Source organism: Triticum aestivum, chromosome 6A (assembly GCF_018294505.1).
Source record: "Triticum aestivum cultivar Chinese Spring chromosome 6A, IWGSC CS RefSeq v2.1, whole genome shotgun sequence".
NCBI classification, from domain to species: Eukaryota; Viridiplantae; Streptophyta; class Magnoliopsida; order Poales; family Poaceae; genus Triticum; species Triticum aestivum.
The window spans coordinates 16,934,627-17,006,715 of record NC_057809.1 but is presented as its reverse complement, the minus strand read 5'-3'; the positions used below and the strand labels follow the sequence as shown (position 1 = coordinate 17,006,715).

At 43.9% G+C, this 72,089-nt stretch overlaps 1 long non-coding RNA gene, 1 other non-coding gene and 1 pseudogene across 14 annotated transcripts; all 3 read left to right on the top strand.

The window, feature by feature from the left end:
• The first annotated feature begins 38,441 nt into the window (after nucleotides 1-38,441).
• LOC123131700 (uncharacterized) lies at nucleotides 38,442-44,907 on the top strand. Of its 13 annotated transcripts, none has more exons than XR_006464290.1 (8): nucleotides 38,442-38,791; nucleotides 38,893-40,598; nucleotides 40,844-41,045; nucleotides 41,460-41,696; nucleotides 41,784-42,880; nucleotides 42,994-43,189; nucleotides 43,623-44,183; nucleotides 44,270-44,905. It is a non-coding gene; the product is annotated as an uncharacterized lncRNA (long non-coding RNA). The 13 variants fall into 13 exon arrangements; XR_006464287.1 differs by having other exon boundaries at nucleotides 38,893-39,065; nucleotides 39,166-39,352; nucleotides 40,844-41,696; nucleotides 44,270-44,904; XR_006464293.1 differs by having other exon boundaries at nucleotides 38,893-39,352; nucleotides 44,270-44,904.
• Nucleotides 44,908-44,928: 21 nt separating this feature from the next.
• On the top strand, nucleotides 44,929-45,760 carry LOC123129314 (methyl-CpG-binding domain protein 2-like; annotated as a pseudogene).
• Nucleotides 45,761-64,066: 18,306 nt separating this feature from the next.
• On the top strand, nucleotides 64,067-64,140 carry TRNAI-GAU (transfer RNA isoleucine (anticodon GAU)). The gene has a single exon. It is a non-coding gene; the product is annotated as a tRNA-Ile (tRNA).
• The last annotated feature ends 7,949 nt before the right edge of the window (nucleotides 64,141-72,089 follow it).

Genomic DNA, 72,089 nt, shown 5'->3' with positions numbered 1-72,089 from the left:
TTAGAAACCACACCAAGAATAATTTAGGGAGCAGATACATTTATTTTTAGAGCCTGCAATTCATATGAAATGCTAGATAAGTTTATTGTCCTACTAAAAACATGATCAATTTATCAATGTCAAAGTTGTTGCATCTAATATCAAAACTAACTATCAGGTTGAAATCTGATTGAATAATTAAATTATCAAGAGCAATTGGATAACAACAAAGACCATGAAGGAGAGAGCCGGAGGGTGCACCTGTCGAACAAGACTAGTAGTAGTTGCCTAGCAGTAGGTCGGATAGGCCGGCAATATGCAAAATTGAGACAGGCTACTGCAGCTTCCTCAAGCTGAAGAAATCGGAAGTCGGGGCAGCATCACTGACCTGCCTGGGACCTTGGTGTGTCCACAGTGCAGCGTCGACATCTCATGGTCCTGCAACTGCAAGAAGCAGAATTCCTTACACTACATCCAAACATACCTGAGATTAGTTTGTAGTCCATCCCAGAACCTCTCAGTTCACTGTTAAATGTCTGGAATTGAAGAATACAATTTCCCATTTTAGTATATGACACCAAGTTTTTCTAGATGGGTAAAATTTCAGCAGACCGAAAATGGTATCAACTTTTAACTTTACTCCATACGTCTTACCATAGATATGGCCACTGCACAAGCATCCCTCCGTTGAAATCAATATGTTGAAACCTCAACCCTAGAAGAAGCTATTCTCCTGACTTCACTCCTAAAAATGGCACGTGCCTGAACGACTGTTAAGCCATGAGACACTCCTTCAATCATGAATTTAATGCCTATAAGTTCAACAATAAAAGGATACATTTTAAGGGCGAATGAATGAGAAATGCTAAATTATAAACCTGCTGTGTAAAAGCAAATAAAACTGTGGTCAAATTCTTGGTGCTTAATTCTGCTTAGTTATTTTTCTTGGTGTATCCACCTCAGCTAGAACCACCACCTGCTTGGTGCAGAGTGATCCTACGTTGGTGATTTACAAAAAAAAATGGATGGAAAGCTAGAAGAATTCAAAACAACCGGTTGATTAGAATAAACTTCAGAATATATAACGGTGATCCAGGACATACTCTTGGTCACATCAATTTGGGGAGTACCCAAACAAAATTTGAAGCAGCACGTCATCATTGAAAAATACCGTGAACAAAATGAAGCTAAGATGGAAGACCTATACTGTGCGGACTTGGGGTACCCAAACAAATTTGAAGCAGCACATCATCATTGAAAAAATACCGTTAACAAAATGAAGCTGAGATGGAAAACCTCCTGACTGTGCGGACTGGGGAGTCGGGCCAAGGCGAAAGGTGGTGAGTACGGCGTCCCTGAGCACCAACGATACCTTGAATTATCAACCATACAAGTGTATTGTTATGCTTTGTTTACAAATATACATGTAAAGGTACAGAAATCAATGGCAAGACACAACCAACTAATCTAGCTATCTACTGTATGTTCACAGATAACACTCCCCAACATTTCTCACCCTGCTAATCTCAAGATAATTTTCCCCCAAATACCCTATTAACTCTACTCCATGTTAGAATTCACAGTCGTGCTTATGATATTGGTCGAGCATTTTATGGTTTAACTTTACCGAATTAGTATAAGATCTGCACTTCACGCTTTTATAGGTGTAGTAGATGAACAGTGCATCACTACAATAACCGATAGTAGTATCTGAATCGTGGAGCACGACCACAATGTTCAGAAAAGACACTTTAGTGGGCAGGGCAACATCACTAGAAGGGAGAATACACATGACCAGGAGTCATGGGTGATCCACCTCTATTCTGAAAAGTGAAGTTACCAATGTGGAGAACAGTAATGAAGCTTTATTAACTTTCTAGTAGCAGGTCCCGTCTACAACCATTTGCAAATGTGAGCCTGAAGCGTGTGACCCTGAATTGTGTTGTTTGTCAAACCTGCCCTGTTTTACTGATAAGATAGGCAGTTTTTCGATTAAATTAATCCATGAATAAATCATGAGCATGACATGGACAGCATTGATAACACATTGATTACGATCTAACAGAGCATGTACTACGCACATAGTAGAAACATCTATGCATATCGCTAGTACTGCTACAACAGAAAGAAACACGAGAGGGATAAGTGATGTATACCCTCCAATCGGCCACGCGGCGGCGGTGGCGGTGGCAGAAGCCGCGGCACCCTCGGCGGCCTAATTGTCGGCCTCGGCCTTCTCAGCGGCGGCACGGTCGGCGTCGGTTGACATGGTGATGACGAAGGTGATGCGGACGTAGATGAACAGAAGTGAGCAGTCGCGTAGTCGCTACCCAAAAACCTAATCGCCCCTCTCCCGTACAGGATCCGGAGAGGCGGGGTTTCGGAGGCCTGCTCTCCCATCAACCGTGTACGCGGTGAATGGGATGGAGTCGCCGGCGGCAGCAGCAGCCGAGGAACAACGTGGGCGTGGAGGCGGAGATGGAGATGCGTTCTGTTTTCGCGGCGGCTAGGGTTGACGTGTCGGTAGCCCATGATCCGACGTCTCAGATCGTGGCCCTACCTGTCAAAGACTCTCCGTTCCTGACCGGCAAAAATAAGCGCATAGGAGTGAGCTCGGCTCGGCTCAATCCCGCAACCCGCGGCGCGTCGTGACGAGGCGTGGCGAGCGGAGGAGGATAAGTGCGCGAGGGCTTCTTTTCTTCTCAAGCTCCAATAGCATGAGGGAGAGAATCCCTTATAAACCACTCCGACTCTCCTTCGACTAGCGGTATGGGACTAAACTTCCCACCACCTTGTCATGCCACCTACATGGGCCCTTAGAGATTAAATCTAAAATTGTCATATGGGCTCTAGGCCCATCTCATATTTCAACAACCCCCCACCAGATCTCAGGGGCCCATTTGTCCTTTGTTCCAAACGCTGTTTTGATATACCAGCATCTCAGAGGAGACCGATTAAGGTTGAGCTCCACCTAGACCAAGTAGTTACACTCCTTCACAACTGAACAATGGACTATGCCTTGAATTGTCAGTTTGACGTCAAGAAGTTTCACCACAAGTCTCACTGGTACGAGGCTGCCGAAGGCCGACCCCTCCGGTGGAGCATATTAGTCACACTCCTGGCCTGTTCATGAGCTTGCTAGAGATCACCCCAATCTCATAGACTGTGACCAGCAGTCGGGCTCATATAGGTGTGTTCCTCCAAAGATCGCTCTATAGGATAGCATGTTGCTTATACATATAAGCCTTGGAACACATTAAGACAGTAGTCATCCTTCCATATAGTTTCCGAGAGTATTACATCTCCAACGGAGTGGGTTAGTAAAGTTACTCTCCTCAGTTCACCACTGGCTTGTTTTCCCAGGTCCTACTTCACGGGATCTCCGATCACATAGGTTGGGTTACTACCATGGCAACTCATGTGGGTCTCATACCCATCTCCCTTGATGCGCTATCTATCACAACACGTGATAGCCCTTTAGTAAAGGGATCTGCCAGATTCTTAGCTGTTTGAATATAATCCAACGCTATCACTCCGGAGTTCCTCAATTTTCTGACAGCTTTCAATCTCATTCTTATGTGTTTGTTGGACTTCATGTTGTCCTTTGAACTCTTCACCTTGACAATAACTGTTTGATTGTCACAGTTCATAAGGATGGCCAGAACCGGCTTCTCAACCACTCGCAAGTCCATCAACAGATCTCGAAGCCATTTCGCTTCGCCACCCGATGTGTCTAATGCTGTTAATTCTGCTTTCATTGTCGATCTTGTTAAGATCGTTTGCTTGCAAGACTTCTATGAAACATCACCACCTCCAAGAGTAAACAAATACCCAGTTGTGGCCTTCATCTCATCAGCATCAGAGATCCAATTCGCATCACTATACCCTTCAAGTACCTACGGGTATCCGCTATAGTGAAGTCCATAGTTCATAGTGCCTCAAGAGCACGCCAATGTACATCACCCGGTTTGGAAACAAATCGGCTCAGTTTTCTAATAGCAAATGCGATGTCAGGCCTCGTTGCGCTCGCTAGATACTGGAGTGAACCAACAATCTGAGAGTATCTCAATTGATCTATAGTTGTGCCTTTAGACTTTCAAATCAGCACACTAGAATCATATGGTGTTTGAGATGGTTTGCAGTCCGAATATCCAAAGCGACTCAACACCTTCTCAACATAATGGGATTGCAGAAGTGTAATCCCACCCTCATCATCTCTCAATAGCTTGATGTTCAAGATAACATCAGCCACTCCAAGGCCCTTCACCTCAAAGTTCTGAGTGAAGGAAATATGCCCTAGAGGCAATAATAAAGTTATTATTTATTTCCTTATATCATGATAAATGTTTATTATTCATGCTAGAATTGTATTAACCGGAAACATAATACATGTGTGAATACATAGACAAACAAAGTGTCACTAGTATGCCTCTACTTGACTAGCTTGTTGATCAAAGATGGTTATGTTTCCTAGCCATAGACATGAGTTGTCATTTGATTAACGGGATCACATTATTAGGAGAATGATGTGATTGACATGACCCATTCCGTTAGCTTAGCACACGATCGTTTAGTATGTTGCTATTGCTTTCTTCATGACTTATACATGTTCCTACGACTATGAGATTATGCAACTCCCGTTTACCGGAGGAACACTTTGTGTGCTACCAAACGTCACAACATAACTGGGTGATTATAAAGGAGCTCTACAGGTGTCTCTGAAGGTACATGTTGGGTTGGCGTATTTTGAGATTAGGATTTGTCACTCCGATTGTCGGAGAGGTATCTCTGGGCCCTCTCGGTAATGCACATCACTCAAGCCTTGCAAGCATTGTAACTAATGAGTTAGTTACGACATAATGTATTACGGAATGAGTAAAGAGACTTGCCGGTAACGAGATTGAACTAGGTATTGAGATACCGACGATCGAATCTCGGGCAAGTAACATACCGATGACAAAGGGAACAACGTATGTTGTTATGTGGTTTGACCGATAAAGATCTTCGTAGAATATGTAGGAGCCAATATGAGCATCCAGGTTCCGCTATTGGTTATTGACCGGAGACATGTCTCGATCATGTCTACATAGTTCTCGAACCTGTAGGGTCCGCACGCTTAAAGTTTCGATGACAGTTATATTGTGAGTTTATGAGTTTTGATGTACCGAAGGAGTTCGGAGTCCCGGATGAGATCGGGGACATGATGAGGAGTCTCGAAATGGTCGAGACGTAAAGATCGATATATTGGACGACTATATTCGGACATCGGAAAGGTTCCGAGTGATTCGGGTATTTTTCGGAGTACCGGAGAGTTACGGGAATACGTATTGGGCCTTATTAGGCCATACGGGAAAGAAGGAAAAGGGCCTCAAGGGTGGGCGCACTCCTCCCCTTGGTCTGGTCCGAATTGGACTAGGGAAGGGGGGCGCCCCCTTCCTTCCTTCTCCTTTTCCCTTCCTCTTTTCCTATTCCATATGGGAGGTGGAATCCTACTAGGACTAGGTAGTACTAGTAGGACTCCACACTTGGCGCACCCCCTCCTAGGGCCGGCCTCCTCCTCCCTTGCTCCTTTATATACGGGGGCAGGGGGCACCCCAAAAACACAACAATTGATCATTGATCTCTTAGCCATGTGTGGTGCCCCCCTCCACCATAATCCTTGATAATATTGTAGCGGTGCTTAGGCGAAGCCCTGCGACGGTAGAACATCAAGATCGTCGCCACGCCGTCATGCTGACGGAACTCTTCCCCGACATTCTGCTGGATCGGAGTCCGGGGATCGTCATTGAGCTGAACGTGTGCTAGAACTCGGAGGTGCCGTAGTTTCGGTGCTTGATCGGTCGGGCCGTGAAGACGTATGACTATATCAACCGCGTTGTCATAACGCTTCCGCTTTCGGTCTACGAGGGTACGTGGACAACACTCTCCCCTCTCGTTGCTATGCATCACCATGATCTTGCGTGTGCGTAGGAATTTTTTTGAAATTACTACGTTACCCAACAGTGGCATCCGAGCCAGGTTTTATGCGTAGATGTCATATGCACGAGTAGAACACAAGTGAGTTGTGGGCGATATAAGTCATACTGCTTACCAGCATGTCATACTTTGGTTCGGCGGTATTGTTGGATGAAGCGGCCCGGACCGACATTACGCGTACGCTTACGCGAGATTGGTTCTACCAACGTGCTTCGCACACAGGTGGCTGGCGGGTGTCAGTTTCTCCAACTTTAGTTGAACCGAGTGTGGCTACGCCCGGTCCTTGCGAAGGTTAAAACAACACCAACTTGACAAACTATCGTTGTGGTTTTTGATGCGTTGGTAAGAACGGTTCTTACTAAGCCCGTAGCAGCCACGTAAAACTTGCAACAACAAAGTAGAGGGCGTCTAACTTGTTTTTGCAGGGCATGTTGTGATGTGATATGGTCAAGACGTGATGAGATATAAGTTGTTGTATGAGATGATCATGTTTTGTTGAAGTTATCGGCAACTGGCAAAAGCCTTATGGTTGTCTCTCTATTGCATAAGATACAAGCACCAAATAATTGCTTTGCTTTATCTCTATGCGATAGCAATAGTTGCAAGAGCAATTGTTGGCGAAACGACCATGTGACGACACATTGATATAGATCAAAATGATGGATATCATGGTGTCATGCCGGTGACGATGGAAATCATGACGATACTTTGGAGATGGAGATCAAAGGCACAAGATGATGATGGCCATATCATGTCACATATTTTGATTGCATGTGATGTTTATCTTTTATACATTTTATTTTGCTTAGTTCGGCGGTAGCTTTATAAGATGATCCCTTACTAAATTATCAATGTATAAGTGTTCTCCCTGAGTATGCACCGTTGCGAAAGTTCTTCATGCTGAGACACCACGTGATGATCGGGTGTGATAGGCTCTATGTTCAAATACAACGGGTGCAAAATAGTTGCACACGCAGAATACTTAGGTTAAACTTGACGAGCCTAGCATATAACAGATATGGCCTCAGAACACGGAGACCGAAAGGTCGAGCGTGAATCATAAAGTAGATATGATCAACATATTGATGTTCACCATTGAAACTACTCCATCTCACGTGATGATCGGACATGGTTTAGTTGATTTGGATCATGTGATCACTTAGAGGATTAGAGGGATGTCTATCTAAGTGGGAGTTCTTAAGTAATATGATTAATTGAACTTTAATTTATCATGAACTTAGTCCTGGTAGTATTAGCATATCTATGTTGTAGATCAATAGCTCGCGTTGTTGCTTCCCTATGTTTTATATATGTTCCTAGAGAAAACTAAGTTGAAAGATGATAGTAGCAATGATGCGGACTGAGTCCGTGATCTGAGGTTTATCCTCATTGCTGCACAGAAGAATTATGTCCTTGATGCACCGCTAGGTAACAGACCTATTGCAGGAGCAAATGCAGACGTTATGAATGTTTGGCTAGCTCAATATGATGACTACTTGATAGTTTAGTGCGCCATGCTTAACGGCGTAGAATCGGGACTTCAAAGACGTTTTGAACGTCATGGACCATATGAGATGTTCCAGGAGTTGAAGTTAATATTTCAAGCAAACACCCGAGTTGAGAGATATGAAGTCTCCAACAAGTTTTATAGCTAAAAAGGATGGAGGAGAATAGCTCAAGTAGTGAGCATGTGCTCAGATTGTCTGGGTACTACAATCGCTTGAATCAAGTGGGAGTTAATCTTCCAGATAAGATAGTGATTGACAGAATTCTCTAGTCACCATCACCAAGTTAATAGAACTTCGTGATGAACTATGATATGCAAGGGATAACAGAAACGATTCCCAAGCTCTTCGTGATGCTGAAATCGACGAAGGTAGAAATCAAGAAAAACATCAAGTGTTGATGGTAGACAAGACCACTAGTTTCAAGAAAAGGGCAGAAGGGGAACTTCAAGAAGAACGGCAAGCAAGTTGTTGCTCAAGTGAAGAAGTCTAAGTCTGGTCCTAAGCCTGAGACTAAGTGCTTCTACTGCAAAGGGACTAGTCACTGGAAGCGGAACTGCCCCAAGTATTTGGCGGATAAGAAGGATGGCAAAGTGAACAAAGGTATATTGGATATACATGTTATTGATGTGTACTTTACTAGTGTTTATAGCAACCCCTCGGCATTTGATACTGGTTTAGTTGCTAAGAGTAGTAACTCGAAACGGGAGTTGCAGAATAAACAACAACTAGTTAAGGGTGAAGTGACGATGTGTGTTGGAAGTAGTTCCAAGATTGATATGATCATCATCGCACACTCCCTATACTTTCGGGATTAGTGTTGAAACTAAATAAGTGTTATTTAGTGTTTGCGTTGAGCATGAATATGATTTGATCATGTTTATTGCAATACGGTTGTTCATTTAAGTTAGAGAACAATTGTTGTTCTGTTTACATGAATAAAACCTTCTATGGTCATACACACCAACGAAAATGGTTTGTTGGATCTTGATCATAGTGATACATATTCATAATATTGAAGCCAAAAGATGCAAAGTTAATAATGATAGTGCAACCTATTTGTGGCACTGTCGTTAAGTCATATTGGTGTAAAGCGCATGAAGAAACTCCATGCTGATGGGATTTTGGAATCACTTGATGCTTGCGAACCATGTCTCTTGGGCAAGATGACTAAAACACCGTTCTCCGGAACAATGGAGCAAGCAACAAATTTGTTGGAAATCATACATATTGATGTATGTGGTCCGATGAATATTAAGGCTTGCAGCGGGTATCATTATTTTCTGACCTTCACAGATGATTTGAGCAGATATGGGTATATCTACTTGATGAAATAGAAGTCTGAAACATTTGAAAACTTCATATAATTTCAGAGTGAAGTGGAAAATCATCGTAACAAAAAAAAATAAAGTTTCTACGATCTGATCATGGAGAAGAGTATTTGAGTTATGAGTTTGGTCTTCAGTTTAAACAATGTGAAATAGTTTCACTACTCACGCCACCTGGAACACCACAGCATAATGGTGTGTCCGAATGTCATAACCGTACTTTATTGGATATAGTGCAATCTATGATGTTTCTTTCCGATTTACCACTATCGTTTTTTGGGTTATGCATTAAAGGCAGCTGCATTCACGTTAAAAAGGGCACCATCTAAGTCCGTTGAGACGACACAATCTGAACTGTGGTTTGGCAAGAAACCAAAGTTGTCGTTTCTTAAAGTTTGGGGTTGTGATGCTTATATGAAAAAGTTTCATCCTGATAAGCTCAAACCCAAATCGGAGAAATATGTCTTCATAGGATACCCAAAGGAGACTGTTGGGTACACCTTCTATCACAGATCCGAAGGCAAGACATTCATTGCTAAGAATGGATCCTTTCTAGAGAAGGAGTTTCTCTCGAAAGAAGTGAGTGGGAGGAAAGTAGAACTTGATAAGGTAATTGTACCTTCTCCCTTATTGAAAAGTAGTTCATCATAGAAATCTGTTCCTGTGACTACTACACCAATTAGTGAGGAAGCTAATGATGATGATGATGTAACTTCGGATCATGTTACTACCGAATCTCGTAGGTAAACCAGAATGAGATCCGCACCAGAGTGGTACGGTAATCCTGTTCTGGAGGTCATGCTACTTGACCATGACAAACCTACGAACTATGAGGAAGCGATGATGAGCCCAGATTCCGCAAAATGGCTTGAGGCCATGAAATCTGAGATGGGATCCATGTATGAGAACAAAGTATGGACTTTGGTTGACTTGCCCGATGATCGGCAAGCCATTGAGATTAAATGGATCTTCAAGAGGAAGACGGACGCTGATGGTAGTGTTACTATCTACAAAGCTAGACTTGTCAAAAAAGGTTTTTGACAAAGTTCAAGGTGTTGACTACGATGAGATTTTCTCACTCGTATTGATGCTTAAAGTCTGTCCGAATCATGTTAGCAATTGCCGCATTTTATGAAATCTGACAAATGGATATCAAAACTGCATTCCTGAATGGATTTCTGGAAGAATAGTTGTATATGGTGCAACCGGAAGGTTTTGTCGATCCAAAGGGAGCTAACAAGGTGTGCAAGCTCCAGCGATCCATTTATGGACTGGTGCAAGCCTCTCGGAGTTGGAATAAACGCTTTGATAGTGTGATCAAAGCATTTGGTTTTATACAGACTTTTGGAGAAGCCTGTATTTACAAGAAAGTGAGTGGGAGCTCTATATCATTTCTGATATTATATGTGGATGACATATTACTGATCGGAAATGATATAGAATTTCTGGATAGCATAAAGGGATACTTGAATAAGAGTTTTTCAATGAAAGACCTCGGTGAAGCTGCTTACATACTGGGCATTAAGATCTATAGAGATAGATCAAGAAGCTTAATTGGACTTTCACAAAGCACATACCTTGACAAAGTTTTGAAAAAGTTTAAAATGGATCAAGCAAAGAAAGGGTTCTTGCTTGTGTTACAAGGTGTGAAATTGAGTAAGACTCAAAGCCCGACCACGGCAGAAGATAGAAAGAGAATGGAAGTCATTCCCTATGCCTCAGCCATAGGTCCTATAAAGTATGCCATGCTATGTACTAGATCTATTGTATACCCTACACTGAGTTTGACAAGGGAGTACAATAGTGATCTAGGAGTAGATCACAGGGCAGCGGTCAAAATTATCTTTAGTGGAATAAGGATATGTTTCTCGATTATGGAGGTGACAAAAGGTTCATCGTAAAGGGTTACGTCGATGCAAGTTTTGACACTGATCTAGATGACTCTAAGTCTCAATCTGGATACATATTGAAAGTGGGAGCAATTAGCTAGAGTAGCTCCGTGCAGAGCATTGTTGACATAAAAATTTGCAAAATACATACGGCTCTGAATGTGGCAGACCCGTTGACTAAACTTCTCTCACAAGCAAAACATGATCACACCTTAGTACTCTTTGGGTGTTAATCACATAGCGATGTGAACTGGATTATTGACTCTAGTAAACCCTTTGGGTGTTGGTCACATGACGATGTGAACTATAGGTGTTAATCACATGGTGATGTGAACTATTGGTATTAAATCACATGGTGATGTGAACTAGATTATCGACTCTAGTGCAAGTGGGAGACTGGAGAAAATATGCCCTAGAGGCAATAATAAAGTTATTATTTATTTCCTTATATCACGATAAATGTTTATTATTCATGCTAGAATTGTATTAACCGGAAACATAATACATGTGTGAATACATAGACAAACAGAGTGTCACTAGTATGCCTCTACTTGACTAGCTTGTTGAGCAAATATGGTTATGTCTCCTAGCCATAGACATGAGTTGTCATTTGATTAACTGAATCACATCATTAGGAGAATGATGTGATTGACATGACCCATTCCGTTAGCTTAGCACACGATCGTTTAGTATGTTGCTATTGCTTTCTTCATGACTTATACATGTTCCTATGACTATGAGATTATGCAACTCCCGTTTACCGGAGGAACACTTTGTGTGCTACCAAACGTCACAATATAACTGGGTGATTATAAAGGAGCTCTACAGGTGTCTCCGAAGGTACATGTTGGGTTGGCATATTTTGAGATTAGGATTTGTCACTCCGATTGTCAGAGAGGTATCTCTGGGCCCTCTCGGTAATGCACATCACTCAAGCCTTGCAAGCATTGTAACTAATGAGTTATTTACGGGATGATGTATTACGAAACGAGTAAAGAGACTTGCTGGTAACGAGATTGTCGGTGTGCAAAAAGAAGGGGTAAACTTTTTGTACCCCTATAACTGTGCACGGGCAGTCTGAGCCACGGGCACCGCCACACCAAGCACGGCAAGGGAGGTAAGCCGGCGTGCATCATCGTAGTCTACTCCATCCTAAACGCCGGCGTGCATCAGCACGTGGGAGAGCAGGTCTCCGGAACCGTTCGTCTTTGCGATCCTGCACCGGGAGAGGACGAATTAGGTTTTTGGGAAGCGTTGTGCGCGGCTGCTCAAATTCGTCATCACGGGTCGTCTTCCGTCCAAGTCGGGCGGTGCTACTCATCGTCGTATTCATCGCCGTCAGCAGCAAATCGTCGCCAACATCGTCATCAACACTGTCGCACCCATAATAGCTAACGATCAGTACGTCCAACATCCTCTGTTCATGTCTGTTTCTACAGCTACTGTTACGTGTTTGCTGCTGTTATGCATGTCTTGCTGTTCTTCTAGTTTGCTAGATTTTTGCATGCTAGTATCTCTTCTAGTCATGAATTATTTACTGGAATTAATCATGAACTTGCCTAATATTCCAACAATCCAAAAACCTAATTATAGGCAATTTCCTGAGTTAACTATGGCTGGATTCGCTGATGCACTGAGGCCGGATAAGTTTACCGGTGTACACTTTAAGAGGTGGCAGGTGAAGACCATGCTCTGGCTTACTACTCTAAAAGTTTTCCACGCTAGTGTTGGTGCTCCAGAGGGAATGACCGACGAAGATCGGAGAAAATTCCAGGAAGCCAATACTATGTTTGTGGGATGCATTCTGAGTGTTCTTGCTGACCGTCTGTGTGATGTGTACATGCACATAAACGACGGAAAAATTCTGTGGGATGCACTAAATGCAAAATTCGGTGCAACAGATGCAGGCAGTGAACTGTACATCATGGAGAGTTTTCATGACTACAAGATGGTGAATAACCGTTCTGTGGTTGAACAAGCTCATGAGATACAGTGCATTGTGAAGGAACTTGAACTCCTTAAATGTGTTCTACCCGACAAATTCGTGGCTGGGTGCATGATTGCAAAGTTGCCTCCTTCATGGAGGAATTTCGCCACAACTCTGAAGCATAAGAGACAGGAGATATTAGTTGAAAATCTGATTGCATCTCTTGATGTTGAAGAAAAAGCTCGGGCTAAAGATACCACTGAAAAAGGAGGTGAGGTTCAGCCTACTGCTAACATGGTGCAGAGGTACCCACAGAACAAGAACAAAGGGAAGAACAAACCTGTTTTCAACAAGCCTACCAAGACTACTACCTTCAAGAAGAAGAAGTTCAACAAGGCTGAGCTAGAGTGCTACGCCTGTGGGAAGCCTGGACACTTTTCCAAGGAATGCCCTGAACGTGCAGACCGCAGAGGGAAAACAAGCTCCAAGACTGTCAACATGGTGACCGCTAGCAATACTGATGGGTATGGTAATTTACCTATTGTGCTTTCAGTATTTCAATCATCTTCGTGGTGGATTGATTCGGGTGCTAACGTTCATGTGTGTGCTGACATCTCCCTGTTTACTTCTTATCAGGTCGCAAGGGATTCTTCCGTCCTAATGGGGAATGGGTCACATGCTTCTGTTCGTGGCATTGGCACGGTGGATCTGAAGTTTACTTCGGGAAAAATCGTGCAACTAAGGAACGTGCAGCATGTCCCTACTATGAACAAGAATCTAGTTAGCGGCTCCCTTCTATGTCGAGATGGATTTAAGGTAGTTTTAGAGTCCAATAAAGTAATCGTGTCAAGATTTGGACAATTTATAGGAAAAGGCTATGAGTGCGGAGGCTTGTTCCGCTTTTCTCTTTCAGATTTTTGCAATAAGTCAATAAACCAAATTTGTGCTAGTGTTAATGATGATGCAAGTATTTGGCACTCTCGTTTATGTCATATTAATTTTGGTTTAATGTCTCGGCTATCCAGCATGAGTTTAATTCCGAACTTCACAGTTGCCAAAGGTTCTAAGTGCCATAGTTGTGTGCAATCTAAGCAACCTCGAAAGCCTCATAAGGCTGCCGAGGAGAGAAACTTGGCACCTCTAGAACTCATACATTCTGATCTTTGTGAGATGAATGGTGTGTTGACAAAAGGTGGAAAGAGATATTTCATGACTTTGATTGATGATGCGACTAGATTTTTCTATGTTTATTTGTTGCAAACTAAAGATGAAGCATTAGACCACTTTAAAATCTATAAAGCTGAAGTTGAAAATCAACTAGAGAGAAAGATCAAGCGTCTTAGGTCCGATCGTGGTGGAGAGTATTTTCCAAAAGTTTTTGATGAATTTTGTGAGGAACATGGTATTATTCATGAGAGGACGCCTCCCTATTCACCTCAATCAAATGGAGTGGCCGAGAGGAAAAACCGCACATTGACTGACTTGGTGAATGCCATGTTAGACACTGCTGGTTTATCTAAGGCATGGTGGGGGAGGCTCTATTGACTTCATGTCATGTCTTGAATAGAGTTCCCAACAATAATAAAGAGAAAACCCCTTATGAGGAGTGGGTTGGGAGAAAACCATCACTTTCTTATTTGCGCACTTGGGGATGTTTGGCAAAGGTCAATATTCCTATTCCTAAGAAACGCAAACTTGGACCAAAGACAGTGGATTGTGTCTTTCTAGGGTATGCTCAACGGAGCATTGCTTATAGGTTTTTAGTGGTAAAATCTGAAGTACCTGATATGCATGTTGATACTATAATGGAATCTCGTGATGCAACATTTTTTGAGAACATATTTCCTATGAAAGATATGCATAGCATTGCTAGATTTTCTTCTGAGATAATTCCTGAATCTAGTACAACTGATGAATATTTCGAACAATCACATGAGGAAGTCTTTGAGAAGGATAACAATGAAGTTCCTAGAAGGAACAAGAGACAAAGGATTGCAAAATCCTTTGGTGATGATTTCATTGTATACCTTGTGGACGACACACCCAAGACGATTGCAGAAGCATATGCATCTCCGGATGTAGATGATTGGAAAGAAGCTGTTCATAATGAGATGGACTCAATTCTTTCTAATGGAACTTGGGAACTAACTGATAGACCATATGGTTGTAAACCTGTGGGCTGTAAGTGGGTGTTCAAAAAGAAGCTAAAGCCTGATGGTACTATTGATAAATACAAGGCGCGGCTAGTGGCCAAGGGCTACACTCAGAAAGAAGGCGAAGATTACTTTGACACCTATTCACCCGTTGCTAGAATGACCACCATTCGAGTGTTACTTTCCTTGGCTGCCTCTTATGGTCTTATCATTCATCAAATGGATGTAAAGACAGCTTTTCTCAATGGAGAGTTGGAAGAGGAGATCTATATGGATCAGCCTGACGGGTTTGTGGTAAAGGGTGAAGAGAGAAAGGTGTGCAAGTTGTTAAAATCTTTGTATGGTCTGAAACAGGCACCTAAGCAATGGCATGAGAAGTTTGAAAGAACTTTGACTTCTGCAGGATTTGTCATTAACGAGGCTGATAGGTGTGTTTACTATCGCCATGGTGGGGGCAATAGTGTCATATTATGTTTGTATGTGGACGACATACTAATCTTTGGTACAAACATTAATGCAATTAATGAGGTCAAGTCTTTTCTATCAAAAAGTTTTGACATGAAAGATCTGGGAGAAGCCGATGTAATTCTAAACATCAAACTTATTAAGGATGAGAGCGGGATTACATTAACGCAATCTCACTATGTTGAGAAGGTCTTGAACCGATTCGGTTTTATGGATAGCAAGCCTTCTCCAACACCTTATGATCCCAGCGTGACACTCAGAAAGAACAAGAAAGAAACGAGAGATCAATTAAGATACTCTCAAATTGTCGGTTCACTCTGAAGGAAATATGCCCTAGAGGCAATAATAAAGTTATTATTTATTTCCTTATATCATGATAAATGTTTATTATTCATGCTAGAATTGTATTAACCGGAAACATAATACATGTGTGAATACATAGACCAACAAAGTGTCACTAGTATGCCTCTACTTGACTAGCTCGTTAATCAAAGATGGTTATGTTTCCTAACCATGAACAAAGAGTTGTTATTTGATTAACGAGGTCACATCATTAGTAGAATGATCTGATTGACATGACCCATTCCATTAGCTTAGCACCCGATCGTTTAGTATGTTGCTATTGCTTTCTTCATGACTTATACATGTTCCTATAACTATGAGATTATGCAACTCCCGTTTACCGGAGGAACACTTTGGGTACTACCAAACGTCACAACGTAACTGGGTGATTATAAAGGAGTACTACAGGTGTCTCCAATGGTAGATGTTGGGTTGGCGTATTTCGAGATTAGGGTTTGTCACTCCGATTGTCGGAGAGGTATCACTGGGCCCTCTCGGTAATGCACATCACATAAGCCTTGCAAGCACTGCAACTAATATGTTAGTTGTGAGATGATGTATTACGGAACGAGTAAAGAGACTTGCCGGTAACGAGATTGAACTAGGTATTGGATACCGACGATCGAATCTCGGGCAAGTAACATACCGATGACAAAGGGAACAACGTATGTTGTTATGCGGTCTGACCGATAAAGATCTTCGTAGAATATGTGGGAGCCAATATGGGCATCCAGGTCCCGCTATTGGTTATTGACCGGAGACGTGTCTCGGTCATGTCTACATTGTTCTCGAACCGTAGGGTCCGCACGCTTAACATTACGATGACAGTTATTATGAGTTTATGCATTTTGATGTACCGAAGGTTGTTCGGAGTCCCGGATGAGATCACGGACATGACAAGGAGTCTCGAAATGGTAGAGACGTAAAGATTGATATATTGGAAGCCTATGTTTGGACATAGGAAGTGTTCCGGGTGAAATCGGGATTTTACCGGAATACCGGGAGGGTTACCGGAACCCCCCGGGAGACTAATGGGCCTATTGGGCTTTAGTGGAAAAGAGAAAAGGGAAGCCCACAAGCTGGCCGGCGCCCCCCCTTTCCCCAAGTCCTAGTAGGACTAGGATAGGGGGCCGGCCCCCCTTCTCTCTCCTTTTCCCCCCGGGAGTCCTAATAGGATTAGGATTGGAGGGAGGAGTCCTACTCCCGGTGGGAGTAGGACTCCCCTGCGCCTCCTCTCCCTGGCCGGCCGACTCCCCCTCCTCCAACCTTTATATACGGGGGCAGGGGGCACCCCAAGGCACACAAGTTGATCCTTGAGATCGTTCCTTAGCCGTGTGCGGTGCCCCCTGCCACCAAATTCCACCTCGATCGTACCGTTGTAGTGCTTAGGCGAAGCCCTGCGTCGGTAGTACATCAAGATCGTCATCATGCCGTCGTGCTGACGGAACTCTTCCTCGACGCTTTGCTGGATCGGAGCCCGAGGAACATCATCGAGCTGAACATGTGCTAAGAACTCGGAGGTGCCGGAGTAACGGTGCTTGGATCGGTCGGATCGGGAAGAAGACGTACGACTACTTCCTCTACGTTGTGTGATTGCTTCCGCAGTCGGTCTGCGTTGGTACGTAGACAACACTCTCCCCTCTCGTTGCTGTGCATCACCATGATCTTGCGTGTGCGTAGGAAAATTTTCGAAATTACTACGTTCCCCAACAGTGGCATCCGAGCCTAGGTTTTATGGTTTGATGTTATATGCACAAGTAGAACACAAGTGAGTTGTGGGCGATACAAGTCATACTGCCTACCAGCATGTCATACTTTGGTTCGGCGGTATTGTTGGGTGAGACGATCCGGACCAACCTTACGCGTACTCTTACGCGAGACCGGTTCCCTCGACGTGCTTGGCACACAGATGGCTTGCGGAAGACTGTCTCTCCAACTTTAGTTGAACCAAGTGTGACTACGCCCGGTCCTTGAGAAGGTTAAAACGGAGTCTATTTGACGAACTATCGTTGTGGTTTTGATGCGTAGGTGAGATGAGTTCTTACTTAAGCCCGTAGCAGCCACGTAAAACTTGCAACAACAAAGTAGAGGACGTCTAACTTGTTTTTGCAGGGTATGTTGTGATGTGATATGGTCAAGGCATGATGCTGATTTTATTGTATGAGATGATCATGTTTTGTAACCGAGTTATTGGCAACTGGCAGGAGCCATATGGTTGTCGCTTTATTGTATGCAATGCAATCGCGATGTAATGCTTTACTTTATTACTAAACAGTAGTGATAGTCGTGGAAGCATAAGATTGGCGAGACGACAACGATGCTACGATGGAGATCAAGGTGTCGCACCGGTGACGATGGTGATCATGACGGTGCTTCGGAGATGGAGATCACAAGCACAAGATGATGATGGCCATATCATATCACTTATATTGATTGCATGTGATGTTTATCCTTTTATGCATCTTATCTTGCTTTGATTGACGGTAGCATTATAAGATGATCTCTCACTAAAATTATCAAGAAGTGTTCTCCCTGAGTATGCACCGTTGCCAAAGTTCGTCGTGCCCAGACACCACGTGATGATCGGGTGTGATAAGCTCTACGTTCAAATACAACGGGTGCAAAACAGTTGCACACGCAGAATACTCAGGTTATACTTGACGAGCCAAGCATATACAGATATGGCCTCGGAACACGGAGACCGAAAGGTCGAGCGTGAATCATATAGTAGATATGATCAACATAACGATGTTCACCATTGAAAACTACTCCATCTCACGTGATGATCGGTTATGGTTTAGTTGATTTGGATCACGTAATCACTTAGAAGATTAGAGGGATGTCTATCTAAGTGGGAGTTCCTAAGTAATTTGATTAACTGAACTTAAACTTATCATGAACTTAGTACCTGATAGTATCTTGCTTGTTTATGTTGATTGTAGATAGATGGCTCGTGCTATTGTTCCGTTGAATTTTAATGCGTTCCTTGAGAAAGCAAAGTTGAAAGATGATGGTAGCAATTACACGGACTGGGTCCGTAACCTAAGGATTATCCTCATTGCTGCACAGAAGAATTACGTCCTGGAAGCACCGCTGGGTGACAGGCCTGCTGCTGGTGCAACGCAAGATGTTATGAACGTCTGGCAGAGCAAAACTGATGACTACTCGATAGTTCAGTGTGCCATGCTTTACGGCTTAGAATCGGGACTTCAACGAAGTTTTGAACGTCATGGTGCATATGAGATGTTCCAGGAGTTGAAGTTAATATTTCAAGCAAATGCCCGAATTGAGAGATATGAAGTCTCCAATAATTTCTATAGCTGCAAGATGGAGGAGAACAGTTCTGTCAGTGAGCATATACTCAAAATGTCTGGGTATAATAATCACTTTATTCAGATGGGAGTTAATCTTCCAGATGACTACGTCATTGACAGAATTCTCCAATCACTGCCACCAAGCTACAAGAGCTTCGTGATGAACTATAATATGCAAGGGATGAACAAGACTATTCCCGAGCTCTTCGCAATGCTGAAAGCTGCGAAGGTAGAAATCAAGAAGGAGCATCAAGTGTTGATGGTTAGCAAAAACCACTAGTTTCAAGAAAAAGGGCAAAGGGAAGAAGAAGGGAAACTTCAAGAAGAACAGCAAGCAAGTTGCTGCTCAGGAGAAGAAACCCAAGTCTGGACCTAAGCCTGAAACTGAGTGCTTCTACTGCAAGCAGACTGGTCACTGGAAGCGGAACTGCCCCAAGTATTTGGTGGATAAGAAGGATGGCAAAGTGAGCAAAGGTATATGTGATATACATGTTATTGATGTGTACCTTACTAGAGCTCGCAGTAGCACCTGGGTATTTGATACTGGTTCTGTTGCTAATATTTGCAACTCGAAACAGGGACTACAGAATAAGCGGACGCTAGCAAAGGACGAGGTGACGATGCGCATGGGAAACGGTTCCAAAGTCGATGTGATCGCGGTCGGCACGCTACCTCTACATCTACCTTCGGGATTAATATTAGACCTAAATAATTGTTATTTGGTTCCAGCGTTGAGCATGAACATTATATCTGGATCTTGTTTAATGCGAGACGGTTATTCATTTAAATCAGAGAATAATGGTTGTTCTATTTATATGAATAATATCTTTTATGGTCATGCACCCTTGAAGAGTGGTCTATTCTTGTTGAATCTCGAAGATAGTGATACACATATTCATAATGTAGAAGCCAAAAGATGCAAAGTTAATAATGATAGTGCAACTTACTTGTGGCACTGCCATTTAGGTCATATCGGTGTAAAGCGCATGAAGAAACTCCATACTGATGGGCTTTTGGAACCACTTGATTATGAATCACTTGGTACTTGCGAACCGTGCCTCATAGGCAAGATGACTAAAACACCGTTCTCCGGTACTATGGAGAGAGCAACAGATTTATTGGAAATCATACATACCAATGTATGTGGTCCGATGAATATTGAGGCTCGTGGCGGATATCGTTATTTTCTCACCTTCACAGATGATTTAAGCAGATATGGGTATATCTACTTAATGAAACATAAGTCTGAAACATTTGAAAAGTTCAAAGAATTTCAGAGTGAAGTTGAAAATCATCGTAACAAGAAAATAAAGTTTCTACGATCTGATCGTGGAGGAGAATATTTGAGTTACGAGTTTGGTGTACATTTGAAAAATTGTGGAATAGTTTCGCAACTCACGCCACCCGGAACACCACAACGTAATGGTGTGTCCGAACGTCGTAATCATACTTTACTAGATATGGTGCGATCTATGATGTCTCTTACAGATTTACCGCTATCGTTTTGGGGTTATGCTTTAGAGACGGCCGCATTCACGTTAAATAGGGCACCATCAAAATCCGTTGAGACGACACCTTATGAACTATGGTTTGGCAAGAAACCAAAGTTGTCGTTTCTTAAAGTTTGGGGCTGCGATGCTTATGTGAAAAAGCTTCAACCTGATAAGCTCGAACCCAAATCGGAGAAGTGTGTCTTCATAGGATATCCAAAGGAAACTATTGGATACACCTTCTATCACAGATCCGAAGGCAAGACTTTTGTTGCTAAATTCGGAAACTTTCTAGAGAAGGAGTTTCTCTCGAAAGAAGTGAGTGGGAGGAAAGTAGAACTTGACGAGGTAACTGTACCTACTCCCTTATTGGAAAATAGTACATCACAGAAAACTGTTTCTGCGACACCTATACCAATCAGTGAGGAAGCTAATGATGATGATCATGAAACTTCAGAACAAGATACTACTGAACCACGTAGATCAACCAGAGTAAGATCCGCACCAGAGTGGTACGGTAATCCAGTTCTGGAAGTCATGATGCTAGATCATGATGAACCTACGAACTATGAAGAAGCGATGGTGAGCCCAGATTCCGCAAAGTGGCTTGAGGCCATGAAATCTGAGATGGGATCCATGTATGAAAACAAAGTATGGACTTTGGTTGACTTGCCCGATGATCGGCAAGCAATTGAGAATAAATGGATCTTTAAGAAAAAGACTGACGCTGACGGTAATATTACTGTCTATAAAGCTCGACTTGTCGCGAAAGGTTTTCGGCAAGTTCAAGGAGTTGACTACGATGAGAGCTTCTCACCCGTAGCGATGCTTAAGTCCGTCAGAATAATGTTAGCAATTGCCGCATTTTATGATTATGAAATATGGCAGATGGATGTCAAAACTGCATTCCTGAATGGATTTCTGGAAGAAGAGTTGTATATGATACAACCAGAAGGTTTTGTCGATCCAAAGGGAGCTAACAAAGTATGCAAACTCCAGCGATCCATTTATGGACTGGTGCAAGCATCTCGGAGTTGGAATAAACGCTTTGATAGTGTGATCAAAGCATTTGGCTTTATACAAACTTTTGGAGAAGCCTGTATTTACAAGAAAGTGAGTGGGAGCTCTGTAGCATTTCTGATATTATATGTGGATGACATATTGCTAATTGGAAATGATATAGAATTTCTGGATAGCATAAAGGGATACTTGAATAAAAGTTTTTCGATGAAAGACCTCGGGGAAGCTGCTTACATATTAGGCATAAAGATCTATAGAGATAGATCTAAACGCTTAATTGGACTTTCACAGAGCACATACCTTGACAAGATTTTGAAGAAGTTCAAAATGGATCAAGCAAAGAAAGGGTTCTTGTCTGTGTTACAAGGTATGAAGTTGAGTAAGACTCAATGCCCGACCAATGCAGAAGATAGAGAGAAAATGAAAGATGTTCCCTATGCTTCAGCCATAGGCTCTATCATGTATGCAATGTTGTGTACCAGACCTGATGTGTGCCTTGCTATAAGTTTAGCAGGGAGGTACCAAAGTGATCCAGGAATGGATCACTGGACAGCGGTCAAGAATATCCTAAAATACCTGAAAAGGACTAAGGATATGTTTCTCGTATATGGAGGTGACAAAGAGCTCACCGTAAAAGGTTACGTTGATGCAAGCTTTGACACTGATCCGGACGATTCTAAATCGCAAACCGGATACATGTTTACTTTAAACGGTGGAGCTGTCAGTTGGTGCAGTTCTAAACAAAGCGTCGTAGCGGGATCTACATGTGAAGAGGAGTACATAGCTGCTTCGGAAGCAGCGAACGAAGGAGTCTGGATGAAGGAGTTCATATCCGATCTAGGTGTCATACCTAGTGCATCGGGTCCAATGAAAATCTTTTGTGACAATACTGGTGCAATTGCCTTGGCAAAGGAATCCAGATTTCACAAAAGAACCAAACACATCAAGAGACGCTTCAACTCCATCCGGGATTTAGTCCAGGTGGGAGACATAGAGATTTGCAAGATACATACGGATCTGAATGTTGCAGACCCGTTGACTAAGCCTCTTCCACGAGCAAAACATGATCAGCACCAAGGCTCCATGGGTGTTAGAATCATTACTGTGTAATCTAGATTATTGACTCTAGTGCAAGTGGGAGACTGAAGGAAATATGCCCTAGAGGCAATAATAAAGTTATTATTTATTTCCTTATATCATGATAAATGTTTATTATTCATGCTAGAATTGTATTAACCGGAAACATAATACATGTGTGAATACATAGACCAACAAAGTGTCACTAGTATGCCTCTACTTGACTAGCTCGTTAATCAAAGATGGTTATGTTTCCTAACCATGAACAAAGAGTTGTTATTTGATTAACGAGGTCACATCATTAGTAGAATGATCTGATTGACATGACCCATTCCATTAGCTTAGCACCCGATCGTTTAGTATGTTGCTATTGCTTTCTTCATGACTTATACATGTTCCTATAACTATGAGATTATGCAACTCCCGTTTACCGGAGGAACACTTTGGGTACTACCAAACGTCACAACGTAACTGGGTGATTATAAAGGAGTACTACAGGTGTCTCCAATGGTAGATGTTGGGTTGGCGTATTTCGAGATTAGGGTTTGTCACTCCGATTGTTGGAGAGGTATCTCTGGGCCCTCTCGGTAATGCACATCACATAAGCCTTGCAAGCACTGCAACTAATATGTTAGTTGTGAGATGATGTATTACGGAACGAGTAAAGAGACTTGCCGGTAACGAGATTGAACTAGGTATTGGATACCGACGATCGAATCTCGGGCAAGTAACATACCGATAACAAAGGGAACAACGTATGTTGTTATGCGGTCTGACCGATAAAGATCTTCGTAGAATATGTGGGAGCCAATATGGGCATCCAGGTCCCGCTATTGGTTATTGACCGGAGACGTGTCTCGGTCATGTCTACATTGTTCTCGAACCGTAGGGTCCGCACGCTTAATGTTACGATGACAGTTATTATGAGTTTATGCATTTTGATGTACCGAAGGTTGTTCGGAGTCCCGGATGAGATCACGGACATGACGAGGAGTCTCGAAATGGTAGAGACGTAAAGATTGATATATTGGAAGCCTATGTTTGGACATAGGAAGTGTTCCGGGTGAAATCGGGATTTTACCGGAATACCGGGAGGGTTACCGGAACCCCCCGGGAGACTAATGGGCCTATTGGGCTTTAGTGGAAAAGAGAAAAGGGAAGCCCACAAGCTGGCCGGCGCCCCCCCTTTCCCCAAGTCCTAGTAGGACTAGGATAGGGGGCCGGCCCCCCTTCTCTCTCCTTTCCCCCCCGGGAGTCCTAATAGGATTAGGATTGGAGGGAGGAGTCCTACTCCCGGTGGGAGTAGGACTCCCCTGCGCCTCCTCTCCCTGGCCGGCCGACTCCCCCTCCTCCAACCTTTATATACGGGGGCAGGGGGCACCCCAAGGCACACAAGTTGATCCTTGAGATCGTTCCTTAGCCGTGTGCAGTGCCCCCTGCCACCAAATTCCACCTCGATCGTACCGTTGTAGTGCTTAGGCGAAGCCCTGCGTCGGTAGTACATCAAGATCGTCATCACGCCGTCGTGCTGACGGAACTCTTCCTCGACGCTTTGCTGGATCGGAGCCCGAGGAACGTCATCGAGCTGAACGTGTGCTAAGAACTCGGAGGTGCCGGAGTAACGGTGCTTGGATCGGTCGGATCGGGAAGAAGACGTACGACTACTTCCTCTACCTTGTGTGATCGCTTCCGCAGTCGGTCTGCGTTGGTACGTAGACAACACTCTCCCCTCTCGTTGTTGTGCATCACCATGATCTTGCGTGTGTGTAGGAAATTTTTTGAAATTACTACGTTCCCCAACACACTCATGTACTTAGCTAGCGCTACAAGACCAGATATCTCTTTTGCTGTGAGCAAACTGAGTAGGTTCATGTCCAACCCGGGTGATGATCATTGGCATGCACTAGAAAGAGTCTTGCGCTATCTGAGAGGTACTATGAGTTACGGAATTACTTATTCAGGGCATCCTGCTGTGCTAGAAGGATATAGTGATTCAAATTGGATCTTCGATGTTGATATACTTTACGCAACAAGTGGGTATGTATTTACTCATGGTGGTGGCGCAGTGTCATGGAGGTCTTGCAAGCAAACCATATTAACGAGGTCAACTATGGAAGCAGAATTAACTGCTTTGGACACAGCTACTGTTGAGGCAGAATGGCTGCGTGAGCCCTTGATGGACTTGCCGGTTGTTGAAAAACCTGTACCGGCTATTCTTATGAATTGTGATAACCAAACGGTTATCGCTAAAGTGAACAATTCTAAAGATAATGCAAAGTCATCAAGACACGTGAAAAGACGTTTGAAGTCTGTCAGGAAGTTGAGAAACTCCGGAGTAATAACTGTTACGTATATACAAACAGACAAAAACCTGGCAGATCCCTTTACAAAGGGACTATCACGAAATGTGATAGATATTGCATCGAGGGAGATGGGTATGAGACCCATAGATGTTACACCATAGTAGTAACCCAACCTTTGTGATCGGAGATCCCGTGAATTAGGATCTGGGAAGAATAAGCTATTGGTTAACTAAGGAGAGTAATAACTTATGATCGTCTCCAAGTGAAGATGCAAAACTCTCAGATCTGTAAGGCAGGTCGGCAACATGCCTTAATGTGGTTCTATTGGCTATAATTAGCAAAGATGCTGTCCTACAAAGCAGTCTTGAAAGAACACACCTATATGAGTTCTGACTGTAAACGTCGCAGTCTATGAGATTTGGGTGATCTCTAGTAAACTCACGAAGAGACCAGGGAGTATGACGTATAAGCTCCAAACCGCGGGGTAGCCTACTGGCGGTCAGGTACTGGTTAAGACTTTGAGTGAAACCTGTTCACACAAAACTAGCAATTCAAGGCATAGTCCATTGTCAAGTTGTGAATGGATGTAGCTTAAAGTTCTAGGCAGAAGTTCAACTTAACAGTCTCTGTTGAAACACTGGTATATTAAACAAGTGGTGAGAAAAGGCAAATCTCTAAATGGGTATTTGAGATCTGGTGGGGGATTGTTAGAATTAATGGGCCAGGCCCATAGCAACTTCTGAAATCTCAAAGCCCATGTGTAAAATGGCAAGTGGTGGTGCTAAGTTTAGTCCCACCTTGGAAGTTGAAGAAGAGTTGGACCTCTTTATATAGTGGGTTCTCTCTACCACTCTAATTGGTGTGTGAGAAGAGAAAGGGAAAACCACACGCGCGCGCTCGCTCGCCTGGCCGGGCCGGGCAGGCGAGGCGAGGCGTACATGCGACATGCGCGTGAATTGTCTGCCGAAATCCGGTCCGTCTCCTTGCAGGAGCGCAGCTTTCTTTTGCCGTTTTATTTTTATGTCTTGGCAGACAAGTTTTTTGATTTCTTGTCCGGTAAGTATATGAATTAGAAACCGAGTCGGTTTGGGATTGTGGTCGCGACACAATACCGCCTCTGGTCCTAATATATATACAGCTACCGGCTGCGGCCAGAGAGACACCGAAAAACACCTAGGGTTTTGCCTCATCTCACAACTTGCGCCGCCATCGTAGTCTACTCCATCCCAAACGCCGGCGTGCATCGGCGCGTGGGAGAGCAGGTCTCCGGAACCGTTCGTCTTTGCGATCCTGCACCGGGAGAGGACGAATTAGGTTTTTGGGAAGCGCTGTGCGCGACTGCTCAAATTCGTCATCACGGGTCGTCTTCCGTCCAAGTCGGGCGGTGCTACTCATCGTCGTATTCATCGCCGTCAGCAGCAGATCGTCGCCAACATCGTCATCAACACTGTCGCACCCATAATAGCTAACGATCAGTACGTCCAACATCCTCTGTTCATGTCTGTTTCTACAGCTATTGTTACGTGTTTGCTGCTGTTATGCATGTCTTGCTGTTCTTCTAGTTTGCTAGATTATTGCATGCTAGTATCTCTTCTAGTCATGAATTATTTACTGGAATTAATCATGAACTTGCCTAATATTCCAACAATCCAAAAACCTAATTATAGGCAATTTCCTGAGTTAACTATGGCTGGATTCGCTGATGCACTGAGGCCGGATAAGTTTACCGGTGTGCACTTTAAGAGGTGGCAGGTGAAGACCACGCTCTGGCTTACTGCTCTGAAAGTTTTCCACGCTAGTGTTGGTGCTCCAGAGGGAATGACCGACGAAGATCGGAGAAAATTCCAGGAAGCCAATACTATGTTTGTGGGATGCATTCTGAGTGTTCTTGCTGACCGTCTGTGTGATGTGTACATGCACATAAACGACGGAAAAATTCTGTGGGATGCACTGAATGCAAAATTCGGTGCAACAGATGCAGGCAGTGAACTGTACATCATGGAGAGTTTTCATGACTACAAGATGGTGAATAACCGTTCTGTGGTTGAACAAGCTCATGAGATACAGTGCATTGTGAAGGAACTTGAACTCCTTAAATGTGTTCTACCCGACAAATTCGTGGCTGGGTGCATGATTGCAAAGTTGCCTCCTTCATGGAGGAATTTCGCCACAACTCTGAAGCATAAGAGACAGGAGATATCAGTTGAAAATCTGATTGCATCTCTTGATGTTGAAGAAAAAGCTCGGGCTAAAGATACCACTGAAAAAGGAGGTGAGGTTCAGCCTACTGCTAACATGGTGCAGAGGTACCCACAGAACAAGAACAAAGGGAAGAACAAACCTGTTTTCAACAAGCCTACCAAGACTACTACCTTCAAGAAGAAGAAGTTCAACAAGGCTGAGCTAGAGTGCTACGCCTGTGGGAAGCCTGGACACTTTTCCAAGGAATGCCCTGAACGTGCAGACCGCAGAGGGAAAACAAGCTCCAAGACTGTCAACATGGTGACCGCTAGCAATACTGATGGGTATGGTAATTTACCTATTGTGCTTTCAGTATTTCAATCATCTTCGTGGTGGATTGATTCGGGTGCTAACGTTCATGTGTGTGCTGACATCTCCCTGTTTACTTCTTATCAGGTCGCAAGGGATTCTTCCGTCCTAATGGGGAATGGGTCACATGCTTCTGTTCGTGGCATTGGCACGGTGGATCTGAAGTTTACTTCGGGAAAGATCGTGCAACTAAGGAACGTGCAGCATGTCCCTACTATGAACAAGAATCTAGTTAGCGGCTCCCTTCTATGTCGAGATGGATTTAAGGTAGTTTTAGAGTCCAATAAAGTAATCGTGTCAAGATTTGGACAATTTATAGGAAAAGGCTATGAGTGCGGAGGCTTGTTCCGCTTTTCTCTTTCAGATTTTTGCAATAAGTCAATAAACCAAATTTGTGCTAGTGTTAATGATGATGCAAGTATTTGGCACTCTCGTTTATGTCATATTAATTTTGGTTTAATGTCTCGGCTATCCAGCATGAGTTTAATTCCGAACTTCACAGTTGCCAAAGGTTCTAAGTGCCATAGTTGTGTGCAATCTAAGCAACCTCGAAAGCCTCATAAGGCTGCCGAGGAGAGAAACTTGGCACCTCTAGAACTCATACATTCTGATCTTTGTGAGATGAATGGTGTGTTGACAAAAGGTGGAAAGAGATATTTCATGACTTTGATTGATGATGCGACTAGATTTTGCTATGTTTATTTGTTGCAAACTAAAGATGAAGCATTAGACTACTTTAAAATCTATAAAGCTGAAGTTGAAAATCAACTAGAGAGAAAGATCAAGCGTCTTAGGTCCGATCGTGGTGGAGAGTATTTTCCAAAAGTTTTTGATGAATTTTGTGAGGAACATGGTATTATTCATGAGAGGACGCCTCCCTATTCACCTCAATCAAATGGAGTGGCCGAGAGGAAAAACCGCACATTGACTGACTTGGTGAATGCCATGTTAGACACTGCTGGTTTATCTAAGGCATGGTGGGGGGAGGCTCTATTGACTTCATGTCATGTCCTGAATAGAGTTCCCAACAATAATAAAGAGAAAACCCCTTATGAGGAGTGGGTTGGGAGAAAACCATCACTTTCTTATTTGCGCACTTGGGGATGTTTGGCAAAGGTCAATATTCCTATTCCTAAGAAACGCAAACTTGGACCAAAGACAGTGGATTGTGTCTTTCTAGGGTATGCTCAACGGAGCATTGCTTATAGGTTTTTAGTGGTAAAATCTGAAGTACCTGATATGCATGTTGATACTATAATGGAATCTCGTGATGCAACATTTTTTGAGAACATATTTCCTATGAAAGATATGCATAGCATTGCTAGATTTTCTTCTGAGATAATTCCTGAATCTAGTACAACTGATGAATATTTCGAACAATCACATGAGGAAGTCCTTGAGAAGGATAACAATGAAGTTCCTAGAAGGAACAAGAGACAAAGGATTGCAAAATCCTTTGGTGATGATTTCATTGTATACCTTGTGGACGACACACCCAAGACGATTGCAGAAGCATATGCATCTCCGGATGTAGATGATTGGAAAGAAGCTGTTCATAATGAGATGGACTCAATTCTTTCTAATGGAACTTGGGAACTAACTGATAGACCATATGGTTGTAAACCTGTGGGCTGTAAGTGGGTGTTCAAAAAGAAGCTAAAGCCTGATGGTACTATTGATAAGTACAAGGCGCGGCTAGTGGCCAAGGGCTACACTCAGAAAGAAGGCGAAGATTACTTTGACACCTATTCACCCGTTGCTAGAATGACCACCATTCGAGTGTTACTTTCCTTGGCTGCCTCTTATGGTCTTATCATTCATCAAATGGATGTAAAGACAGCTTTTCTCAATGGAGAGTTGGAAGAGGAGATCTATATGGATCAGCCTGACGGGTTTGTGGTAAAGGGTGAAGAGAGAAAGGTGTGCAAGTTGTTAAAATCTTTGTATGGTCTGAAACAGGCACCTAAGCAATGGCATGAGAAGTTTGAAAGAACTCTGACTTCTGCAGGATTTGTCATTAACGAGGCTGATAGGTGTGTTTACTATCGCCATGGTGGGGGCAATAGTGTCATATTATGTTTGTATGTGGACGACATACTGATCTTTGGTACAAACATTAATGCAATTAATGAGGTCAAGTCTTTTCTATCAAAAAGTTTTGACATGAAAGATCTGGGAGAAGCCGATGTAATTCTAAACATCAAACTTATTAAGGATGAGAGTGGGATTACATTAACGCAATCTCACTATGTTGAGAAGGTCTTGAACCGATTCGGTTTTATGGATAGCAAGCCTTCTCCAACACCTTATGATCCCAGCGTGACACTCAGAAAGAACAAGAAAGAAACGAGAGATCAATTAAGATACTCTCAAATTGTCGGTTCACTCATGTACTTAGCTAGCGCTACAAGACCAGATATCTCTTTTGCTGTGAGCAAACTGAGTAGGTTCATGTCCAACCCGGGTGATGATCATTGGCATGCACTAGAAAGGGTCTTGCGCTATCTGAGAGGTACTATGAGTTACGGAATTACTTATTCAGGGCATCCTGCTGTGCTAGAAGGATATAGTGATTCAAATTGGATCTCCGATGTTGATGTACTTTACGCAACAAGTGGGTATGTATTTACTCATGGTGGTGGCGCAGTGTCATGGAGGTCTTGCAAGCAAACCATATTGACGAGGTCAACTATGGAAGCAGAATTAACTGCTTTGGACACAGCTACTGTTGAGGCAGAATGGCTGCGTGAGCTCTTGATGGACTTGCCGGTTGTTGAAAAACCTGTACCGGCTATTCTTATGAATTGTGATAACCAAACGGTTATCGCTAAAGTGAACAATTCTAAAGATAATGCAAAGTCATCAAGACACGTGAAAAGACATTTGAAGTCTATCAGGAAGTTGAGAAACTCCGGAGTAATAACTGTTACGTATATACAAACAGACAAAAACCTGGCAGATCCCTTTACAAAGGGACTATCACGAAATGTGATAGATATTGCATCGAGGGAGATGGGTATGAGACCCATAGATGTTACACCATAGTAGTAACCCAACCTTTGTGATCGGAGATCCCGTGAATTAGGATCTGGGAAGAACAAGCTATTGGTTAACTGAGGAGAGTAATAACTTATGATCGTCTCCAAGTGAAGATGCAAAACTCTCAGAGCTGATAAGGCAGGTCGGCAACATGCCTTAATGTGGTTCTATTGGCTATAATTAGCAAAGATGCTGTCCTACAGAGCAGTCTTGAAAGAACACACCTATATGAGTTCTGACTGTAAACGTCGCAGTCTATGAGATTTGGGTGATCTCTAGTAAGCTCACGAAGAGACCAGGGAGTATGACGTATAAGCTCCAAACCGCGGGGTAGCCTACTGGCGGTCAGGTACTGGTTAAGACTTTGAGTGAAACCTGTTCACACAAAACTAGCAATTCAAGGCATAGTCCATTGTCAAGTTGTGAATGGATGTAGCTTAAAGTTCTAGGCAGAAGTTCAACTTAACAGTCTCTGCTGAAACACTGGTATATTAAACAAGTGGTGAGAGAAGGCAAATCTCTAAATGGGTATTTGAGATCTGGTGGGGGATTGTTAGAATTAATGGGCTAGGCCCATAGCAATTTCTGAAATCTCAAAGCCCATGTGTAAAATGGCAAGTGGTGGTGCTAAGTTTAGTCCCACCTTGGAAGTTGAAGAAGAGTTGGACCTTTTTATATAGTGGGTTCTCTCCACCACTCTAAGTGGTGTGTGAGAAGAGAAAGGGAAAACCACACGCGCGCGCTCGCTCGCCTGGCCGGGCCGGGCCGGGCCGGGCAGGCGCGCGAGGCGAGGCGAGGCGTACATGCGACATGCGCGTGAATTGTCCGCCGAAATCCGGTCCGTCTCCTTACAGGAGCGCAGCTTCCTTTTGCCGTTTTATTTTTATGTCTTGGCAGACAAGTTTTTGATTTCTTGTCCGGTAAGTATACGAATTAGAAACCGAGTCGGTTTGGGATTGTGGTCGCGACACAATACCGCCTCTGGTCCTAATATATATACAGCTACCGGCTGCGGCCAGAGACACACCGAAAAACACCTAGGGTTTTGCCTCATCTCACAACTTGCGCCGCCATCGTAGTCTACTCCATCCCAAACGCCGGCGTGCATCGGCGCGTGGGAGAGCAGGTCTCCGGAACCGTTCGTCTTTGCGATCCTGCACCGGGAGAGGACGAATTAGGTTTTTGGGAAGCGCTGTGCGCGACTGCTCAAATTCGTCATCACGGGTCGTCTTCCGTCCAAGTCGGGCGGTGCTACTCATCGTCGTATTCATCGCCGTCAGCAGCAAATCGTCGCCAACATCGTTATCAACACTGTCGCACCCATAATAGCTAGCGATCAGTACGTCCAACATCCTCTGTTCATGTCTGTTTCTACAGCTATTGTTACGTGTTTGCTGCTGTTATGCATGTCTTGCTGTTCTTCTAGTTTGCTAGATTTTTGCATGCTAGTATCTCTTCTAGTTATAAATTATTTACTGGAATTAATCATGAACTTGCCTAATATTCCAACACCTTCGAGCCACCCAAGCTGGTCAAACCGCCCGGATTTTTGTGACCTACCGCACGTTGAACCGCCGGACTTCGTCGCCCTAGCTACCTTCTCAGCCACGGTGGCTGGACTACCCCGGCCTCACGTCTGTTTTTGAGCCGCCGCCAACATGGTCGTGCAGGCAAAAATAGCTTTACCACATCCGTTGTTTATTGGCACAAGCATCAAGGTCTGACAATCACTAGGTCTATGGATGGCCATACGTAAAATCCAAGGAGCCGGGGTATTGTTCAGATGTTCTAAATTCCATTTTGATATTCAAAGATGCCAGCGGTTCAAAACTTGACTGAATCCCAATGGACAATCTTGCATCTGAACTGGCCGACGAAAACACACATAGTTGTTGTTCTTGTGGCTGGTTTACTGCAACGCGTCAGATTAACCAGTACTGCTACAACCCACAAGATCAGTTTTTGTCTCCGTTTGCTACGAGTACGCGAGGAAAACTACCAGTTTGGAACTTGTCACGCGTCAAGCCGGTGAGCTCACCCGCCAAGGACTGTACCAACATCCGTCTGCAACAAGTGACCCGGTGGATGCACGGGCAGCCTGCTGTCCCTATGGTCCGGTTTATATCAATATATCGGACAATCTATATCAACACATTATGGTTATACCCGCTCATGCAAGCTGTCCAATGGACGTGGCAAACCGCCGCCATGTGGTCCGGATTATATTATCAGCTGTTGTTATGAGCTGTTTATTGAGTATGAGAGTCACTGTTTGGGTAGCGCGGTTTTTCTTCCAACAAATTGGAGGCAAATTATCATTCAGCTGCCGTCTGCGCTGGATGGTTCAAATGGACATGCGCACAAATTGCTGCCACTACAATTCGGTTAAGTTCAAACAGTCAATTGGAAGGAACCATCGGCCGAGTTGCTGACACGGCTCCTACGGGATCATTTATAACCCACCACAGTCACTTCAACTTTCTGTGGATTTACATCGCGTTATCAACACCGATGACATGCATCTTCTGCTATGGTCAAGTACGGAGAATCTCAAGACAACTCCTTGAGTCATCTTAAGACTCGGGGGCTACAATGATATGACGCAGCAAGTCTTGTCAGTTTCAGCAAAATTCAAGTGCCCCAGGATGTTGAAGGGAAACCCGGTCCCGGAGGATACTGTCGTATTTAAAGGCCGTCGGAAATATTCCGGCTCACAAGGATACTTCCGGTTTATAATCCGGTTCGAGAGAAATCTATTCTCCCACAAAGCTCTGAAGCGCTCAAATCCGGTTTAAAAAAAGGAATTAACTTCTCGCAAGTTTGAGTTGAAAGGCTGTCAGAAAATTTCCGGGTGAAAGTGAAGATTCCGGTTTGCAATCCGGTTTAAGGGAAGTTTGTTCTCCCATAAAGCTTTGAAGCTCTCAATATCCGTTTCGAAATCCTGGTTCAAGAAGGATTTGTCTCTTACAAAAAGTTAAAGGGTGCCAAAGGGGACCTGCTGCCATGATGCACGGTTCAAACATGGGTATCCTGCCTTATTGGCTTATCATATTATTGGCTTAACAAAAAGATTCGATTGCAAGATCTAAAAATATACCTTCACTTACCTAGCCTCCCGGCAACAGCGCCAGAAAAGAGCTTGATGTCTACTACACAACCTTCTTCTTGTAGACGTTGTTGGGCCTGCAAGTGCACAGGTTTGTAGGACAGTAGCAAATTTCCCTCAAGTGGATGACCTAAGGTTTATCAATCCGCGAGAGGCATAGGAGAAAGATGGTCTCTCTCAAGCAACCCTGCAACCAAATAACAAAGAGTCTCTTGTGTCCCCAACACACCCAATACAATGGTAAATTGTATAGGTGCACTAATTCGGCGAAGAGATGGTGATACAAGTGCAATATGGATGGTAGATAAATGTATTTTTGTAATCTGAAAATATAAAATCAGCAAGGTAACAAGTGGTAAAAAGTGAGCGTAAACGGTATTGCAATGATAGAAAACAAGGCCTAGGGTTCATACTTTCGCTAGTGCAAGTTCTCTCAACAATAATAACATAGATAGATCATATAACAATCCCTCAACATGCAACAAAGAGTCACTCCAAAGCCACTAATAGCGGAGAACAAACATAGAGATTATGGTAGGGTACGAAACCACCTCAAAGTTATTCTTTCAAATCAATCCGTTGGGCTATTCCTATAAGCGTCACAAACAACCCTGGAGTTTTTACTAGAATAACACCTTAAGATACAAATCAACCAAAACCCTAATGTCACCTAGATACTCCATTGTCACCTCAAGTATCCGTGGGCATGATTATACGATATGCATCACACAATCTCAGATTTATCCAACCAACATAAAAGTACTTCAAAGAGCGCCCCAAAGTTTCTACCGGAGAATCAAGAACGTGTGCCAACGCCTATGCATAGGTTCCCAATGTCACGAAACCCGCAAGTTGATTACCAAGACATACATCAAGTGTTCTCATAAAAGACTCAATCCGATAAGATAACTTCAAAGGGGAAACTCAATTCATCAAAAGAGAGTAGAGGGGGAGAAACATCATAAGATCCAACTACAATAGCAAAGCTCGGGATACATCAAGATCATGCCAAATCAAGAACACGAGAGAGAGAGAGAGAGAGAGATCAAACACATAGCTACTGGTACATACCCTCAGCCCCGAGGGTGAACTACTCCCTCCTCGTCATGGAGAGCGCTGGGATGATGAAGATGGCCACCGGTGAGGGTTCCCCCCCTCCGGCAGGGTGCCGGAACAGGGTCCCGAGAGGTTTTTGGTGGCTACAGAGGCTTGCGGCGACGGAACTCCCGATCTATCTTCTGTTCTGGAAGTTTTAGGGTACGACGGTATATATGGGTGAAAGGAGAACATCGGTGGAGCTACGAGGGTCCCACGAGGCAGGGGCGCGCCCAGGGGGGAGGGCGCGCCCTCCACCCTCGTGACCGCCTCGTGGCTCTTCTGACGTGGGGTCCAAGTCCATCAGGTGGGTTTCCTTCCAAAAATAACTTCTCCAGTTGATTTCGTTCCGTTTTGACTCCATCTGATATTCCTTTTCCTCGAAATACTGAAATAGGCATAAAACAGCAAATCTGGGCTGGGCCTCCGGTTAATAGGTTAGTCCCAAAAATAATATAAAAGTGGATAATAAAGCCCAATATTGCCTAAAACAGTAGATAAAGTAGCATGGAGCAATCAAAAATTATAGATACGTTGGAGACGTATCAATGACGTCCCTCGAACTCTTGATCTAACAAAGGGTCGAGGGAGAGTTTCGTCAGTATGACGGCGTGGTGACAGTGATGGTGATGTGATCCGCGCAGGGCTTCGCCTAAGCACTACGACGGTATGACCGGAGGCGTAAACTGTGGAGGGGGCACTGCACACGGCTAAGAGAATATTTGATGTGCCTTTGGGGTGCCCCTGCTCACGTATATAAAGGAGGGGGAGAGAGGCCGGCGACCAGGAGGGGCGCGCCATGGGGGAGTCCTACTTGGACTCCTAGTCCAGGTAGGATTGGAAAAATACCTGAGTCACTCAGAACCATTTCGATGTCCGAATATAACCTTCCAATATATGAATATTTACCTCTCGACTATTTTGAGACTCCTCGTCATGTCCGTGATCTCATCCGGGACTCCGAACAAACTTCAGTCACCAAAAAACACAACTCATAATACAAATTGTCATCGAACGTTAAGCGTGCGGACCCTACGGGTTCGAGAACTATGTAGACATGACCGAGACACATCTCCGGTCAATAACCAATAGCGGAACCTGTATGCTCATATTGGTTCCTACATAGGAGATCTTCATCGGTCAAACCGCATAACAACATACATCATTCCCTTTGTCATCAGTATGTTACTTGCCCGAGATTCGATCGTCGGTATCATTATACCTAGTTCAATCTCGTTACTGGCAAGTCTCTTTACTCGTTCCGTAATGCATCATCCCGCAATTAACTCATTAGTCACATTGCTTGCAAGTCTTATAGTGATGTGCATTACCGAGAGGGCCCAGAGATACCTCTTCGATACACAGAGTGACAAATCCTAATATCGATATATGCCAACCCAACAAACACCTTCGAAGACACCTGTAGAGCATCTTTATAATCACCCAATTACGTTGTGATGTTTGATAGCACACAAGGTGTTCCTCCGGTATTCGGGAGTTGCATAATCTCATAGTCAGAGGAACATGTATAAGTCATGAAGAAAGCAATAGCAATAAAACTAAACGATCATTATGCTAAGCTAACGAATGGGTCTTGTCCATCACATCATTCTCTAATGATGTGATCCCGTTCATCAAATGACAACACATGTCTATGGTCAAGAAACATAACCATCTTTGATCAACGAGCTAGTCAAGTAGAGGCTTACTAGGGACACTCTGTTTTGTCTATGTATTCACACATGTACACAGTTTCGATTAATACAATTCTAGCATGAATAATAAACATTTATCATGATATAAGGAAATATAAATAACAACTTTATTATTGCCTCTAGGGCATATTTCCTTCAAGGAACACTCAAGCACAAGTCCAATCACACATCCACTAGACTCAAATCCACACAAGATCCACAAAGGTACAAGAACAACAAAAGGAAGGATACAAGGTAAGTTCATCCCACTCCTATGGAGGTGAGGTCTTGGTGATCCTATGATGGGGATCCTTCCCTAGAAGGGGTCTTTATCCACTAGGGATCTTCTCCAAAGGAGGTCTTGAACTCCAATGGATTCTCTCTCTCTCTCTCTCTCTCTCTCTCAAGAGGAGGTAAAAGGAGCAAAGCTCACATATTTCAAGTAATATCCTTTGCTAAGTCTAAATGGAGGAGGGAGAGGGGTATATATAGGAAGGTGGAGGAAGGGGACGAAGTGGAGGCCCAAAACAGCAGCCTCGGCCGTCCATCTTGTAGGGCCCGTGCGCACGGGGTTAGGCTCATGTGCACGGGGGTCCCGTGGGCACGGTAAAAGAGCGTGCGCACGGGGTGCTCCAGCGCCAGTTTCCTGTGAGGCTCGTGGGCACGGGGTCGGAGGGGCCCGTGCGCACGGGGTCGCCTGGGAGTTGATGTCTTCTTCTTGATGCTTCCTTCTCCGCATATAGGCTTCCCTCTTGGATGGTTTAGATGTTCTCTTCTTCTTGTACTCCTCCTCGATGAATGTGTATCTCCGCTCACACCTATATAGGCACGAGAGAGGGGTCAAGTAGTATACCATCCTCGAAAGGTACAAGTGGACACGTGTAAAGGAGGTGATTCACCTTTGTATGTATGAAGTAGATGTCGCACGTGTCACTTGCCAAACGGACTCTTGACATGGTGATATCCATAGGATGCTCCCCATCACTTTGCCAATACCTCTTGGCGTTTTGAGAAGTACCCGTGCATGCATCAAGAGACACTGCATTCCATGCCTTGATCAAGATTTGATCTTCCAAGATCGTGTAGTTCTTCGATCTCTGGCCTTTTCCAGTTCTTGCTTGCGATTGCTCATACGCCCCCTCATCGATCTCCTCCACTTCTTTCTTCACCCCCATGATCATCCACGCCGCCCTCCGTTCCATTGTAATCAAATGCAGCGAACGGGGCTTGTTCGATGTCAACGGCGTTGGTGTCCAACAAGTTCACGAACTCGGCAGTTGCATTGTTCGAACCACTGCTATAGTGAACGACAACAAGTCACGAGCTATCGCAAATGGCAAAAAGCAAAGAAAATTTCCATGACCGAAGAGGCATACCTTCCGGCCATTTCGTCAAACACCTCGCTTGCGGTGGGAGCAGCACCGTTGAGCGGCATCGCCGGGGAACCTCTTTCCGGGGCGGAGGGAGTGGATCAAGGAGCCGGCTTCTTTGTAGCCGGAATCCTCTTCCGCTTTACGCCGGAGACCTTGGCGACCTTCTCCGCCGCCGGCCGGGATCGTGCAGCGGCGTTGGCGCCCGGAGCGCGGGCCTTCCCGGTGGGGGCAGCCGGATTCCCGCCCTGCACGACCACATTGCTCTGCCGCTTGCGGGCAGGCGCAGTGGTGCCTTGGGCGACGGCGGGGCCAACATGGCCAGCGACAAGATCCGCCTGAGGGGATTGAGCGTGCGCGACCTCGACGGTGACGGGGGACTGCAAGGAGTCATCCATGGCGGCGAAGGACAGCCGGGGAAGACGCACCAGAGCGGGAGGTGGCGGGAGCAACGACCGCACGGAAATGTCCCTCCCACCAAATCTCGCTGCGGATAGGGGCCGAGCTCGGATCGTCCTCCCACCCCGTGAATCTAGAGGTCGGGGGAGATCTTTTGTCGCGCCCCGCAAAAAAAATTACGGATCGGACACGTATGCGGGGTCTATTCAGGCGGGATTTTTCACGCCGACCCGCATTTTGACAGTTATTTTGCGGGTCGGGGCTTTTTTGGGGTCTGCCAGAGTTGCTCTAATGCAGGCCCATTTGATATTTGATTGAGTAAGTAGCATTAGAACCACTCGTACATGTCACGTACTACATGAGGCTTCCCCTAAAAGAAAAAAAGAAAAACAAATCCCCCCCTCTCTTCTCTCTCTCTCTTCTCAATCAATCCCCTCCAGCCTTCCATTAGCAGCCGGCGGATTCTCATCTCAAAAACGCAAAAGGAAAAGGAAAAAAAATGCAGCCGGCGAAGAGAATGCCGCTGCGGTGGGGCTTATCCCGGCGCTATTTCTCGATTCTTTTCTTCCAATTCCACAAACCCGGCTGGGTCTCAGGTTGCGGGTGGCTGGCAATGCTGGATCTGAGGCACAAGTAGGAGGGCTGCACGCCGCCTCTGGTCCACGAGAGAGAGGTATGGGCGGATGCGTTTATGGAGATTCAGGGGCAAATGGAAGCACTTGAGCTGTGTGTGCCTTGCCCATTGCTGCTGCTGTTGGACCTCTACCAATGTAAGTGCCTTTGCTTTGCATCACATTTTTACCTTGTCCTTGTATGTATTTCAGTGCAATTAATAAGATTTGTTACAGCTATTAATTGAAATTTTTGGTAGATCACACGGTTGCAGATGCATCTGCTTAAGGTGATTCTTCAAGAGACTGTAAGATGAGAGTCTTGTCTGTCGCTTCTGAAGTGTAGCAGTAGATTTTGAAGAACAGGTTACAGATGGAAGGACTGCATTCTGAAGATGGACTGCCTGGCAAAAGGGTAACTTCTGAAGAACAGGTTGCTGATGCTGATGCTGTTCTCCTTCACTGGCCACTTAAAGTTTCTGAATGCGCTGCAGCCCATTTTGATGGATTTATTCACTTCTGGATGGTTTTAGTGTGCCCAAGCCTCTGTTGGAAGAGAAGCAGAGGAGACCAGGGCTGTCCTTTGTGCTGGAGCAGTCAAAGGCCAATCTGTGGAGCAGTCAAAGTTGACTCCTAGCTGCCAGTCCTATCTCCAACCCTGCTTATAAGGCTGTCTTGGATGCTTCTCAGGCTAATAGTACTTCATGGGAGTTGATGAAGGTAATTATGTTGTACTCCCTCTGTAAACTAATATAAGAGCGTTTAGATCACTATTTTAGTATTCTAAACACTCTTATATTAGTTTAGGGAGGGAGTAAATTATTGCAGCCACTGTTATATGCATCAGTATCCCAGGCTAACATGTTCTTAGCGCAACACGAAATGCTTCAGACAAAAGTCAGCTATAAAAATGATACTGAAGATTGAAAACCTATCCTGTGTCTGGGTGATTGCTCTCCTCCAAAGAGAAGCCTGCTATTGCAGTGCATGTTGGGTTGCCTAAAGATAATCACACTAGAGGATTGCGCCACTCATATCTGCATCGAGTAATATTTTCTCTAATCTTATCGGCTGAAAGATGTAATGTACAGCATACTAGTATTTCATGAAAAATGGATAGAATATTTATAAGAAAAAACTGAACTGGCATTCAAGTTTAGAGCTTTTTTTAAGCACATAATCTTGATACGTAAATGGAAAATTTCCTTGAAAAAGCTGCAAATTTGTCAGTGCAACAATACAGCATATTTCTCAACTAGTTATTGTATACTTTAAGAGTTCCCAAAACTATTACAAGCGACTCCTGCGTGCTCCCAACAAAAGAAAAAAATAATTGATCTTTCTCAACTTCTTCTTCTTATTCTTCTTATTCTTCTTATTCTTCTTCTTCTGTGCCTTATTCTTCTTTGCCTTTGCCTCCTCTTCTTCCTCCCACTTCTTTCTCTTCAAAACCCACAGGATCTCGCAACATTAAATTTACAATCTTCAGTGCCTCCTCCGGTGTTTCGACGCCTGTTTGCTTACGTACTTGCCTATATCTGCCGCCTACGTTTGCCTGGCGAAATGGCCATTCTTCGCCCTCATTCCATCTGTACAAATAATGGGACAAAGCTGCCCAATTCACCACGTACTTTGACTGTTGCTCAGTAATGTAAATGGCCTCCTCTGCATCCCATCCGGCAGCAACGGCAACCCGGATTGGAATCAGCCGTACCGACTCGGGGAACATTAAGGTCAGCGTCGCATATGCCACCTGAAGGTCTTCCAGTGGTGTGGTTGCAGGGTCATAGTTGGAGAGGACCGAGACTGCGTCCAGTGCTGATCTCCTACTCAGTGCAAGCTTCACTAGTTCTCTGTGACCGCCAGACCCTAGCGTTGACAGGATCGATTTGTACTTCTCGTCGAAGGGGAGCTCGATTGCCGGGGGATCAGAGTTGGCAAACAGCTCCCCCCACCCTTTCAAGTGGTACGTCTGCACCTTCTTGCTGTACCCGAGATTGTAGAGGTCATCGTCTGCTATGTGCATCGTGACTTCATCCTCTCCTGGGCCTAGCAGCTTGAAATTTATCATCCTTGCGGGCATGGTATGCCTCGCCGGACCCCTTCGCGGTCCGAGAAAGAAATGTGCCTGGCTCTTACTAAACTCTAGCCTAGGCTTATTATCTATACATATATTCTCTAATTTGTTGTAAGCTATCTCGAATGGCTCAGATTTTAAATCATGTACACGCTCGATGAACTGGGTGTCACCTACGGCTGGTGACAGCAAGAGAAGCAGACACGCCGCCGCCAAAGAGGATGCCGGTGAGGTGAGCGGCCATCTTCTGCTTCTCCGTGCTTGATCGCGAAGAGGACGCCGCGCCGGTTCGTGAAGACGCCCCGCCTTTTCGTGAAGACACTGCGCCATCTTCTGGTTCGCCAATGAGTAACAGTTAGTGTGAACTGGGATTGTTTTGCTTGATTGTTGTGCATCCGCACAGTCATCACCCTAGAATATATATACTTGATTGGGAGCAACCTACTTTTGAACAACTTTATCAACAGTAAGCATAGGAGGCAGACCTACTTGTTAACAACTACAGTAGTCAATGTTAACTGCAGGACACAATGGCTATATTTGAGCACATTTCATACAGGGCACTATGGTAATCTAGGTGTTTAGCACATTCTAGAGAAGCAGGACACACTGGAATGACCACTATGTGCCAACTTTGCTTTTCGTGATTCCTCGTATCATCGTACTTGATTTATTTAAGTGTTCATGGTCATTGTGTATAGTTCAGTGATGCCAGTGAACTGATGAAAAGCACCTTTAATTTTATATCAGGAATCTTCAACTGGTGACTGTAGAAATACTGAACATGTTGAGGCAGACAATACTGCTAATCCAAGTATGTTGCTGGAAGGAGCAGATTCTCCTGCTAGGGGACTTAATGCAAACAATGACGACGCTGTTGATACAGATCAAGTCCACTTGGAGTCACCAATTAGCCCAGCTACCTTAGCAGTGTCTACTGAATTTGAAACTCAGACTTGCCAATCAAGTATGCATGTGGAACGAAGTGTAAGTGTACCCGCCCAACAAAGTTTAGCAACTTTTCAATCAAGTATCTATCAAGTATGCCTCCTGAACAAATCTTGCGATTTGCAGCCTGAAGTGCAACATTCAACCTCAATGCAAGATCAACCTGCAGAAAAACGAGCATGTATCGTGGGTCCCGAGGCAGCAATGCAGGATGAGACAGCAGAGGCAGAGCGAGCAGGTACCTCTTGGGTGCCATATCAGCTCAGGTTTTGCCGCTTGAAATGCAATCATCATCAACCTCAATGCGGGGTGTTCCCTTTGTGTCTGGTCTGCAGAGTGTGTCAGTCCATCAAAGTGTAGTACCTTCACTGGATCCACATGCAGGAGTACAGTTATCTGGCACTGTGACACCTCATGCTATGCAACTACCAGCCTCAATGCCTGTGGAACAGAGTAGGACACCTGCCCAACAAAGCTTAGCAACTTTGGGTCATCCACCAGCAGAAGCAGAACCAGCAGGTATTCTGGTCACAGAGGCAGCTTTTGTTTTGCAGCCTGAAGCCCGACTGTCAACCTCAATGCAGGATCAACCAGCAGAAGAAGGAGCATGTATCTTGGGCGCCACTGCTGCTCGAGGTTCGCAGGTTGAAGTGCAACCATCAACCTCATTGGATTCACATGCCGGAGCAGAATCAACAGATACGTTGGGTGTGGTGACAGCTCCTGATATGCAATCGGAAATACAACCATCAGCACTGATGCAGGATCGACTTGTGGCAGCAGAAGGAGCATGTGTTCTAGGAGCTACAGTAGCCCAGGATTTGCAGACTGAACTGGAAACAGCAACCACAGTTCAGCATGACCCACTTGAAAGAACACGCTCTGAAGAAAGGAGACAAGCTGGTTTTGAACCAAACACAGCAGCCAGTCCTGAGCATGATCTACAGTCTGAAATACGGCCATCAGCCTCAATGCGTGATCGACCTGCAGGAGCAGAAGGAGCAGGTATGGTAGGCAGTACGGCAACCCATGATTTGCAGCCTGAACGGCAATTATTAACCACAGTTCAGCATATCCCCATTGGTCCTGATTAGCCTACCCAACTCCCTCCAGTCACGCCATTAGTGTTTAACAATCCAATATTTAGTGATGAACCGCTGAGAAATGAGTTGGAAAAAATAATTCATTGGAGCACTTTGCTTGATAAAGGCCATGAAGATAAGGTTTGTTTTTTTGTTTTGTTTTGTTTGTCTATTATCTGTTTTACTGTAAATTGCATTTGCTAGTCGTGAGTTTTTTTCATGTCTTGCTTGGCTGCACATCTATTTGTCAACAGAGATCACAACTTCAGGCAGAGCGCAACCAAGGAATAGAGAAGATAAACAGGAAGTATGACTCGTTACTTCAACAAGAAGATTCCGCTCATCGTCTGAAGCGGACTCAGTTGAATGGTATCTACCAGAAAGTTTACGTGAGCAAATCACTAGCTGAGAATTTCCGACGCCAGTTCACGCCATCAGTTGCATCTCAAGGTATCCACCTAACTGTCGCTAGAGTATCTCGTTTGGTTTTCCAAAACAATGATCTGTTCATAGCTAGTCTTTCAGCATTTAGCTCTGCTCGCTGTGATATTTCTGTTTAATACATATCTTTCGAAACGCTTCTTTTTCTTTTTGATCAACATATAAGATGGAGCATGGTGTCCTTGCATGATTCATTTACCAGCACCTTGTGTGTATTCGGCTGTTTCTGTACGGTGAAACCCTTACATGTGTGATCTGTGAGGAGTGTCATTTTCTTGTTGTTTCTCACTTCCTTTTCAAGGAACCCCACGCTAGATGGTTGCATTACATAGACTTGAAAAGCCAAAGCACAATGTAAATCCATGATCTGTTGCTTACTCAGATGCTCCTTAATCTTTTGATCATGCGAGTAATGGTTAGTTTTTCTCCTTGTGCGTTGCAGGGAGATTGGTGAGCCATGTAATGGAGCAGCTACCCGAGTCTCCTTCTTCAGCGGCTCGGATCGCAGCATCGTCGTCGGTTATCCCATCACCATCCATCGGAGCGGCAGTGCACAGTTCAGCAGGACCCTAGGCCCGCGCTCCGTCGGTGGCTCTGCCATCCTCATCACGGACGGTCCAGCCATGCATGCCTGGCAATCTCTCTGGAGCAACATCACCGCCTTTTGTTCCAGCGCCTTGGCTACATGCAAGCTACGGACCACAGTTGCGCGCCGTCCATGTCAGATCCTAGCAATGGATCCATCGAATTTGATCTATGAATGAACACAAGTAATTGGAGGAAATAATTTGGGGGAAGTATGCTTATGTATATATAGAGTATGTGCAAGTAGCAAAAATAGAATGAATCCCACGCTACCAGTCGCAGCTGGCTATATAGCGGAGGGGAACAGAAAGTTACAGGTACTGCAGGTAATAACCGAGTCGGAAATGAAACAGCAAGTAAACTAGGTGGCTCGATGGTGTCGACGTGGCCGGCTAGGCGCCGTTGGATAACTGAATCGGTAAGTTGCTGTCATCTCTTTCTTCTTATTCAGTTTCGGGATCTGACAGTCCAGCCACAGTCAGTCTCACCCAGCAATCTCTACAGAACAATGCCACCTGGTATTCCGACGCCTCGGACACAGGGCAGCTACAGGCCCGCTGGAGCAGCAGCACCTCAGGATGTCGCCCCCACGGACCGCCAGCAGCAGCACCTCAGGATCTGCCCACATTTCTCTTCCTTTACCACGCCACCAAGATAGTAAGATGGATCGAATGCTTTTGGACCGGGCAAGGAATTCTCCACAATCCGGCCCTGGCATTCACATGGACCCAAGATATGCCACTCTTTTCTTCCTCCGATTTCACCTTTACTACTGCATGTCAGTAAGGCCATTGATTTAATGACGATGATACTACAAGTGCTCATTCTAGGCCATCTCCTCACTCTACCCATCGTCATTATTAGTTTAATGACAGTGGTCGCAGAAAGAGGGGGAAACGAACGAAAGCCAGATACTCCGTTGCAACCAGTGAGTCTAGTTCCGGCCACATGGATCCGGGCAATGCAGATAAGCCAGATTCAAATAGCCCGCGAAATAGCCGCAATAGCTGCGCTATAGCTGCCCGGGAGCCTCGCCACTAAGCTATGGCTGTTGCCGTGAAAACCTCAACATATCCCTCTAAATGGCAGAAAAATCAGCAAAAACCTCTAGAAATCATCTCTCCCACCAGAATTTTTTTTGCTATTTGCCGCTATTGCCCGCTATGCGCTATAGCTGCCGAGAGAGGCCGCCGCGAAATCGTTTCTCCCGCGATTTTAATCTATGAAGCTGACCCTTTTGTTAATCAAAACTTAGAACTCCTCTCTTTAGTTGTACTCTCTGACCAGGATAATTGTCTGAAGCAATTCACAAGTTGCTGTCGCGGCTGAACCACTGCCACGTGGTGCTGCTGCTGGGGTACTGCTCGGAGCGGCAGGGACGGGCGGACGGCAGCTGGTGTTCGAGTGCATGACCAACGGCAATAGGAAGCCCATGGACCGGGCGAGGGGCCTCAAGTACCTTCACCGAGACATCAAGTCCACCAACATCACGGACCGGTTCAGGGCCAGGATCACGGACCTTGGCATGGCCAAGTGCCTGATGAACGACGGCGTGACGAGCTGCTCCAAGTCCGACGTGTTCAGCTTCGGCGTGGTGGTCCTGGAGCTCATCACGGGCCGGCAGCCGGTGCACAAGAGGGGCGGCTCCGGCGCCGGCGGCGTGGGCGCGGACGAGAGCCTGGTGATGTGGGCGACGTCGCGGCTGCGGGACAGCAGACTGCTGGTGGCGGAGCTGCCGGAGCCGGCGCTGAAGGGCGTGTTCCCGCCCGAGGAGATGCAGATCATGGCGCACCTGGCAAGGGAGTGCCTGCAGTGGGACCCCGAGGCCAAGCCCACCATGACCGAGGTCGTCCGCCGCCGCCTCAGCTGGCTTCGTCCCGGGGTTCCGTGCCGAGAGGCCACAGGAATGCTCGGTGTGGCAGGGCGGCGACCACCTGCACGGAGGGGGCGCCTTCGTATCGGGCGAGGTCGCGGTCAACATCGGCATGCCGGTGACGATGGGATGGAGCTGGCGGTCGGCGGAGCCGCGGCTGGAGACGTCCACGCAGCCGACGACGGCGACGAGCCTCTACAGGTGAACGGTGGTAGAAGAGTTAGAGGCCAAGCAGGTGACCTGGGAGCGCCCTGGCCGACCCGTGCTCGCGGCGGTGCGCCGTGGAGGTGCGACCCGTGCTCATGCACGCCGCCGGCAAGGTCCGGTGCAGCTGTCATGCATGCACGCTAGGTACTCTTTGACATAATGCGTGAGAGAGACTAGTGAGAGGGAGAGAAAGACTAGTCAACCTGTACACGTGGCTTGCTTTCTTTGCCAAGTCAGCCTGACAGGTGGGTCCCACCCATTAGTTTAGCTGTTAGACACAGCCAAACTTTGAAGCAGTGTGAGTTGTCACACACTTGCCGTGGAAGCGATGGTCTTTTATAATTTTCGGCAAAAGAGGTGGTTTTGGAGTACCCTATCCATAAATAAATGTGGTGATTTTCAGCAATTTGCTCTACGGCTTATCCCATGGAACATGGGAGCCAGTGTTGAAGAAAAAAAAGTTTTCATCTACCCAAGACGATTGGCTATACGGAGACAATCCCCTCTTGGTATCAAAAACCATTTATAACGGGCGAAACCATGACACCCAGCTGGTTCTCAGAATCATACGTTGGACTGTCTATTCCTTTTTTCTATGATGACACCAATAAAAGATGTGTGCGTAGACTGAATCATGGCCTTCCCTTAAAAGGAAGCGCTTGGTTCGGTGATGCCAAGACTTGACTAAGCCAATGAAGAGTTTATTAGTTCATGTTTAATACGTTTGCAAGCCGGGGATCGAGATGTGTTAGTGTAGCGCAACCACCATCCGAGAACCACAGCCCTTCTCACAAATTGGCGTAATGGATGGGCTGCAAGGGAATGAGGTGGTCAGTTGCCGGTGATGGAGGCGACCAAGGCGCGGCTGAGGACGTCCTCCGCCTCCCCCATCTCGACGGAGTGGGCCATGATTACCCGCACTGGCTCGGGCTCCGGCATGCGGGGGGAAGGCGCCACGACCGTCTGCGGCAGGGGTGGCGGCGGAGGCGCGGCTCGGTGCGGCGGGGGGGGGGGGGGGGGGGTGCCATGGCGCGTGGCCGCATCCACGGCAGAGGGGGCGGAGGTGCGGGCTCGTCCGGCGGCATCGCGACGCCTGTTGTCGCAGGAGCACGAGTCGTGGCCGGACTCGAGGCATCGGCGGCAGCGTATGTCGTTGGTGCAGTCACGGACCCGGTGGCGATGGTCGAGGCAGCGGAAGCAGAGCCCCGCGACCTCCTCCGGCGATGGGCTGCGACGGCGCAGCAGCGGGGGCCTCGACCCGGCCGGGGAGCGCGGGCGGTTGCCGCGGTGCCTGCGCCGCGGCTGCTGGAAGCCGTCCGCATCAACTTGAACTCCGCCGGAGACGCGGTGCACCTCAGAGCGGGGGCCGAGGCGTGTTGCGGCAGGCTGTCGGGGGGGGGGGGGGGGGGGGGCTCCGGCGGGGTCCGGGCGACGTCGCTGTAGGAACGCAGCGAGGACTCGCTCTCCGAGTCGAACACGCTGCCACCAGAGGACACACGGTCGCCGTCGGAGAGGGTCGCTCGGCGCCCAGCAGGGTCAGCACCGGAGGAAGCCATGGCGGGGGCCATGAGGGGAGGGGCTGGGAGAGGCTAGCTCGCGGTTGGGAGGAGGGCTGCCAGCGGGGATTCGACGGCAGCTGGCTAGAGGTGGGAGAGGGCTAGGCAGGGGTGCTTTATCAGATTAGGTTGTAGTATTTCACACAAGTGCAGATATACGTAAAGCTTCGGATGTGGCTGCAGTAGTTATCTTTCCATTATGTATTAGTTGTTTATTGTACGTCGAATGTTTTCACAAGGCTACACAATTTTCATCCTTTGGTTCTCTTTCTTAGATATATAGCGCATTTATCTGACATGATAGATGCTATGGATTGTACAGCTATTTACGCGGCTAAAGGATATGCATTGCATCCCCATGGCAGGATATAAGGTACATATTTAGTTAACTGCATGTTTTCTACGGTACTCAGTTTAAAGAATCTGTTTGTCTGATTCAGTTATTAGCATGGGCATGAGACACACTCATATATAGTGAGGATAACAGAATATATCACTTGAACATCTAGTTTTACATTTTCCCCACCAAACCGCACGATCACGTCACTCTTTGGGCGTTGTTGTCGCTGCTGATTGTCAGCGTCAAATTCATATTTGATTATCATAGTGGAAAGCATATATAAGTTGTTCGAGATATTCGTACATGACTCCAGCAACTATATCTCTTGTACGAGATATAATGTACTTATTTGAAGGGAAGCAATTTGTGCATGCATGCTAGAAGGCTCCTAATCTGATTTTTTTACACATTACTCCTAATCAGTTCTATGCCATCTAGATTAAATTCTATATATCTGACCTGATATCTCTGAAATTATGTACGTTCAGATGTAGAAATTACTATATCCTATGGCTTAGTACTTTTTTATGTGGAGGTGAGCACAATACAAATGTGTGTGCTCACATAGTCATCTAACCATTAGGTTGTCGTGGTCAGCAACTGAGATAATAGTTCTTGGCACACAAACAAGCATCTTCATGACTTCATCATAAGATGGAAGAACTAATCTAGAATGCATCGACTAAGCTTGGCCGAGCTAATTAACTTTAGCTTTGACCAGGCACTAATGGCATGATTCCACATTTACGATACTAAGAGAACTTATCTGCAATCTGATTGTTGTGCCATAGCTTCATTTCTTCCATGTAGTGACAATCTTGCAAATATTCTGTTTTCGATACAGACAACAAATTTAGATTCAGTTTTGTATTTCGAAAATCGGCAATTTTAAGAACTTTTTCAAGTCAGATTTGATATAGGGTTTGAAAGCTTTCTATTCTATATGAATAGAGCCGAGCAGACTATAGATTCTGAACATGGTGTAGTGTCAATGGATATATATCTGTCTGTGTGTGTGTCTATATATATATTTGTGTTGTTATCATTTAATACTACTAAATCAGTTTATCCCGGCGGTTACTATTTATTCTTTCATAAGTTAGTACAGCTATATTTGTGTTTAAATTTCCCTTTTAGTTTAATCTACAAAAACATAACAAATTTCTATAAAAGAATTCTCAGTGTATTTAATCCATTCACTCTGAATCAGTTTCCCATTACTCTAACAAAAATAAATCGCAAAAAAAATTAAGCAAGTTAAATTTAGATAACATATGAGTTAGTTTACTCTCAACAAAAATGTCTCTTAGTGATTGCGAAATAATTATATCCTATATAAGACTAAAACATGAAATAACTTGATGTGCACTCAAAATATAACTACCACTCATAAAAATCATTACATATTGCTAGAGTTTTATCTTAAACAAAAAACAAATGCAAACAAGAATTTAAAATATAATTAAAATTGTACATAATTATATTAATTACATCTTTTCATAAAATATAATGAAATTTTGTCAACTTCAACAATATAATCATATATTCATAGTAATAGGTATTAAAATTTCACCTTTAGAAAATAACAATGTCTAAAATATGTATTATACAATGAAGAGTGTAATTAGGAGTAAAAACATGTCTACATAAAATTGAATTAAATATTTATAATAATTTTTAGCAAATTCAAGATATTGCCTTCGCAAAATAAAAAATTGGTAAAAGGAATAATTATATCGTCTAACCTTTGTAAGTAATAGACTTTTCCTAAAGCATGATATATGCAATTTCTTTGACGACAATGTTCACTCATATATACAAAAATGCTAAATAATTTTATAGCATTATAAATTACTATTAAAAATGTAAACCTATAAGGACGCGACCAATTTTTCTTTACGCAATGCGAATAATATGTGCCATTTTTCAACTGTCTAACGTTCTAGCCCGCGCATCGAGCGAGCCACTTTGCTAGTTCCTCAAAAAATAGTATGTTTTTTTAGTCTAAACACATTTTATTCATTAATCATCAGCCAAATACATTGGGATACAATTTAGTTCCGGACGATCGAGAAGCCATAGATGGCGTCCTAAAGAAAGGCCTAATGTGTCCTTAGCCTGGCTATGAGCCATAATATTAGTTTCACGTCCCTCAAAGATGAGAGGAAATGCCGTGAACTGTGCCGAGGTAGCTTTAATCTCCTTGACGATGCTCCCATTTAAGCCTCCTGCATTGATTTTGATATTTGTAACAACCTCTTTGCAATCAGAAGGTATTATCACATGTGTGAGTCGAGATCCTGGGCTAGAGAAAGAGCTTCTCGACAAGCTAGCATTTACAAAGTAGTCGGGTCTGTTATGCCATCACACTTTATCGCTGAAGCACCCAGGTATTTGACTGCTCCATCTGTACACACGGTACTGAAAGATCAAGTACTTCAGTTCCTCGCCATTGGCCCCATCTACCTTGATCTTAGCAAAACCTGCCGCTGCGCGGGCGAGGTGCCCTTGCTATCAGCAATGGGTGTGTCATGGCTGGTTCACTCACCGAGCTCCTGGATGTAGTTGTTATGAAGTGATGATTTGCATGGGGGGTCTGAAATTGTTGCTCTTGGAGAGCTTTTCTACGTGCATACTGTTGGGGAATGTAGTAATTTCAAAAATTTCCTACGCACACGCAAGATCATGATGATGCATAGCAACGAGGGGAGAGTATGATCTACGTACCCTTGTAGATCGCAACGGAAGCGTTGACACAATGTAGAGGAAGTAGTCGTACGTCTTCTTCCCGATCCGATCGATCCAAGCACCGTTACTCCGGCACCTCCGAGTTCTTGGCACACGTTCAGCTCGGTGACGATCCTCGGGCTCCGATTTAGCAAAGCGTCGAGGAAGAGTTCCGTCAGCACGACGGCGTGGTGACGATCTTGATGTACTACCGACACAGGGCTTCGCCTAAGCACTGCAATAATATGATCGAGGTGGAATTTGGTGGCAGGGGGCACCGCACACGGCTAAGGAACGATCACCAAGGATCAACTTGTGTGTCTATGGGGTGCCCCCTGCCTCAGTATATAAAGGATGGAGGAGGAGGAGGCCGGCCAAGGCTATTGGTGCGGCCAGGATGGGAGTCCTACTAGGACTCCAAGTCCTAGTAGGAGTCCATCAAGAGAGGAGGAAGGGAGAAGGAAGTGGAGGAGTAGGAAAGGTAGCCGGCCCCCTTTTCCCTAGTCCAATTCGGACTAGAGGGGAGGGGGAGGCGCAGCAGCCTTTTTCCTCTTCCCACTAAAGCCCATTACTTCTCCCGTAACTATCCGGTACTACGAAAAATACCCAAATCACTCGGAACCTTTCCGATGTCCGAATATAGTCGTCCAATATATCGATCTTTACGTCTCGACCATTTCGAGACTCCTCATCATGTCCCCAATCTCATCCGGGACTCCGAACTCCTTCGGTACATCAAAACTCATAAACTCATAATATAACTGTCATCGAAACCTTAAGCGTGCGGACCCTACGGTTCGAGAACAATGTAGACATGACCGAGACACGTCTCCGGTCAATAACCAATAGCGGGACCTGGATGCCCATATTGGCTCCTACATATTCTACGAAGATCTTTATCGGTCAGACCGCATAACAACATACGTTGTTCCCTTTGTCATCGGTATGTTACTTGCCCGAGATTCGATCGTCGGTATCCCAATACCTAGTTCAATCTCGTTACCGGCAAGTCTCTTTACTCGTTCCGTAATACATCATCTTACAACTAACATATTAGTTGCAATGCTTGCAAGGCTTAGGTGATGTGCATTACCGAGAGGGCCCAGAGATACCTCTCCGACAATTGGAGTGACAAATCCTAATCTCGAAATACGCCAACCCAACATCTACCTTTGGAGACACCTGTAATGCTCCTTTATAATCACCCATTTACGTTGTGACGTTTGGTAGCACCCAAAGTGTTCCTCCGGCAAACGGGAGTTGCATAATCTCATAGTCATAGGAACATGTATAAGTCATGAAGAAAAGCAATAGCAACATACTAAACGATCGGGTGCTAAGCTAATGGAATGGGTCATGTCAATCAGATCATTCAACTAATGATGTGACCTCGTTAATCAAATAACAACTCTTTGTTCCATGGTTAGGAAACATAACCATCTTTGATTAACGAGCTAGTCAAGTAGAGGCATACTAGTGACACTCTGTTTGTCTATGTATTCACACATGTATTATGTTTCCGGTTAATACAATTCTAGCATGAATAATAAACATTTATCATGATATAAGGAAATAAATAATAACTTTATTATTGCCTCTAGGGCATATTTCCTTCAGTCTCCCACTTGCACTAGAGTCAATAATCTAGTTCACATCGCCATGTGATTTAGCAGCAATGGTTCACATCACCATGTGATTAACACCCATAGTTCACATCGTCATGTGACCAACACTCAAAGGGTTTACTAGAGTCAGTAATCTAGTTCACATATCTATGTGATTAACACCCAAAGAGTACTAAGGTGTGATCATGTTTTGCTTGTGAGATAATTTTAGTCAACGGGTCTGTCACATTCAGATCCGTAAGTATTTTGCAAGTTCTATGTCTACAATGCTCTACACGGAGCTACTCTAGCTAATTGCTCCCACTTTCAATATGTATCCAGATTGAGACTTTAGATTCATCTGGATCAGTGTCAAAAACTTGCATCGACGTAACCCTTTACGACGAACCTTTTTGTCACGTCCATAATCGAGAAACATATCCTTATTTCACTAAGGATAATTCTGACCGCTGTCCAGTGATCTACTCCTAGATCACTATTGTACTCCCTTGCCAAATCAATGCAGGGTATACAATAGATCTGGTATACAGCATGACATACTTTATAGAACCTATGGCCAAGGCATAGGGAATGACTTTCATTCTCTTTTTATCTTCTGCCGTGGTCGGGCTTTGAGTTTTTACTCAACTTCACACCTTGTAATACATGCAAGAACTCTTTCTTTGACTGCTCCATTTTGAACTACTTCAAAATCTTGTCAAGGTATGTACTCATTGAAAAAACTTATCAAGCGTCTTGATCAATCTCTATAGATCTTGAAGCTCAATATGTAAGCAGCTTTACCGAAGTCTTTCTTTGAAAAACTCCTTTCAAACACTCCTTTATGCTTTACAGAATAATTCTACATTATTTCTGATCAACAATATGTCATTCACATATACTTATCAGAAATGCTGTAGTGCTCCCACTCACTTTCTCGTAAATACAGGCTTCACCGCAAGTCTGTATAAAACTATATGCTTTGATCAACTTATGAAAGCGTATATTCCAACTCCGAGATGCTTGCACCAGTCCACAGATGGATCGCTGGAGCTTGCACATTTTGTTAGCACCTTTCGGATTGACAAAACCTTCTGGTTGCATCATATACAACTCTTTTTTAATAAATCCATTAAGGAATGCGTTTTGTTTATCCGTTTGCCAGATTTCATAAAATGCGGCAATTACTAACATGATTCAGACAGACTCAAGCATAGATACGAGTGAGAAGCTCTCATCGTAGTCAACACCTTGAACTTGTCGAAAACCTTTTGCGACAATTCTAGCTTTGTAGATAGTAACACTACTATCAGCGTCCGTCTTCTTCTTGAAGATCCATTTATTCTCAATTGCTTGCCGATCATCGGGCAAGTCAACCAAAGTCCAAACTTTGTTCTCATACATGGATCATATCTCAGATTTCATGGCCTCAAACCATTTCGCGGAATCTGGGCTCATCATCGCTTCCTCATAGTTTGTAGGTTCGTCATGGTCAAGTAACATGACCTCCAGAACAGGATTACCGTACCACTCTAGTGTGGATCTCACTCTGGTTTACCTACGAGATTCGGTAGTAACTTGATCTGAAGTTACATGATCATCATCATTAGCTTCCTCACTAATTGGTGTAGTAGTCACAAGAACAGATTTTTGTGATGAACTACTTTCCAATAAGGTAGAAGGTACAATTACCTTATCAAGTTTTCTACTTTCCTCCCACTCACTTCTTTCAAGAGAAACTCCTTCTGTAGAAAGGATCCATTATAAGCAACGAATGTCTTGCCTTAGGATCTGTGATAGAAGGTGTACCCAACAGTCTCCTTTGGGTATCCTATGAAGACATATTTCTCCGATTTGGGTTTGAGCTTATCAGGATGAAACTTTTTCTCATAAGCACCGCAACCCCAAACTTCAAGAAACGACAACTTTGGTTTCTTGCCAAACCATAGTTCATAAGGCGTCGTCTCGACGGATATAGATGGTGCCCCTTTTTTTTAACGTGAATGCAGCTGTCTCTAATGCATGACCCCAAAAACGATAGTGGTAAATCGGTAAGAAACATCATAGATTGCACTATATCCAATAAAGTACGGTTATGACGTTCGGACACACCATTATGCTGTGGTGTTCCAGGTGGCGTGAGTAGTGAAACTATTTCACATTGTTTTAACTGAAGACCAAACTCGTAACTCAAATACTCTTTTTCACGATCAGATCGTAGAAACTTTATTTTCTTGTTACGATGATTTTCCACTTCACTCTGAAATTCTTTGAACTTTTCAAATGTTTCAGACTTATGTTTCATCAAGTAGATATACTCATATCTGCTCAAATCATATGTGAAGATTAGAAAATAATGATACTTGTCGCGAGCCTCAATATTCATTGGACCACATACATCAGTATGTACGATTTCCAACATATCTGTTGCTCGCTCCATTGTTCTGAAGAACAGAGTTTTAGTCATCTTGCCCATGAGGCATGGTTCGCAAGCATCAACTGATTCATAATCAAGTGATTCAAAAAGCCCATCAGCATGGAGTTTCTTCATGCGCTTTACACCAATATGACCTAAACGGCAGTGCCACAAATAAGTTGCACTATCATTATTAACTTTGCATCTTTTGGTTTCAATATTATGAATATGTGTATCACTATGATCGAGATCCAACGAACTTGTTTCATTGGGTGTATGACCATCGAAGGTTTTATTCATGTAAACAGAACAACAATTATTCTCTGACTTTAATGAATAACCGTATTGCAATAAACATGATCAAATCATATTCATGCTCAACGCAAAAACCAAATAACACTTATTTAAGTTCAACACTAATCCCGAAAGTATAGGGGAGTGTGCGATGATGATCATATCAATCTTGGAACTACTTCCAGCACACATCGTCACTTCACCCTTAACTAGTCTCTGTTTATTCTGCAACTCCTGTTTCGATTTACTACTCTTAGCAACTGAACCAATATCAAATACTGAGGGGTTGCTATAAACACTAGTAAAGCACACATCAATAACATGTATATCAAATATACTTTTGTTCACTTTGCCATCCTTCTTATCCGCCAAATACTTGGGGCAGTTCCGCTTCCAGTGACCAGTCCCTTTGCAGTAGAAGCACTTAGTCTCAGGCTTAGGACCAGACTTGGGCTTCTTCACTCGAGCAGCAACTTGCTTGCCGTTCTTCTTGAAGTTCCCCTTCTTCCCTTTTGCCCTTTTCTTCAAACTAGTGGTCTTGTCAACCATCAACACTTGATGTTTTTCTTGATTTCTACCTTCATCGATTTCAGCATCACGAAGAGCTTGGGAATCGTTTCCGTTATCCCTTGCATATCATAGTTCATCACGAAGTTCTATTAACTTGGTGATGGTGACTAGAGAATTCTGTCAATCACTATCTTATCTGGAAGATTAACTCCCACTTGATTCAAGTGATTGTAGTACCCAGACAATCTGAGCACATGCTCACTAGTTGAGCGATTCTCCTCCATCTTTTAGCTATAGAACTTGTTGGAGACTTTATATTTCTCAACCCGGGTATTTGCTTGAAATATTAACTTCAACTCCTGGAACATCTCATATGGTCCATGACGTTCAAAATGTCTTTGAAGTCCCGATTCTAAGCCATTAAGCATGGTGCACTAAACTATCAAGTAGTCATCATATTGAGCTAGCCAAACGTTCATAACGTCTGCATCTGCTCCTGCAATAGGTCTGTCACCTAGCGGTGCATCAAGGACATAATTTTACTGTGCAGCAATGAGGATAAACCTCAGATCACGGATCCAATTCGCATCATTGCTACTAACATCTTTGAACACAATTTTCTCTAGGAACATATCAAAATAAACATATGAAAGCAACAACGCGAGCTATTGATCTTCAACATAGATATGCTAATACTACCAGGACTAAGTTCATGATAAATTAAAGTTCAATTAATCATATTACTTAAGAACTCCCACTTAGATAGACATCCCTCTAATCCTCTAAGTGATCACGTGATCCAAATCAACTAAACCATAACCGATCATCACGTGAGATGGAGTAGTTTTCAATGGTGAACATCGTTATGTTGATCATATCTACTATATGATTCACGCTCGACATTTCGGTTTCCGTGTTCCGAGGCCATATCTGCATATGCTAGGCTCGTCAAGTTTAACCTGAGTATTCTGCGTGTGTAAAACTGGCTTGCACCCGTTGTAGATGGACGTAGAGCTTATCACACCCGATCATCACGTGGTGTCTGGGCACGACGAACTTTGGCAACGGTGCATACTCAGGGAGAACACTTCTTGATAATTTAGTGAGAGATCATCTTATAATGCTACCGTCAATCAAAGCAAGATAAGATGCATAAAAAGATAAACATCACATGCAATCAAAATATGTGACATGATATGGCCATCATCATCTTGTGCCTTTGATCTCCATCTTCAAAGCATCGTCATGATTTCCATTGTCACCGGCATGACATCATGATCTCCATCATCTTGATCTATATCAATATGTCGTCACATGGTCGTCTCGCCAACTATTGCTCTTGCAACTATTGCTATCGCATAGCGATAAAGTAAAGAAATTATTGGGCGCTTGCATCTTATGCAATAGACAGACAACCATAAGGCTTTTGCCAGTTGCCGATAACTTCAACAAAACGTGATCATCTTATACAACAACTTATAACTCATCACGTTTTGACCATATCATATCACAACATGCCCTGCAAAAACAAGTTAGACGTCCTCTACTTTGTTGTTGCAAATTTTACGTGGCTGCTACGGGCTTAGCAAGAACCAATCTTACCTACGCATCAAAACCACAACGATAGTTTGTCAAATAGACTCCGTTTTAACATTCGCAAGGACCGGGCTTAGCCACACTTGGTTCAACTAAAGTTGGAGAAATAGTCACCCGCAAGTCACCTATGTGCAAAGCACGTCAGGGAAACCGGTCTCGCGTAAGCGTACGCGTAATGTCGGTCCGGGCCGCTTCATCCAACAATACCGCCGAACCAAAGTATGACATGCTGGTAGGCAGTATGACTTATATCGCCTACAACTCACTTGTGTTCTACTCGTGCATATAACATCAAATCATAAAACCTAGGCTCGGATGCCACTGTTGGAGAACGTAGTAATTTCAAAAATTTCCTACGCACACACAAGATCATGGTGATGCATAGCAACGAGGGGAGAGTATGATCTACGTACCCTTGTAGATCGCAACGGAAGCGTTGACACAATGTAGAGGAAGTAGTCGTATGTCTTCTTCCCGATCCGATCGATCCAAGCACCGTTACTCCGGCACCTCCGAGTTCTTGGCACACGTTCAACTCGATGACGATCCTCGGGCTCCGATCCAGCAAAGCGTCGAGGAAGACTTCCGTCAGCACGACGGCGTGGTGACGATCTTGATGTACTACCGACGCAGGGCTTCGCCTAAGCACTACAACAATATGATCGAGGTGGAATTTGGTGGCAGGGGGCACCGCACACGGCGAAGGAACGATCACCAAGGATCAACTTGTGTGTCTATGGGGTGCCCCCTGCCTCAGTATATAAAGGATGGAGGAGGAGGAGGCCGGCCAAGGCTATTGGTGCGGCCAGGATGGGAGTCCTACTAGGACTCCAAGTCCTAGTAGGAGTCCATCAAGAGGGGAGGAAGGGAGAAGGAAGTGGAGGAGTAGGAAAGGTGGCTGGCCCCCTTTTCCCTAGTCCAATTCGGACTAGAGGGGAGGGGGGGGGGTGCAGCAGCCTTTTTCCTCTTCCCACTAAAGCCCATCAAGGCCCATTACTTCTCCCGTAACTACCCGGTACTCCGAAAAATACCCGAATCACTCGGAACCTTTCCGATGTCCGAATATTGTCGTCCAATATATCGATCTTTACGTCTCGACCATTTCGAGACTCCTCGTCATGTCCCCGATCTCATCCGGGACTCCGAACTCCTTCAGTACATCAAAACTCATAAACTCATAATATAACTGTCATCGAAACCTTAAGCGTGCGGACCCTACGGTTCGAGAACAATGTAGACATGACCGAGACACGTCTCCGATCAATAACCAATAGCGGGACCTGGATGCCCATATTGGCTCCTACATATTCTACGAAGATCTTTATCGGTCAGACCGCATAACAACATACGTTGTTCCCTTTGTCATCGGTATGTTACTTGCCCGAGATTCGATCGTCGGTATCCCAATACCTAGTTCAATCTCGTTACCGGCAAGTCTCTTTACTCGTTCCGTAATACATCATCTCACAACTAACATATTAGTTGCAATGCTTGCAAGGCTTAGGTGATGTGCATTACCGAGAGGGCCCAGAGATACCTCTCCGACAATCGGAGTGACAAATCCTAATCTCGAAATACGCCAACCCAACATCTACCTTTGGAGACACCTGTAATGCTCCTTTATAATCACCCATTTACGTTGTGATGTTTGGTAGCACCCAAAGTGTTCCTCCGGCAAACGGGAGTTGCATAATCTCATAGTCATAGGAACATGTATAAGTCATGAAGAAAGCAATAGCAACATACTAAACGATCGGGTGCTAAGCTAATGGAATGGGTCATGTCAATCAGATCATTCAACTAATGATGTGACCTCGTTAATCAAATAACAACTCTTTTGTCCATGCTTAGGAAACATAACCATCTTTGATTAACGAGCTAGTCAAGTAGAGGCATACTAGTGACACTCTGTTTGTCTATGTATTCACACATGTATTATGTTTCCGGTTAATACAATTCTAGCATGAATAATAAACATTTATCATGATATAAGGAAATAAATAATAACTTTATTATTGCCTCTAGGGCATATTTCCTTCACATACCAGATAGCCCATAGTGTAACCACCACTTTAACAAAATCGTCATGTTGCAAGCTATCAATTAGTGTGAATATCCACATTCTTGCTTCCGGTTCCTTATTGTTCTCAACAACTTCAACTAGGTCTGGGTCATGCAAAGCCCACACGCATCTTGCCATGTTACAATGTAGGAGCGTGTGCTGCCAAGGATCATCCCGTCCACAAAGACTACATTAAGGAATTGTCGACATGTTCCTACTCTTTAAGAGATCAGTTGTGGGTAGTGATTGCTGAGCTAACCTCCATAAGAAAGTTTTAACATTTAAGGGAACGTTTGTTTTCCACATGCTTGTCCAGTCATTCGGACCCCTCTCTGAGTTTGAAGATTCCGCTCTGCCCTCGAGCCATGCTTCGCGGTGTAACTTCGTAGAGACTAACATTCTATAGACCGAGCGAACTAGAAAAAAAACCCGCTCTTCACATGGGTCCAAGACCAGAAATCGTCCACCTGACATGTGCATAGGGGAATATAAGCAATAGCTTGTACATATGTAGGCAGGAAAGTTTGAGCTAGCTTCTCCATGTCCCACGATGTATCCACTGTGATCAGTTCGGCCACCACTTGGGGCGGGTCCAGTACATTACTTACAATGGGCCACATATTAATGTCCCGGGGAATCCAGTTATGCTGCCAGATCGGCGTGGATGTCCTGTCCTCTACTCTGCTAGTAAGGCCCTGTTTCATGGTGCCCCTACCATCCAATATCTATTACCAGATTTGCGAAGGGGAATTCCCAAGCTCAGCATCAAGAAAATCTGAAGTAGGAAAGTATTTAGCCTTTAGTGTTCTCGCGCTTAGAAAAGCTGGGTCCATCAATATGCGCCAAGCCTGGCGGCCTAGCAGGGCAAATTTAAAGAGTTCAATATCTCGAAAGCCGAGACCTCGACAAGATTTTGTCCTTGTCATAACACTCTAGGATACCTAGTATGGCTTTCTCCTACCTTCTGTACTACCCCACCAAAACTTCCGAATAAGAGTATTAATATGCTCGGAAAGGTCACGCAGGAGCTTAAAACAAGACATAGAGTAAACATGTACTGCCTGAGCAATAGAGTTGATAAGAACTTCCTTACCACCAAATGACAGGATCTTCTCCATCCATCCCTTCACTTTTTCCCACACTCTATCTTTCAAGAACTTGAAGGCACCATTCATAGAATTTCCAACATCAGCCGGCATTCCTAGATATCTCTTAGACAAAGACTCATTTGGGACATATAAGGCCTCCTTAATTTCAAGCTTTAAACTTTCAGGACAACTTTAGGGAAGAAAATAGAATACTTTGATAGATATTCCTTTTGATGGGACGCGTTACAATAGGACTCCAAAAGAGAGGACAACTCATTAGCTCCTTGACTACATGACTTGACAAATAGTAGGCTGTCATTTGCGAATAGCAAGTGGTCGACCGGCGGTGCCGACGATGCCACTTTAATGCCACATAGGTGGGATGACTTATTCTTCTTTTGGAAGAGGCACGAAAGGACCTCTACTGCAAACAAAAATAGGTAAGGAGATATTGGGTCCCCCTGTCGGATCCCCATCATTGTCTTAAGTTCTTCTATTTTTTCTCCATTAAACATTACGGAGAACTTCACTGAACTAACAATCTTCATTACAAGAGATTCCTAAGTTACTGCAAACCCCAACTTTGACATGATATCCTCAAGATAAATTCCCTCGACCCGATCATAGGCTTTCATCATATCCAATTTAACAGCACAAAATCTATTTTTCTTTGCATTATTGCTCTACATCAATTGTAAACACTTGTATGTTGTGATAATATTATTAGTAATGAGACGTTCATTGTTCTTCTGAGATGATATCAGAAAGAATTTGCTTCAGATGATTAGAGACCACTTTTGAGGCAATTTTGTAAAGGACATTGCAAAGGCTAATAGGATGAAACTGAGTGAGTTGGGTGAGGTGTTTTACCTTATGGATAAGAAAAAAGATTGTCTCATTTCTTACCTCTGGGCTCTCTTCACCTTGCAAAATTATCAGAAACGTGTTGGTGACCTCAACCCCACAGATCTCCCAATGACACGGAATGAAGTGTGTGGGGAAGCCATGTGTTTTGCGCGCCTTTGTTGGAAGTATTTGAAAAAGAGCTGTCTTCATTTCCTCATTAGTGTATGGAGCAGTCAACATAGAACTCATCTCGTGAGTAACCTTGACCAGAACGCTATCAAGAACATCTTGCACACCTGGAAGGCCTTCTGCCGTGAAAGGTTTTGGTTAAAATAATTCACCATACATGCCATCTCCGTGGGTCTTGTGCTAGCGAGCCGTCTTCCCTCTTCCTTTTTGGAAAGCGGATAGGGATCGGGTGAATTAGAGAATAGACAGACTCCAGTTCCCTCTGCTTACACCTGGTCAATTCGTTGATCGCCCCTTTTATTTCTGATTTTCAAAAGGGCCCCGCTCTCGTCTCTGCTGACGAAGCCTTTATCTCTGTCTCTGTTATCCTCGTACCTGCTGATCTCTTCGACTTATTTTGTTTTTTCTATGTCGCATGCTCGCTGGCCTCTCGAAGTAATTGCTATTTTTGTCCCCATCACGCAACCAGTCCGCCCGTGAACGTTGTCTTTACAGTATCTCCTCCATATGATAAAGCTTGACCAGGCGATGGGAAATTTTTATCTCTGCATGTAACGGGTCAGAACGTTGGGTGTCTCCTTGCAAATTGCTAGTGCATTTTTTAGTTTCTTAATCTCTGTGCACATGTTACCAATATTGGCACCGCTCCGTTGAGCCGGGCATGTTGACAAGTCAGGCAAGGTTTTTGCGGAGTGCGGCGACAGACTGAGCTACATGCAAATTCGCCCATTATGCCAATAGTGCATCTGGGAAATTATCATACCTTTATGAGAAAAGTTTGTAGATAAACAATTTTATTGTTTTATTTGCTGCGGCCACTGGTTCCAACTGCAGACGAATATGACAATGGCCGGATGTTGCTCCCGTCTCGTGGGGCGGAGTGGCCAATTGAAACAAAGCTTTCCACTTGTCAGTGTGATAGTTCATCTTCTTCTAAGATGAATATCTCATCGTGAAATTTCAGAAAATTCTATGATTTTCCTGATTTGCATAATCCTGTTACAAGTTTTAGGGTTTCTATATCCATACCTTACGGTTTATTTTGGAGACAATCTAACAGAACAACATCCGGTTTGTTAATCCTACTTATTACCACTAGAGATTCAATAATCCTTTCCAAGTTCTAGTATCCTCCCACTCATTTCTTTGACAAGAAAACACTTTCTTGAAAAAATATTCATCCGTGACAAACACTTTGCCTTTTGAACATTTCGATGGAAGGAATTCAGGTCATGTTTCTGAGATATCCTACAATTCAACATTTATCTGGTTTATAAACTCCATAAGTTATATGGTTTCTATTAGCAAGGCTAATATGCGGTGCTCTGTTTAGCGTATATCTTATTGTTTCAATTATACCCCAAATTTTATAAAAGCATATTGGTAATAAAATAATTCCACAATTATTCGAGTGTTTTCCTAAACTTATGACTCACATAATTTTCTCAATACTGAAGAATCACTTTATCTTTTGTCATAATGATCCTTATCTTCACTAAAAAAATATTTGAACTCTTCAAATAATATATTCTTAAATTCCTTTGAACTATTCAAATACTTCAGATTTTATGCTAAGTAAATAATATTTTCCTAATCTTTAATGAAGCATAATTATCCACCGCTCCCTCGGTTTTTCATCGAACCTTATACATCACTATGTATTCTTTTATTTGATTTCTCAATCAAGATAATTCAGTAATGTTCAATGAGACTTTGTCGTAATTTTGTACTTATCATATATAAAAATATGGCACCAATATATACGTACAAGCATGTATACATAACATTGAACAATACGTGGATTTTTCATCAGAGGGTCATCAAGATGGGTGGAGCATTATTTAATTATGTCTACACATGCATCATCTAATGAGCCTCACTTAACGAACAAGTGGATGTACGTGTACATGCAAAGAGCTATGCATGGACATAGCTCACGTACATGCTATGATAGAAATCCCATGCGTGCATGGGGTTACTAGCTAGCTAGCTAAATTGACGGCTATTTGGCTTGACTACCCGTGCAAGATGATCAGGACAGGCCGAACGTGCAAGCCGTGACCATGTGCAGGTCTAGCTGCTGCACCGCACGTACAAGGGATAAGTCTGAAAGAGATAACCTGCTTATCATTGCCGGGAGAACGAGTAGAGATCCGCGAGATAGCAACCACCCTGCGTAAAAAATTAAAGGCAAAATAAAAATCAATCGAAGCATGGAGAACCTAGGACAGTGGAAGAACGGATATGCAACAAAATCACCTTAACAGGCATCACGCCGCGCAGGAGCCATTGGAGCCCGATTCAATCTCCAGATCCGTTTGTGGCCTCGCTCTTCCTCCTGCCGAGCAGACGGCGGGGGCATGGTGGCCATAGCGCTATGGTTAGCCTGGGCCGAGGGGGCCTCGGGGGAATGGGTCGCATTCCACATCGTGCGGTGCGGCGGGGCCGACTGGGCGAAGGAGATGACGGCGGCGGGGCAGGGAGGCGCCGGGCTGCTCCTGTGATTGGAGGGATAAAGAGACAGAGGGGCGAGGCGGGATGGAGAGAGGGCCACACTAGTGCTGGAGGGGGCGTCTTAGGTCTTCACAAGGGAAGTTGTTGCCCTTTTATACGCCTATGCGTGAAATGACAAAAATTCCCTTGACGGTGCACTGTAATTGCACGCGGTGGCACACCGGGAGTGAAACCATTCATTGCAATAGTGCTCGTGTTCGGTCCGACCGCCTAGGCCTTCCAAGCGCGCGATCCAATGGCCGAAAGTGCATCAAGGAATCGAGATGGACGGCCGGATGTCCCTAATAGTTGTGAGAGCTCGAAGCTTGCCTAGGTTCTTGTTTCTCGATAAATTGATGGCCGTGAGAGTGGATATTAAGATAAATGGAGCCTAACTCTCACGCGTCTTGATTTCGCCGTTCTTCGGTATTCTCAATTATTGAAGTATCAAAAAAGCTGTCTATTATTTTAATAAAAAAGGACTATCTAGAAAGCAATTAAGTCCTGTAGCTCAGCTGGTTAGAGCGCTGGTCCGATGTACCAGAAGTCACGGGTTCAAGCCCCGTCGGGACTAATTCTTTTCTTAATTGCGATTATGCTTCCTTTCTTGTATATATACTATATATATATATATAGCCCGTACGGCCCAAAACGGATAGCCCAGCAAACGATCCTATTCGGCGCGTTCGGCGCCGGGAAGCGAACCGGCGCCTGCTGGCAGCGCGAAGTGGGCGGCCACAGACGGAGCGAGCAGTAAACGGTCGCGTGAAAAAAGAAAGCGAAAATGTGGTAGAACCACGACTCGAACTCACGCAGCAACGCAGCGTGATTTTTCAGCTAACCAATACAGCTTCAGATGACTAGCGATTCAAAACAAACGCGAACTCTATAAGAACCATATAAGAGCCGCGCCATTTATTGCACAAAAAAATACAGTTTCTCTAGAACTTGTATTTTCGAATTTCTTAAATATTGTACGTTTTACTTTATAGCTTGAACAAGAGTTCATTGAATTTGAAAATAAGTTCATCAAATTTGAAAAAAGTTCATCGAATTTGGAAAAAGTTCATGAATTTTGAAAAGAGTTCATCCCGTTTATGAAAAAAAAGTTCATCGCATTTGAAAAAAGTTCATCGGATTTGAGAAAAAGTTCATCGATTTTGAAAAGAGTTCATCAGATTTGAAAAAAAGTTCATCGATTTTTGAAAACAGTTCATCAAATTTGAAAAAAAGTTCATCAGATTTGAAAAAAGTTCATCGAATTTTGAAAACAGTTCATCAGATTCAATAAAAGTTTATCAGATTTGAATAAAAGTTCATCGAATTTGAAAAAAAAGTTAACAAATCTGAAAAAAGTTCATCGAACTCGAAAGAAGAAAAAGGAAAACAGAAAACGAAAAAAGAAAAAAGGAAAACAGAAAAAGGTAAAAAGGAAAATGTAAAAGAAGATAAAAGTTCATTCTAAACAAATGAAGTGTGTTGGCTTGCTGGTTGCACCTGCGGTACTACGTGCGTGAGGTCCCTGGTTCGAATCACAGCTAACACATGTCTTTTTGCTGATTTAATAAGAAAAAAAGCTATTGGGCCGGCCCATCGCGCTGCGTGAGGTCCCTGGTTCGAATCACAGCTAACACATGTCTTTTTGCTGATTTAATAAGAAAAAAAAGCTATTGGACCGGCCCATCGCGCGAGCACTGCAGGCGCTGGGTTGGCAAGCGGGCGCATATGCGCCAAATAGGAAATCCCGGCGACCAGCCTACCACCGATCTTCACCGGCGAGATCGTTGGTCCTCCCTCCCTCCGTCTGCTGCTTCGGCGGCGGGAGGGAGGGGGGACCCTGTTCCTCCGCTCTTTAGTTAGGTTTTTGTTCTGTATGTCGTGGTGCGTCGTTGGGGTGGTGGGTGCGGCGCCCAGACGAATAAATCTGCCTCATCTCCACTCCTACACCGGCGATGTCCTTCATGGCGGCGTCTCGGAGTTGATGGCATCGTGTGTTTGCCGATCCTTCAGATCGGCGAAGTTAGGGTTCATGGATGGTGTCGGCGAGGCGGCGGTGGCGACTCCATCAGGTGTGTCTCTCCTTCTGCTCTGTCCCCGTTGCTGCGGCGTTATCTCCGACGTCATGGTGGAGCAGGGAGGTTTTATCGTCCGGGAGTACGCGCAGACGGTGGCCTGCGCAGTTGACAGCTGGAAGATGGTGCATCCTGTGCTGGGTGTGTGGTTGGAGGCTGACAGTTCTGATTTTCTCCTCCGACGTTGTAGTTGTGCGGGGATGTCAGGTCTGGAGTTCGATGGCGTGTCCGGGGACACGTTGCCCCGGTCTGATTCTTTCAACGGCAATGGTTTTGCTTTTGGCAAACTACTTTGGAGGTCCGTAAAGCTGCAGATCAGCGATGGAGCCGCGTCGAGCTCGGGTGAAGAGGTGATCTGTCTTCTCTCTCTTGGTGGTCGCTTCGGTGGTGCCGAAGGAGAGGGACAGGCGCTGGTTTTTTGCGTAGGATTATCCTATCCTTTCAATACTGTAATGTCGATGTTTATGTGTCTTGTAACCGGATCTTTATTTTATGAATGAGAAACGTATTACCTTGCAAAAAAAAAGCAAACGATCCATGAAGGAGCACCTCCGCGTAGCCACGATCAGTTAGTACGTTTCTTCAAGCGACACCATCTGTTTTTTTTAGTATCTATCTATTAGCTAACCAGAAAAAAGGAAATAAGCTAGAAAATCTCACAAAAATTAGAAACATCCAATTGTTAATTTAACACGTCATAAAATTACAGCCCTTTGATCTTCCCAATACCATTTGGACATAAAACTTGATAAAAATTACCCACCAATGCCAACTAGTCCATACTAATCCTCTTTGTGAAAAAAAATCTAGACTAACCCTCAACTCACCTCACGTCAAAGCAAAAAAAAACTCAGCTCATCTTCCGTGTAAAAGGAAACCTAAACTCACCTGTACGCGCAGCCGCCTCCTGACCTATCAATCCAATCGCATCTCCCCCCTGCACTCGCCGCCATTAGTGTTCCCAATCTTCCTCCCCAAGCTTCACCAGATCTGGGATACTCGCCCTCGCCCAGCACGACTCCCTAGCCATATTACTCATGTGTTAATCGATATACATGGATTTCAACACATCAAGGATTCAAGGGTTGGACAATGCACAACATGCATGGGCCGGTAACGCGATCATCCTGTCCGGGCGTGTCCGGGAAGATTCGGTATTGACATCAGGGTATTTGTTTCTTTTTTTCTATGAACTACTAATTTCATGGCCAATGTGTTGATGCATAATAAATAAATCTTATAGTTCAGCTTCAGATTTCATTCTATATGTACTACTCATATCGCTTTGTTGTGTTCTGAAAGCATCTTGCTATATATTTCATATGGATCACAACTCTGAACTTAGTGACTAATCTGCTGATGCAGAGTTTTGTAATGTTGATTCAGTTTTGTCCCTCTTGCACGCACCTTATCCTCGCCATCGCGCAGTCCATTGATGTGTTTGCTGTTCCTCGCAGAGTTGTCGTTGTTGTTCAGATTGATCCAAAGTTCAAGACCACACCTTCAGTCCACAGAGTTATAGTCTTCCAGATCACATCATAAGCCATCTTGTACGTCCCCAGCCTCGCCTTCTCTATCATCACTAATCAGTCTATGTTCCTCCTGAAGAATTATATGGACTCCCTGCATATATGGAGACGCATGACATCAATGAAGTAAAGGCGTGAAACGATGAATGTTCAGTGATGGAGCGGAGAGGAATAAGATGCGTGTATCTGACCAAAGTACAGACCATCCATCCTACGATGGCTGCACGCTGCTGGAGATGGGCACGGTTTAAATTCATTGTGAGTGTCCAGCCTCGCCTTCTCTGTCATCACTCATCAGTTTGTGTTCTTCCTGAAGAATTATATGGGCTCCCTGCATATGGAGACACATGACATCAATGAAGTAAAGGCAGGAAAAGATGAATGTTTAGTGATGGAGCGGAGAAGAATAACTGACCAAAGTACAGACCATCGGTCCTAAAATGGCTGCACGTTGCTGGAGATGGGCAGGGTTTAAATTCATTGTGAGTGTCTCTTTCATCAGGAAGACAGGAACTGCGAGTGTGGGAATTATTTTCGAAGATAATGTTCAAAATGTTCTGCTTGCTGCACGCAAGGTGTTACAGTCATGCAACGGTGCGCAGGAAGTAGAAGCCATGGCATGCCAAGATGGCCTTAGATTAGTAGCGACCTGGCCACACCATACTTTTGTTCTTCAATCAACCTGTTGTATAGTGGGGTGTCAGCTATTCAAAGCGCGGATAGGAACCTGTCAAGACACAAGTCCATCTACAAAGATATCAAAGTTGTAGGAACGGTAATCCCCTTGGTGGATAAAAGAAAATATGCGTGAGACAGAGACACAGAGCAGAATTCAGTGGTTCACGAATTAGCAAACTACATTAATTAGAGATAGAGGTTCTGGTGATATGTCCGGATTTTGCATGGACAGGAGCCTATAGAAAGTGTTGTGACAAATGGTTGTAATTGTTTCCTAATTCAGCAAAACTATATATTTGTTCCGTAAATTAAGTTCTGTTAAAGCTCTCTTTTGACCTAAAAAAATAGATTCACCAAATAGTAATACATTGTCGTGATCAAAATGGTGGTTTAGTGCGCGCTGGGCGTTCTTCCAATAAGAGAAATGACTTGCAGGTAGGAAGAATGATCATATGATCTCTACTTTCTAATATGCGCAATTCACTATCTCTTCTGTTCATTGCCTGGAGTTCTCGGCAGGACACGATCTCAAAGAATCAATTGGCAGGTTTGTGTATTTCACTGTGGCAAAAACATATTTGATTGTTGCTGAAACTTCTTCGCAGAACCATCCATTGTTTCGAGGAGAAATTCTAGAAGCTGCAAATATAAGGTTATTCATATGCCATATTTATCAAATAGTATTCCAAAAGGTAGAAAACTGAAGTGATATATAATTTATCATGTAAATGATGTTATGCTAGACTCTCTTATATGTATGATTTGGTTTTCTTATCGCCTCTTTATCAGATTAGGTTGTAGTATTTCACACAAGTGCAGATATACGTAAAGCTCCGGATGTGGCTGCAGTAGTGATCTTTCCATTATGTATTAGTTGTTTATTGTACGTCGAATGTTTTCACAAGGCTACACAATTTTCATCCTTTGGTTCGCTTTCTTAGATATATAGCGCATTTATCTGACATGATAGATGCTACGGATTGTACAGCTATTTACGCGGCTAAAGGATATGCATTGCATCCCCATGGCAGGATATAAGGTACACATTTAGTTAACTGCATGTTTTCTACGGTACTCAGTTTAAAGAATCCGTTTGTCTGATTCAGTTATTAGCATGGGCATGAGACACACTCATATATAGTGAGGATAACAAATATATCACTTGAACATTTAGTTTTATATTTTCCCCACCAAACCGCACGATCACGTCACTCTTTGGGCGTTGTTGTCGCTGCTGATTGTCAGCGTCAAATTCATATTTGATTATCATAGTGGAAAGCATATATAAGTTGTTCGAGATATTCGTACTTGACTCCAGCAACTATATCTCTTATACGAGATATAATGTACTTATTTGAAGGGAAGCAATTTGTGCATGCATGCTAGAAATGCTCCTAATCTGATTTTTTTACACATTACTCCTAATCAGTTCTATGCCACCTAGATTAAATTCTATATATCTGACCTGAAATCTCTGAAATTATGTACGTTCAGATGTAGAAAGTACTATATCCTATGACTTAGTACTTTTTTATGTGGAGGTGAGCACAATACGAATGTGTGTTCTCACATAATCATCTAACCATTAGGTTGTCGTGGTCAGCAACTGAGATAATAGTTCTTGGCACACAAACAAGCATCTTCATGACTTCATCATAAGATGGAAGAACTAATCTAGAATGCATCGACTAAGCTTGGCCGAGCTAATTAACTTTAGCTTTGACCAGGCACTAATGGCATGATTCCACATTTACGATACTAAGAGAACTTATCGGCAATCTGATTGTTGTGCCAAAGCTTCATTGCTTCCATGTAGTGACAATCTTGCAAATATTCTGTTTTTCGATACAGACAACAAATTTAGATTCAGTTTTGTATTTCGAAAATCGGCAATTTTAAGAACTTTTTCAAGTCAGATTTGATATAGGGTTTGAAAGCTTTCTATTCTATATGAATAGAGCCGAGCAGACTATAGATTCTGAACATGGTGTAGTGTCAATGGATATATATCTGTCTGTGTGTGTGTGTGTCTATATATATTTGTGTTGCTATGATCTAATACTACTAAATCAGTTTATCCCGGCGGTTACTATTTATTCTTTCATAAGTTAGTACAGCTATATTTGTGTTGAAATTTCCCTTTTAGTTTAATCTACAAAAACATAACAAATTTCTCTAAAAGAATTCTCAGTGTATTTAATCCATTCACTCTAAATCAGTTTCCCATTACTCTAACAAAAATAAATCGCAAAAAAATTAAGCAAGTTAAATTTAGATAACATATGAGTTAGTTTATTCTCAACAAAAATGTCTCTTAGTGATTGCGAAATAATTATATCCTATATAAGACTAAAACATGAAATAACTTGATGTGCACTCAAAATATAACTACCACTCATAAAAATCATTACATATTGCTAGAGTTTTATCTTAAACAAAAAACAAATGCAAACAAGAATTTAAAATATAATTAAAATTGTACATAATTATATTAATTACATCTTTTCATAAAATATAATGAAATTTTGTCATCTTCAACAATATAATCATATATTCATAGTAAAAGGTATTAAAATTTCACCTTTAGAAAATAACAATGTCTAAAATATGTATTATACAATGAAGAGTGTAATTAGGAGTAAAAACATGTCTACATAAAATTGAATTAAATATTTATAATATTTTTAGCAAATTAAAGATGATGCCTTCGCAAAATAAAAAATTGGTAAAAGGAATAATTATATCATCTAACCTTTGTAAGTAATAGACTTTTCCTAAAGCATGATATATGCAATTTCTTTGACGACAATATTCACTCATATATACAAAAATGCTAAATAATTTTATAGCATTATAAATTACTATTAAAAATGTAAACCTATAAGGACGCGACCAATTTTTCTTTACGCAATGTGAATAATATGTGCCATTTTTCAACTGTCTAACGTTCTAGCCCGCGCATCGAGCGGGCCACTTTGCTAGTTCCTCAAAAAATAGTATGTTTTTTTAGTCTAAACACATTTTATTCATTAATCATCAGCCAAATACATTGGGATACAATTTAGTTCCGGACGATCGAGAAGCCACAGATGGCGTCCTAAAGAAAGGCCTAATGTGTCTTTAGCCTGGCTATGAGCCATAGTATTAGTTTCACGTCCCTCAAAGATGAGAGGAAATGCCGTGAACTGTGCTGAGGTAGCTTTAATCTCCTTGACGATGCTCCCATTTAAGCCTCCTGCATTGTTTTGCTCTTTGCAATCAGAAGGTATTATCACATGTGTGAGTCGAGATCCTGGGCTAGAGAAAGAGCTTCTCGACAAGCTAGCATTTACAAAGTAGTCGGGTCTGTTATGCCATCACACTTTATCGCCGAAGCACCCAGGTACTTGACTGCTCCATCTGTACACACGGTACTGAAAGATCAAGTACTTCAGTTCCTCGCCATTGCCCCATCTACCTTGATCTTAGCAAAACCTGCCGCTGCGCGGGCGAGGTGCCCTTGCTATCAGCAATGGGTGTGTCCTGGCTGGTTCACTTACCGAGCTCCTGATGTAGTTGTTATGAAGTGATGATTTGCATGGGGGGTCTAAAGTTGTTGCTCTTGGAGAGCTTTTCTACGTGCATACCAGATAGCCCATAGTGGAACCACCACTTTAACAAAATCATCATGTTGCAAGCTATCAATTAGTGTGAATATCCACATTCTTGCTTCCGGTTCCTTATTGTTCTCAACAACTTCAACTAGGTCTGGGTCATGCAAAGCCCACACGCATCCTTCCATGTTACAATGTAGGAGCGTGTGCTGCCAAGGATCATCCCGTCCACAAAGACTACATTAAGGAATTGTCGACATGTTCCTACTCTTTAAGAGATCAGTTGTGGGTAGTGATTGCTGAGCTAACCTCCATAAGAAAGTTTTAACATTTCAGGGAACGTTTGTTCTCCACATGCTTGTCCGGTCATTCGGACCCCTCTTTGAGTTTGAAGATTCCGCTCTGCCCTCGAGCCATGCTTCGCGGCGTAACTTCGTAGAGACTAACATTCTATAGACCGAGCGAACTGGAAAAAAACCCGCTCTTCACATGGGTCCAAGACCAGAAATCGTCCACCTGACATGTGCATAGGGGAATATAAGCAATAGCTTGTACATATGTAGGCAGGAAAGTTTGAGCTAGCTTGTCCATGTCCCACGATGCATCCACTGTGATCAGTTCGGCCACCACTTGGGGCGGGTCCAGTACATT